Here is a 72,089-nt window from a genome sequence, read left to right on the forward strand (position 1 = left end):
AGTAGGTGTAGATCCCTGACGAAGCTGCGGGCACTCGGCCTTCCGATGGCCTGTCTGGTTGCAGTGAAAGCAAACCATGAACCCCTTAGGACAATCCCTGGCAATGTGTCCCTCCTTGCCACACTTGTAGCAACCACCAGCTCGACACGCCCCCTCATGAATTTTGCCGCACTTCCCGCAAGTGCGGCCCTTCTGACCTCCCATCCTCGAATCAGCGGACTTGATCCGCTTGGCTGCCGGCTGAGACTGAGCCGGTCGTCGGTCCACCTGCCGAGACTCGGCCTCCTCCCTGGCCTGAGTCTCCAACTCGATCTCACGCTTCCTGGCGTTCGCCTGAAGCTCAGTAAAAGTACGATAGGTGGAGTTTGACACAAACTCCCGGATATCCCTTCTCAAAACGCCTAAATACCGGCTCATCCGTGACTGCTCTGTAGACACCAGCTCTGGGCAGAACATCGCCCTCTCGTGAAACTTCCGTGTGACCACCGCAACGGAATCAGTACCCTGCTTAAGGGTCAAGAACTCCTGAATCAATCGTTCCCTCTCCACTGGGGGAACGTACTCATCCCTGAACATCTCAGTAAACCTCTCCCATGTCACCGCTGTAATCTCCGCCAGAGTGAAGTTTGCCGTCACGAACTTCCACCAATCCTTCGCTCCCAGACGGAGCTGGTTCAAGGTGAACCGTACCCTCAGGTGCTCCGGGCATGAGCAAGTGTAGAAGCACCCCTCAATGTCGGCGATCCACCTCATCGCAGCAATCGGATCCTGCGTCCCATCAAACTCAGGGGGTTTCGTGTTGCTGAATTCCCGGAACAGCAACGAATCACCCCCTTGCGGCCTGGCAGCGGCCACAGCTGCGGTAGCGGCAGCGGCTGCAGCCTCAGTCAGTGCAGCGTACCGCTCCTCAAACGTCTCCATCAGTGTGGTCTTAATAGACCCAAACATCTCCGGGATCTCAGCCCGGATCGCTGCAGCTACCTCCTCCTGAATCATCTGATGAATATCCTCGTCGCTCACACTGCTCGAACTCGCCCCATGACGTGTGGTAAACATGATGTCTCTGAAATACAACATAAAATTATCAGAGACTCCATCAAGTACAATTTTACTCGATAACGCAACCCTACTCAGTCTCCGATATCCAGGGATTCTTACTTGGGTCTTCCACCGACCCGATGTCTTCGGTAGTACGGGCCCAATACTACCGATCACACCGTGTCAGTATTCGTCCCAAATCTTCCTCCCCAAACCCCGAATAGTGAGTACTCTACCTCTAGTATGCACTATCTACCTGCACGCTGTCGAATATCTCATATAAACAAACTCCCTAGACTAAGGCATCACAAAACAAGCCATTCTAGTCCTATCATGAATACCTAGTCTTCTAGCATGCATAACAATTCATAATTCAGTGCATAACATAACATTGTAAGGTATTCTGGGGATCTTTACCGTTCGGGCACTGGCTGATCGTACACACTGCTCCGTTCTTGTTTACCACTTTACCATTTATAAAATTTTATGACTTTATTATTTTTAAAAGATTTTTCCTCAAATCCTCGGTTTGAGTTCAGTTACACCCGAAGCTACACCCGAATCCCTCAAACCAAGGCACTGATACCAATTGTAACAACACAAATTTTCAAACAAATTTTTCATTTAAAATAAAGTGAATTATTTCAACCAAATATAATTATTCCAAATTTCATATCAAAGTACAATCATAAAATCCCAAGATCTCAAAACATCAACAGTGTGAACGCGTCATGCCGGCGCCTTCCCACGGTCCTCGCTAGTACCTGAAACACATACATGACAACTGTAAGCATAAATGCTTAGTGAGTTCCCCAGTATACTACTTACGCATATACGCCTTTCCAGGCCTTAAGATAATCTCCTTCCGGCACATAACATATTGCCTTCCGGCCCATAACATAATGCCTTCCGGCCCATAACATATTGCCTTCCGGCCCATACATAATGCCTTCTGGCCCATAACATATTGCCTTCCGGCCTATAAACATACACAGCAATTAATACATTAATTTTAACACATATAGCACATATATCATATATCATATCCGACCTTTCAGTCACATAACATATTGCCTTCCGGCCCGTATAAACATACATAGCACACATAGCAAATACCTTACTATTTATAGCACGTATAACACAAATCATATCCGACCTTCCGGTCACACAGTCAAACCCTTCCGGGTACAGTATAGTGAGAAGACTCACCTCGTGGTAATGAAAACTATCAACTCTTGAAATCACTCGCACTCGATCCGCCGATCTGCAGACTCCCTATAATACCATATACCCTTATTAATACTCTCATCATTCAAGACAACTGACCCTAAGAAATTATATGCAGGTCAACTCTGGTCAACGGTCAACTGGACCGGACTCGTCGAGTGCAAAGGTGACTCAGCGAGTCGAGACGTCCTCACCAACTTTCCCTGATGTTCCCTTTCTACTCGTCGAGTATCCTCCTTGACTCGACGAGATCCACGTGAAAGAATCGCGGGGCCACCCCGACTCCACTCGCCGAGTCTGAAGAACAACTCGGCGAGTCCCAGTGAATCTTCAAGCTACTCGCCGAGTCTGTTCATTGGACTCGGCAAGTCCATGCCATGCAGTCGATCAACTGCTTCCTGAAATACGTATGGTCCCGAAATACACAATCATGGGACTTTCTGGATCTCTAAACATCCTATTACTGGGGTATAAACGTTTGGGTAACAACATAATAATCCATCTAATCACCAAATGGGTTTCATAAACCCTAAATCCATGTACACATCAAAATAACAGGAATGATCCGAAGTATTACCTGAAAAACGTACTCTCTGTGTCCCCAAACCTCAGAACTCAAATCCCTTGCTGTTCCTTTAGCTAAAACTCCGCTCCTTCTTGCCCAACAATCTCTTCAAAGGTCCAATAGCCTCAAATCTTGCTCTAGATGTCCACAGACGCTTAGGGTCCTTCTCAATCGGCTAAAAGACGGACAATGACGGCCTAAAAGGCGTTATATACGATCCAAAACCAAACGGCTAGGGTTTCCGCTGAACAGCGCAGACTCGCCGAGTCCATAATGGACTCGTCGAATCTAGTCGCGAACCCGCGACCCAGTCTGTGGTCCTACTCGGCGAGTCTGGCTCCAACTCGCCGAGTCCCTTCCTAAAACGCCCCAAAAACAATATCATAAAAATACCTGAAATTCTGGGCTGTTACAAAAACCCGAAATCATCAGCTTCACCAAGATGCAAGGCCAAAAGAAGAATACCTGGATTTCGGGCTATACACTGGAGAGCACGAAAGTAGAAAGATTCATATGGGGATTGACACCCCCAACTCAGGGGAATGTCCTGGCTGCAAATCCGCTGATGTTTGATAGTGCCAAACGGTTGGTGCATACTTTGATTGACCATGGAGATTTCCATTGTGGAAAGAAAAAGTTCTAGAACAAGTGCAAGGGCAAGTTTTTGTAGGATCCCTCCAAGAAGCTACAAGTAGTGGCAACACATGCCGCTACTACTCCTGTCATTGCCCCTAAAACTCAAGAACCAGGAAGTAGATATGCTAAAACCCTCCCAAGGTGTGACAAGTGCAACTTCCACCATCATGGGTTGTGCCGTGAAATGATGTGGAACAACTGTGGAGAAAAAGGGCGTACAACTTGTTTTTGCAAGACGCAAGTCCAACCAACCAATCGTGCTTCTGGAGCTGGAGTTAGCCAAGCCTGTTATGGATGTGGTGAAATTGGGCATTACAAGTGGAATTTCCCAAAGGCAACAGTAGCGGGCAACAGGGGGAAAGTGCTAGCTATGGGCTAGGAGGAGGTTGTCCTTGATCCCACCATAGTTTCAAGTACGTTCCTCCTCGACAACTGTTATGCATCCATTCTTTTTGAAAGTGATGCGAAGAGGAGTTTTGTTAGTCATGCATTCAAGCTTATACTTAAGCATAAATCCCAACCCCTAACAGAAACCTTAACCTAAACAATTATTCCTTTCCCATCAATCTTATATCAGTCTCCATCAAAAGCTTCGATGTCATTATCGGCATAGACTGGTTAAGTCTTCATCGTGTTGATATCATTTGTTTCAAGAGAGCTATTCGCCTCAACCTGCAAAATATCAAAGCCATCATCATTTATGGTGATAAACTCAGCTTAGACCTTCGTATCATATCATGTATCAAAGCCCAAAAATATATGTGAAATGAGTGTCAAGCATTCCTAGCCCATGTCATTAACGAAAAGCAAGAATTTAAAGTTCTCGAGAGCATCCCCGAAGTCTGCAAATTTCCTGATATATATCTCGAGGATCTTCTCGGAATCCCTCCCGAACACCAAGTCGAGTTCCGAATCGACTTAATCCCCGGAGCTATCCCTATAGCCAAATCCCCTTATCGTCTAGCACCGGAAAAAATGAAAGAGTTATCCAACCAGCTCAATGAGCTAGTCAACAAAGGATTCTTTAGATCGAGCTTCTCACCCTGGGGAGCCCCGATCTTATTTGTGAAAAAGAAGGGTGGATCCATTCGGATGTGTATAGATTATCACAAACTAAACAAGCTCACCATCATGAATCACTATCATCTTCCCGAATCAACAACCTCTTCGATCAACAATAGGGAGCCAGTTACTTCTTAAAGATAGACCTAAGATCAGGGTACCAGCAGTTGCGAGTCTATGAGGGTGATATTCCTAAGACATCATTTCAGACTCAGTATGGTCACTATGAGTTTATAGTGATGCCCTTTGGTGTGACCAACGCACCGGCGGTATTCATGGATCTGATGAATTGGGTGTGCTGTCCTTACCTAGACAAGTTTGTGATAGTATTGATTGATGATATACTTGTTTATTCTCGAAGTGAGGAAGATCATAGAAAGCATTTGAGGCTAGTGCTAGAAACTTTAAGAGCGGAGAAACTGTATGCAAAATTCTCTAAGTGTGAATTATGGATCAGAAAGGTGACTTTCCTCCGTCACATGGTTAGCAAGGAAGGAATACATGTGGACCCTTCCAAAATCAAGGCGATTGATAATTGGTTACCACCGAAGATGCCCACAAAATCCGTCAATTCTTGGGTCTTGTTGGTTACTATCGCAGATCTATCCAGAACTTCTCTAGGATTGCCAAGCCTCTAACCACACTCACCTAGAAAGGTGTACCCTTTAGTTGGGGAGAAAAGCAAGACTATGGATTTCAAACATTAAAGTGGGCCTTGTGAATCGCACCTATCCTGTCTCTTCCAGAAGGGATGGAGGACTTTGTTTTCTACTGTGATTCTTCCAATCAGGGCCTAGACTGTGTGCTCATGCAAATAGAAAAAGTCATTACTTATGCCTTGAGACAGCTGATAACACATGAAGTGAATTATACAACGCACAACCTGGAGTTGAGAGCAGTGATCTTCGCATTAAAGATATGAAGACATTATATCTACAGAACGAAGTGTACTGTCGACAAGTCAGGCATAAGAGCATGCAACACATTTTTTATCAAAAGAGCATGCAACACATTTTTGATCAAAAGGAGTTGAACATGAGGCAACAGCGATGAGTGGAGATACTCAATGATTATGAGTGTGAGATATGCTATCATCTAGGCAAGGCCAATGTGGTAGCAGACACCCTCAGCAGGAAGGAGTACTCAGGTTGCAGAGTGAAGGAACAGACTATGACCATCCATTCCCATCTATCCACTCAGATCAGAGAGGCTCAGCTGGAAGCCTTGAAAACAGAGAACATGTCAGGTGAAGCTTTGAGGGGAATGGAAAAAGAACTTAGAGATCAAGGGTGATGGAGTTTATTATTTCATGAACCGGATTTGGACCCCATAGTTCGGCGGTTACAGAGAGGTCGTCATGAGCGAAGCTCACAGGACTCGATACTCCGTTCACCCAAGTTAGGATAAGATGTATCTGGATCTCAAAAAGCTCTATTAGTGGCCAAATATGAAACCAGAGATCGCTACATTCGTGGGCAAGTGCCTGAATTGCACCAAGGTGAAGGTGGAATATCAAAAGCCCTCAGGTCTACTTCAACAGCCAGGAATGCCTGTGTCCATTATCTCTGATCGGGATATCAGATTCACCTCGGGATTTTGGCACTCACTACAGAAGGCTCTTGGAACTGAGCTGGATATGAGCACAACTTACCATCCACAAACCGATGGGCAGAGTGAGAGGATCGTTCATACATTGGAAGACATGTTGAGAGCATGTGTTAAAGATTTTGGTAAGTCTTCAGACACCCATTTTCGCTTGGTTGAGTTCTCCTACAACAACAACTATCATATAAGTATCAAGGTTGCACCGTTTGAAGCCCTCTATGGTCATAAGTGCAGATCCCCTCTATGCTAGGCTGAGGTGGGTGACACGCAGCTAGCTAAGGTCAAGTCCTTGACAACACTCTCACAGGCCCAAAAATCATTCGTGAAACCACGGAAAAGATCGTGCAAATCCGAGAATGACTGAAAGCCTCCAAAGATAGACAAAAGAGCTATGCTGACAGAAGACGAAAACCCTTGGAGTTCCAGGTTAGTGACTGTGTTATGTTAAACGTCGCACCCTGGAAGTGCGTGATACGCTTTGGGAAGCGTGGGAAGCTGAATACGAGATACTTTGGGACATTCGAGATTCTCATAAGGATCGGTCCAGTCACATATAAACTTCGTTTACCTCAAGAGCTTAACAACATTCATCCCCTCTTCCACGTGTCGAACCTTAAAAAGTGTCTATCCGACGAAACCCTTGTGATCCCACCTGATGAGACTGAGATCAACGAGAAACTTAATTTCATGGAAGAACCAGTCAAAATCATGGATCGCAAACTTAAACAAATAAAGCAAAGTCACATACCGATAGTAAAGGTCCGCTGGAATGCCAAGCGGGGTTCCTTAATTCAATGACAGGCAAGGTTCCTGAATTCACTTGGGAGCGAGAAGATTCAATGCAATAGAAGTACCCTCATCCTTTTCCGAGTCCATGATCTATATTCTATGTTAGAATTTTGGGATGAAATTCCCTTTATCGGGGGATGATGTGAAAACCCGACCTTTTTCCGTTAACATAAGCCCAATTCCGTTAAATTAATTTGAATTTTTATTTAGTTCCATCAAATTATTATTGTTTGGAAAATCATTTAAGCTATATACTTAAATTTTATAAAAGAATCGGAACTAAAATCACGCGAAAACCCGAGTTTCTTCGAAAATCAGAAAATCTGGTCTGATTGGTGTTCAGGACCGTGAACCCGATCACGACCCTAAATCGTTCACGGCTCGGTGGACCCCCACCATCAACCATGAATCCAGCCTATATGTATATGTATATGTATATGTACATATATATATATATATATATATGTGTGTGTGTGTGTGTGTGTGTGTTCTTACCCTTCATTTACACTTTTTTGGCCGAAAACTCATGATTTCTCTCTCTAATCTCCCAACCAAAAACTCAACATTACCCCCTTTTTCTTCCAAAAATCATCAAAAATCACCTTTGGGTGTTGTTGTGGAGCCTCTAAAATGCGGTTTTCACCGATTCAACAAACCTCTGGTGAAGGGTGTATGACTGTGAACCCTTCAAATCATCAAATCTTCAAGGCCTGAAATATGTTCACGACCGCAAACCATTCAAGGACCGTGAACCTTTCAAATCCTCTCCAAGAACCGTTTACGGTCGTGAACACTATCCAACAATGAACTATTTGGAAACCAAAAACTCTCCATTCACCTCACCAGTCTCGGTAACATCCCTTAACCAAAAGCAAGTGTTTTCCAATACTATAATTAATGGTTTCGCTAATAAAATGCATATATGTGTTCAACTATTATTAGGATTCCGTTAAATCCATGTTCAAAAACTCGAGGGTCCTCATCCCAGTTTCACAATCCGACACTTTCAAGCAACCATCAGTGAGTTCATACCCCTACACTTTTACTCTTTTTAATGTATTCATTGGGGGGGTGGATACAAGCCAAATACAAATGATTTTTGTGAACTTATACAAGAGAATTTCAACAGGTTTAAAACTTATGAAATTGATAGAGCCAAAAGATTTCCATGTTTTATAAAATATTTAGATATTTTATCCCTTTTGTAACATGCTGAGCATAAGGGACGCTTTCAACTCACAGTCACAATTGCATAGTTTTTAGATCAATATATGAACCAAATATATAGCATACATGCAAACTATAATAGGTATAGTTTAGGATTCAATGCACAGTTTTTACAAATTCAGAGCTTATACATTAATAAACACATAAACTATAGCAGAGTTAGTTTCTGATATACATTACTACTTTCGGATTTCAAGAGTACTACATTAAATAATTGTTTAAGTGTAATTATTATTACTCTACAAGGTATAAAAAAGGATTCAAATACAAGAGAACAATAAAAACTACACGTAAACTAGTTAATACAAGTTTGTGAGACATCTTTTCAATTGTACCCATCTGGGTACGGGAAAAATCCTATCATTTAGTGTAACTAGAGTCTCCTGGAGGGAGAGCATGAGATTTGTGAATAGATCTATTCGGGACTGACAATCCCACACCTAAACTGCTAGCTATAGTTAGGCAGGCATGCTTGTGGTGACAAATATCATACCGTCCGACGCCTAAAGAATGTCACAGAGGGCATTTGTCATATCAAACATGGTTATACGACTCACAATAGTATAAAATAACCTTTGTTTACGGGATTTCATTCTTCATTAGTTTTATTTTAATTAATAAAACTTCTATACATTACACTGGAGGATTCTAGGGGATACAATACATGGTTTTATTTTAAGTAATGAAACTACTATACATACTGGTGGTAACCAGGGTTTTTCAAACAGAACATTATATACATTACTGGTGATAGCCAGGGTTTTCATACAAAGGGTTTTTCATTCAAAACAACGATATGCAATGCAGTTGGTGGTAACCAGGCATACAAACTAATACATTACACACCACTACAGAATACATTAACAAACATATATGTTCGAAAATATTGGTTTTTCTTGGGAAGCATATAGACATTTTAATAGATTCAATGACAAATTTTCATTACAAAAGCATTTTTATGAACTCACCAGCTTAATGCCGATACTCTTTCAAAATCGCTTGTATTCTCAGGAAATCAGTAGACAGGTGCCCTCGCAGGCTTTTGAGAAGACGGAGCGTATAGAGTCACGTCTTTTATATATTGTTATAGTTTTGTTGTATACGAACTATATATCAAACAAATGTAAATACCTATATTTCAATGAAATGGTTGTGTTTACTTTGATTACTATGATGCAATTGTTGTGATACTGTACATGACGTCCTCCACCCCGAAACGTTTTCACTGTTTCCGTTTGGGGTTGTGAAAGATTGGTATCAGAGCTATTGTTTATAGTGAACTAAGTATACAGAACCTTACATGATGTAGAACTATAAACACTAAGGGGCCGAAGTGCTCTGAACTAAAAGTATACTTTTAAAAATATAAGTATTTTATAAGAAGTATACAAGTATACATACATACCAGAAATAGTATCGCAAGTAGAACAAAACAAACTATTTGGATGTTGGACATGATGGGTTTTGAGCATTCTAACACTTCCTACGTGTACATGCAACCCTAATAACCTTGGATCTATGTTTGTCTAATTATCATGCAAAGTTGAATTCCAAGGTTATATTCCTATCTAACATACATGGGGAACAATTTTAACTTAAAGTATAGATAGAATAACTTACCTTGTTGTTGTTTGTGTTCCTTGAAACCTTGTGAGCCTAGCACCCTAAGTGTGATGCCTCAAATGCTTCACACAACACCAAATGCTCTTGGAAGAACTTATGAGAGAACACACACTTCTCAAAAATCGGCCAAGCCCTCTTGTTTCTTAGTGTTGCCGATTTTAGGTGGAGAACATGTTACTTATATAGTGTTGACACATCTAGGGTTAAACCCTAATGTGTCATGACTCTTCATTTCCATGACCCATGGGTTTGTAACTCCCATGGAGCATCCATGGAGCATCCTATGGGTGGAACCCAACTTGATAGTCCATGGAGCCTTTTAGCCCACTATACAAGATATGGATGATCAACCCATATATTTAATTAGTTATCTTTTGATCACATAATTAATTCTAAATTAATTCTTGATCAAACTAATCAAATAATATTATTAATATATTAGAACTTATAATATATTAATAATCTCCAAGTGTTATTTCTCTCATTTAGTCTATCCAATTGCATGATGCCATGCAACCCAAATGGACCATGTCGGGTCGGGTCAAGTACATACCAGAAATAGTTATGGACTTAGACACCTTATCCAACAGTCTCCCACTTGGATAAGTCTAATAACTATTACTACAAGTATGACTTCAGGAACCGATTGGCAATCGTAGCTCTTTACAAGGTTTCTCGAAACTGAGAAGATGATGGTACGCCATTTAAGATAAGTGATCATATAATCCTCTGTTCTAGATATCAGTCGGAAAAATACATGGAACAATGTCTTACTTATTGTCCAACAGTTTGTTTCCCGATTTCCGATTTGTTTGACAAAGAACTTCATTGAACACATCAATTTGGTTCTGACCGGGCCCGGTACATAGGTCAAAACAAAATCATCGAGGGGCCCAGATATCAGCTTCTAATCCAAGAAGGAACAGATAAACTTCGACTCATATGTTTGTTCTACTACTCATTGATTTACACACAAGAGCACGATTTATAACATCGAGTTACCAATGCATTTTTTGTACAATCAATGCATAACCAACTTGTAAGTAACAAATCATATCTCTAGGTTTAAAGACTTATATGATATTACCGTCTCACGATCACTCGAGATAGAATTCCATGAAGTGATTCCAGTGAGCGTGGGTTGAGTCCAATGCTCAGAACTTATGAGCATTCATGATTATTGTAGCCTTGTCCAAGACCTCTACAACCAAACATGACAGTCTTGATTCATATCTACTTCCAACATATGACCGACTGTGGAGGTTTGAATAATATGTTATACCAAACAAATATTATTCTGGAAGTCAAAACATGCAAAAGAAATATAGTAAACGATCGACAAGAGATAGCAACACTTTACTCATAAATAAAACACTTTTATTCATCATCAGATGTCAATTACACTTTACAAATTTCAAGGTTATCTAACTACTAAATCTAATATCATCCTTCAGCCCTATGCTCCGAGCATGCTGGAGATGCTTAACCCGAGTCAGTCCCTTCGTGAGGGGATCTGCCGGATTCTCATCTGATGATACCCTCTTTGCCACGAGGAGTCCTTCTTCGATCCGATGTCTGATGAAATGGTATGTTCTGTCGATGTGTCTGGATCTCCCGTGATCCCTTGGTTCCTTGGCTAAGGCAACAGCACTTTCACTATCACAGAAAATTTCCATTGGCTCTTTAATAGCTGGTACAACTCCAAGGTCTCCAATGAAGTTCCTCAGCCATAACGCCTCCTTTGCCGCCTCGCTAGCTGCAATATACTCTGATTCACAAGTAGAATCTGCCACTGTCTCTTGCTTGGAACTCTTCCAAGAAATTGCTCCTCCATTTAGGGTAAAGACCCAGCCCGACTGAGAGCGGAAGTTATCCCTATCAGTCTGGAAGCTAGCATCACTATACCCTACAACTCTCAAGTCATCACTCCCACCGAGGGTAAGGACCCAGTCCTTAGTCCTTCGTAGGTACTTGAGAATATTTTTTACCGCAGTCCAGTGTGCCTTGCCAGGGTTCCCCTGAAACCTGCTAACCATGCTCAGGGCAAAAGCTACATCAGGTCGAGTACACGTCATAGCATACATGATCGATCCTACAGCTGAAGCATAAGGTACTCGACTCATTTGTACTATCTCAGCCTCAGTTCTAGGGCTTTGTGTCTTACTCAGTTTGGCGTTACTCTGGATGGGCAACTCTCCTTTCTTGGAGTTTTGCATTCTGAATCTCTTCATCACCTTCTCCATTTGCCAAATTTCATAGTCATGAAATGCGACTATGGCTAACAGAACCCGAATAGACTTAATCTTGGCTACTGGAGAAAAGGTCTCATCATAATCCACTCCAGGAATTTGAGAGAAGCCCTTTGCAACCAGTCTAGCCTTATAAGTGTGTACTTTACCATCCATGTCGGTCTTCTTCTTGAAGACCCATTTGCACCCTACAGTCTTTCAACCTGGTACATTCTCAACCAAGTTCCAAACTTGATTGTCATACATGGATTGTATCTCGCTATCCATAGCCTCTTTCCATTTAGCAGACTCGGGGCCTACCATGGCTTCCTCGTAGCTGTTAGGGTCATCTTGACTTACTAGTGTCCCATCACTAATAAGTGTCTCACCTTCTGCAGTAATATGGAATCCATAGTAATGCTCAGGTGCACTCCTAACTCTCGTGGAATGCCTCAGAGGTACAGATTCGTCAATTGGCTCAACAGGAGTTTCCTCCTCAAGTTGAGGGCTAGAGTTTGAAGTTCCTTGACCACTTAACTCTTGAATTTCTTCAAGATCAACTTGCCTCCCACTGTCTCCTTGGCTTATAAACTCTCTTTCTCGAAAGACTCCTCTTCTTGCTACAAAGACCACATTATCACTAGGTCTGTAGAAGAGGTAACCAAAGGATTGCTATGGGTAGCCGATGAAAATACACCTCTCGCTTCGGGGTTCGAGCTTATCATGAGTCTCGCGTCTCACGAAAGCCTCGCAACCCCAAATCTTGATGTGGTCTAGTTTAGGTACTTTACCAGTCCACATCTCGTGAGGAGTTTTGGCAACTTTCTTTGTAGGGACTAGATTAAGGATATGGGCGGCAGTCTCTAAGACATACCCCCAGAATGAGATTGGTAGTGAAGCTCGACTCATCATGGAACGAACCATGTCCAACAAGGTTCGATTACGCCTCTCCGCCACACCATTCAACTGCGGTGTCCTGGGAGGTGTCAATTGTGAGACAATCCCACATTCCTTTAGATAATCGAGGAACTCTGAACTAAGATACTCACCACCCCGATCGGATCGAAGCATCTTAATGTTCCTTCCCAATTGATTCTCGACTTCCTGTTTAAATTCCATAAACTTCTCGAAAGTCTCTGACTTATGCTTGATTAAGTAGACATATCCATATCTATTGTAATCATCAGTAAAAGTCAAATAATAACGATTAGCATCCCTTGTGGCATGTTTGAATGGCCCACACACATCCGTGTGTATAAGGTCTAACAAACCTTCACCCCTTTCACACGATCCTGTGAAGGGTGACTTTGTCATTTTTCCAAGTAAGCATGATTCGCAACTATCATTTGACTTTAGGTCAAACGACTCCAAGACTCCATCCTTTTGGAGTTGGCCTATGCGTTTCTTGCTTATATGTCCAAGACGACAATGCCATAATGATGCTTTATCCAAGTTATTATTATTAGTAGAATCAATACACAAAACATTATTTCCTAAGTTATCTACAACAGATACAGCTTCATACACACCATCACAAGGTAATGCTTTAAAATAAAGAACATTATTAAAGAAAGCATTAATCGAACCAACTTCATTATCAAACGAAAAGGTGAAACCTTGTTTGTACAATGCATGAAAGGAAATAATATTTCTTGCCATTTCTGGCGAATAACAACATGTATTCAAATCTAAATTTAACCCACTAGTTAGCGATAAAGTATAAACTCCAATCTTGGTGACAGGTGTAACTTTCCTATTCCCCATGATTAAGTTTATTCTTCCTTGCTCCACATTCTCACTTCTTCCTAGTCCCTGCAAGTCACAACAAATATGAATACCCCAACCGGTATCAAGGACCCAAGATTTCGAATGGGGTGAGTTATTAGAAATGATAGTGTAAATACCTGCATGGTTGGGTTTGACTTTCCCATCCTTCACATCCTGTTGGTACTTTGGGCAGTTCCGCTTCCAATGAGCTTTTTCATGGCAATAGAAGCATTCAGCCTCTTTTGGGTTAGAAGAAGGAGTAATGAAACCTTTCTTGGTTCCACTTGAAGAACAGCCATCAAGGGTCCGAGCCTTGGTACCCTTCGAAGATCTCTTTCACTTCCTCCCTCGACTTTGCCCGATTGCCAAGACCGGAGTTGGGTTTGGAGTAGGAGTGATAGCATCCGACTTCCCCTTAAGACCTATTTCTGCAGTCTTGAGAAGTCCCTGAAGTTTGCTGAGGGTGACCTCTTCCTTGTTCATGTGATATGTCATGCGGAATTGATCATAGCACGATGGTAAGGAGTGCAAAATGATATCTATTGCAAGCTCCTAAGGGAAGTTCACATTAAGCTTCAGCAAACGATCCACATACCTTTGCATTTTCTGCATGTGGCTCGTGACGGAATCTCCGTCCTTCATCATGGTTGTTATCATGGAGCAGATGACTTCGTACCTCTCTTGTCGTGCACTTTGATGGTATCTTTCCATTAAATCTTGGTGCATTTCATAAGGGTAGAAATCCTCATAAGACTTTTGGAGTTCAGCTGTCATTGTGGCCAACATGATGCAAGCCACCTTGGTTGCATCTCTTTCATGAGTATGAAAGTCAGCGATCTCCTTGGGAGTTGCAGTGGACTCATCAATTTCCTTAAGCTCCTTGTCAAGTACATATTCTTTGTCCTCGTAGCGGGTAATCATCCTGATGTTTCTGATCCATTTATTGAAGTTGGATCCATCAAAGGAGACTTTCCCACACAAACTCATAAGAGTAAAGGAGCCATTAGGATTCGAGCCAGAAGCATTATTTGAAGACATCTGAAAGAGAAGAACAAGTTTAGTTTAGATTTAAGAGAGAGTCCTTAATAAAACACCCAAATGTAATATTAAGGCTAGGATCCAATCACAATATAATATAACTTAGAAGAGGTATGCCGTAATCTAAGCTATACCATATTTGAAAGGTAGGTGAATGGCGATTCACCAATTTCCACCATGAAAACCGAAATATTAGATATTAGGTTTTATTGGTTTTTAGATCCAATGAACTTTTCAAAGGCATGTTTTAATCTCGAGAGTGCCCTCCAAGTTTTCTGACTGGGATACCGAGGATCACAAAACGAGGTGTGAAGTAACCATGCAAATCACTTGGTACCCTTAAAGTTTATCACTCAATCGATGTGCCGGTAAACCACACACGCTCCACCGATACTATAATAAACCTTGAGTCACCCTTTACCTACCTTGTTAAGTCCAAGTTAGTATGCCGGTTAACCACACACGCTCCACCAACGACTTAGACAAAGTGTAAAGTGTAATTTCATGGATTAGCACCTTATTCACATTTTCCTAAAGTAACTAAGATTGGGAATTTAATAAAACATTTAGTTATTTTATTATATTCATCATACTTTGAATGAGAATTTATAAGTCCTTGTCTTACCCATTCGGCTAACGACCCTCCACCAGTCAAGCAAGCGGTGGGTGAGAGTAAACACCCATTAAGTCACCATTTTATAGGCAACAACCTTATACCCACCTTATAGACCGGCTTCGTGAATGAGGCGTACTAGCGGTAAGACGACTTTTTTCTTATACATATATATATATAATTATTGAATCATCATAATATAAGTATAAGGGTTGAATTTTAACTTTTAAAATTCTAGGGGTTGGAACTTAACGTTTTAACTTAACTTTACTTGTTCCAAAACTTGAGGGCAAGTTTTGTAACTTTCAAAACTTTTCATTTCTTGTAACTTATGAGTTTAGTAGAGTAATAAAATGAAGACTCTTCATTTTTCTAACTCTTGTGTTTTTAATGGTTTTAATTCAAGTGTGACTCTTGGTTTTCCATAACTTGAGGACAAGTTATGGACTCCATTAAAACACATTATGATCAAGAATTAATCTACCACATAGGTTACAAATAATTCCTATGATCATCTAAAACATCATAAGAACAAGAACATGAATATGAACACAATCAAAAAATTACATTTAAAACTTTGTAATTTTGATAACTAGTTGTTGTAAATGAATTAGCAAAGACATTACACCACCAAAAACAAGTTTTCAATTACCAAAACAGTTTAGGGTAATGTTTCTAATCCATTTCCAGCAACTAAATCGAAATTCTGCAATCAGTCGACCCTACTCGCCGAGGGCATGAACTCACTCGCCGAGTTGGTTGAAGATACTCATGAACTCGACGAGTCCCCCCTATAGACTCGACGAGTCCATTCGCAGACAGCAAGATTTTCGATTTCTTTTTCCAACTTTTAAGCACAAATAAGAGCAAACAAGCCTAGGCTCTGATACCACTGATGGGTTTTGAGCATTCTAACACTTCCTAAGTGTACATGCAACCCTAATAACCTTGGATCTATGTTTGTCTAATTATCATGCAAAGTTGAATTCCAAGGTTATATTCCTATCTAACATACATGGGGAAAAATTTTAACTTAAAGTATAGATAGAATAACTTACCTTGTTGTTGTTTGTGTTCCTTGAAACCTTGTGAGCCTAGCACCCCAAGTGTGATGCCTCAAATGCTTCACACAACACCAAATGCTCTTGGAAGAACTTATGAGAGAACACACACTTCTCAAAAATTGGTCAAGCCCTCTTGTTTCTTAGTGTTGCCGATTTTAGGTGGAGAACATGTTACTTATATAGTGTTGACACATCTAGGGTTAAACCCTAATGTGTCATGACTCTTCATTTCCATGACCCATGGTTTGTAACTCCCATGGAGCATCTTATGGGTGGAACCCAACTTGATAGTCCATGGAGCCTTTTAGCCCACTATACAAGATATGGATGATCAACCCATATATTTAATTAGTTATCTTTTGATCACATAATTAATTCTAAATTAATTCTTGATCAAACTAATCAAATAATATTATTAATATATTAGAACTTATAATATATTAATAATCTCCAAGTGTTATTTCTCTCATTTAGTCTATCCAATTGCATGATGCCATGCAACCCAAATGGACCATGCCGGGTCGGGTCAAGTACATACCAGAAATAGTTATGGACTTAGACACCTTATCCAACAGGACACTATAGTTAAACCTAGATAGTTATGTAATCATGTCTGGAATAAATATAGCCTGATCAACTATATTTATTTGAGACATGACCAACATGTGTTTGGGAGTGACTGTGGTGTTGCAACAGGCCTAAAATTTACCAAGCTATATACAACAAGAGATCGATATAACAGAACATACAATTTAAAATACTATATGAGTATTTTATCTCGAGCCGAACTCAGTGTAGAGATTCATTCCAAGTGCTGCTACTTATTCCTTTTCTAGCGATAGTTTACTTGTACTGGTAACTTTTCTTTATATATCGCTTAGTAGAACACTATATCTATCAGGTTGAGATATGTCTTGTTCCATATCACTTGATTCTAATTTCTAGGAGACCTACCATCCTCCTCTTCTTGATTCTTTTGGAATAAGATGCATCCGAAGAAGAGAACCAACAGGAAGAACAACAATACCCCGAAAGATTCAACGCCGCTACCTCCTCAATACGACCCAACTGTCTTCCAAATAGTTGTGACAGCCGTCGTTGCTGCTGCAATGTCTCAAATCAACACCAGCGGTAAAAGTGGGGCGGGTAGTGAAGTGCCAACGTCTAACCTTGGTGACAGCCATGGTCACACCAGGGAATGTACATACAAATATTTTTCAAATTCTAAGTCGCGGTCTTTCAATGGCACTGGAGGTGTCATTGCCTTGAATCGATGGTTCGAGAACACAGAGTCAATCTTTGAGATATGTGCTTGCCCCGAATCCAGCAAGGTGAAGTTTGCAGCGTGCACCTTTACTGACAGAGCACTAACTTGGTGTAATGGCCAAGTCAAATCCCTAACTCTTCCGGTGGCTAATGCCATGAGTTGGGAGGATCTGAAAGAACTGATGTTCACTTAGTACTGCCCACGAGGTGAGATGCAGAAGCTAGAGGTGGAGCTCTAGAACGTAAAGATGAAACGATCCGACATTGCTGCATACACTGACAAATTTAGTGATCTTTCTCTTCTCTGCCCTGGAATGGTCACCTTGGAGAGCGAGAAAGTAGAAAGATTCATATGGGGATTGACACCCCAAATTTAGGGGAATGTCCTGGCTGCAAATCCACTAAGTTTGACACTGCCAAACGGTTGGTGCATACTTTAATTGACCATGGAGATCGCCAGGATCCCGTGCCATCCACCCAAGAACCACCTAAAGAGAGCGGTGGAAAGAAAAAGTTCTAGAACAAGCACAAGGGCAAGTCTCTGCAGGAGCCTTGCAAGAAGCTACAAGTAGTGGCCGTGCATGCCGCTACTACTCCTGCCGCCGCCCCTACAACTCAAGCACCTGGAAGTAGATATGTTGGAACCCTCCCAATATGTAACAAGTGTAACTTACACCATCACGGGCCATGCCGTGAAATGTTGTGCAATAACTATGGTAAAAAGGGGCATTAAACTTGTTTTTGCAAGACAGAAGTCCAACCAACCAATCAGGCTCCTGGAGTTGGAGTTAGCCAAGCCTGTTATGGATGTGGTGAGACTGGGCATTACAAGAGGAATTTCCCAAAGGCAACAGTAGATGGCAACACGGGGAAAGTGCTAGCTATGGGCCAGGAGGAGGCTGTTGTTGATCCCACCATAATTTCAGGTACATTCCTACTCGACAACTCTTATGAATTCATTCTTTTTGATAGTGGTGCGGAGAGAAGTTTTATGAGTCATGCATTCAAGCGTCTACTCAAGCATAAATTCCAACCCATACAATACAATATATCTGGCAACATGGGGAAAGTGCTATCTATGGGACATGGTTTTCAAACAGAACATTCTATACATTACTGGTGATAGCCAGGGTTGTCATACAAATGGTTTTTATTCAAAACAACGACATACAATACAACTGGTGGTAACCAGGCATACGAAATAATACATTATACAATACTACAGATACAGTAACAAACATATATGTTAGAAAATATTGGATTTTCATTGGAAGCATACAAACATTTTTACAGATTCAATGACAGGTATACATTACAAAAACATTTTTATGAACTTACCAGTTTAATGTTGACACTCTTTCAAAATCGCTTGTATTCTCAGGAAATCAGTAGATAGGTACCCCCACAGGCTTTTGAGAAGACGGAGTGTATAGAGTCACGTCTTTTATATATTGTTATACTTTTGATGTATACAAACTATGTATCAAACAGATGTAAATACCTATATTTCAATGTAATGGTTGTGCTTACTTTGATTACTATGATGCAATTGTTGTGATACTGTACATGACATCCTCCACCCCCGACTGTTTCCACCGTTTCGGTTTGGGGGTGTGACAGATTAGTATCAGAGCTACTGTTTATAGTGATCTAAGTATACCAAACCTTACATGGTATACAACTATAAACACTAAGGGGCCGAAGTGCTCTGAACTAAAAGTTTACTTTTAAAAATATAAGTATTTTATAAGAAGTATACACGTACATATACATACCAGAAACAGTATTGCAAGTTGAACAAAAAAAAGTATTTGGATGTTGGACACTATAGTTAAACATGGATAGTTATGTAATCATGTATAGAATAAATATAGCTTGATCAACTATATTTATTTGAGACACGACCAACATGTGTTTGGGAGTGATTGTGGTGTTGCAACAGGACCCGAGCTGGACGGTGCTTACACTAACATGCAAAACAATGACAAATAAAACATTTTAAGCATCATGACTTGTCAAATAATAGATTCAATAACATATAACATATTTATGACACATATATCAAGCAACACAATACCATTAATATGCAAAAATTAAATTATGTCAATTGGTCGTGTTCTCATATCCCCTTATCAGATCTAGTAAAATATCTACATAAAGGCTATCCTATTATTACTATAAGACACAACCAAATCACCACTATCACTACACATCCCTCTTGAGTATACTCTAGTCACGATTTATACACCACCACCTATCCTTTTAAATTCACACACACACAGATATCACAATAATGGATGTTAGAGTAGTGTTACTTACTTGGTCAGTTACTATTAACGTATCCATCAGGGGAACGTCAAGAAAGAAGTCAAACTAACACCGGGCTTCGACTAGTCAGAACCTAGTCTAAAAGCCAAGTCTGGTGTCACACCCCGCTAAAGCGGAAACGCAAGGTATGACAGCGATAACGGTTTCAATGCAAAAGATAAAGATACATCACCATAGCAGTATTTAAAAGTTTACAACCCATAGCTTCAAAAGAAACAAAATACAAGTTTTTCAAAATAACATTGTTCAAAATATAGCTTCATAATAGCTTCAACACGATGCAGCATGCTCTATGATGATGAATCTTTACATCCACTTACTAATTACTTCCTGAAAAAGCATGTAAAACGAGCATCAACTATGAAAATAGTTGGTGAGTATCACAAGTTTATAAAAATCGAGCGTACAATAAGGCTTTTCGTAAATACAAGTACATTGCTTCAATGATAAACAAGTTGATTGCTATTAATGAATACAAGTTTATTGCTATAACGAGAAACGAGTTTGTACGTGTATGAGCAAATAATGAGTCTCAACCAAACCTATGACTGAAGCCCTATCGAGATCTATGCTTATCGTTCCATAGATGAATATGGTATCATGCACTCCAGCGATTCGGGCGAGTGAGGAGTTGTCAATTCCTAATAGCGCTATCCATAACGACCATTGGCTCAAAGAGTTAATGGTTAGAGATAAGGGAAGGGCCTTAGTACGATAAGTTCTCATGTTCCGTGTTGCATAGACATACATAAAGAAACATAGCAATACAATAGCAATCATGTTTGATACAATTCAATTTAAATACAACATGCAAACAGTAGTTTTTCTGGACATGCTTTTCCACCCCAAAACATAAAAACCAAAAATAGGGGAGTGCGTGAATACTCACGATGTTTTGTGTAGACACAAGCGGTACTTCGGGATGCACCAACGTCTTACTACCGGGATCCTACGACATCAAACACACGCACTAGTGAGTTTCCATGTCGATATCTAATGCTAATATACTAAACTCTACATATAGGGAAATGCCAATTTATGTTTTAGTATTTGATTTTATATCAATTAGTTACACTTTTTCTGAAGTAATGAAATTCTATATATCGGGCGATTAATTACAACCTTGGAATATAAACTTTCCAAATTTTTAAGTCCTTATTACAACATAAATTCACGAAAATAGCATTCGAGGGATAAAAATTCTCAAACTTTTTATTTAACTGTTATTACACAATACTAAGCTGGGAAAATTATAAAAATAGATTTCCAAGCTGTTTAATTATATTTTATGATTTTTGAGCATTTATTTCAATAAAAATTGAAATAAATAGAAAACAGTTTCCAAAATTACCCAAACTTTTTATTTAATTGTTATTATACATAAATAGGCTGGGAAAAATATAAAAGATATTTTTCAGTGCGTATTTCTATTTTTCCTTGCTTTATTCCTTTAAATAGTCATTAATTAAAGAAATAATATTAAACAGTTCAAATAAATCACCATAAATTTTTGTAACATCATTTACAGTATAAATATCCTGGGAAAAATATCAAAAGTAGTTTTCATAATGTATAAACTGGTTTTGGATATTTATGTATATTTAAGTGTATTTTAGTGCAATTAACTTTAGAAAATAAGAGAAAAATAGTTTACAGTAGAGAAAAATATTCAAAATTTTTATGTAACCTCCTACTCTATAATATTATATCCTGGTAAATTTTCATGAATTTTGGATAATCAGAACTATTTCTCCCATTTTTAAACCATTATAATTACCAAAAATTGGGAAAAATAGTAAAACATGATGGAAAATCTTGAAATTATTTTCTGGAGTCACCCATCACAAGTAAGGTATGCGAAAATTGTTAGATACAATTTTCACATCCTATAAAGTGGTTTTGTAATTTATCATGTCCTAAATAAAAGAAAATTAGAAATCATATGAAACAGTAACAAAAATTGCTGAAATTTGCTGAGGGGTCATTATTCCCTATAAGGATCGTCCATGAATTTATTTAGGATTTATTGACCTCTAGAAGTATTTTATATGATTTATGCCCTTGGTTTTAGCAATAATTCTAATAAATCAAAGAAATAACAAAAGCTCTTGAAATTTTCCAGATTATCTCATGCATGCAAGGGCTTTCAAAAGGAAAAATGTAAAAAAATGTATTCAGAAGAGAAATGAGGGTAATGATTCCAAACAATTTAAGAAAAGTTGCATGCAATAATGCATGAAGTGTAAATGTGGCTGAAGTTCATGAATTTGTGTAGCCCATTCAGTAAGGTTTTAAGCCACAAAATTTCAACCATAATTCACTAGATATGCTAAGTTTCTAAGGTATTTTTCCTCAGATTTATGGTTGGGTTTAAGGCCATTGTTTAAGCAAGATAAAAATAGTGATCACAGAAAAAGAGCTGTATGCGCAACCTTTTTGTAAAATCTGCTAAAAATCGGATATTTAATATTTTACAGTGAGACCAGTTGGGTTTGAAAGTTAACTCGGGTAACTAACCAATACAAAAAGAATATCATGATTTGGTTAAGAAATGACTTAGTTATGACTGTTCAAAGTCGAACAAAGTAATATGGCAGATTGCATGTTTGCTTGTGTGCATTATTAGGGTATTTCAACAAGACAATCATGCATGTCTTTGGTAAGGCCCGATTTCTAACACATGCATGGAATGAATGAGCATCCAACATGTACTAGAAATGGTTTAAATGCTTTTGTTCATGCATGAACACAAAAGAAATGGAGAAGAACATGAAATATTAGGTTTTGATGTCACATGATCATATGTGCTTCTTTTCCACTCCTTGCATGGGTTTGATCCCGGATTTTCACCATCTCTAACACATGCATTGTGTTATGGTGAGAATCTACAAACCACAAGGGGAGAATAAAGATTTCTAGCCATGGAAAGGCATAGAATCCGAAAAGTAGAGAAGACTAAGAAGAAAAAGAGGTTTAACCATGAAACTATGGAAGAAGATGTTGTTGTTTACCTTGGTTTTGACCTTGAGAGAAGTAAGAACACTTCAAGGGCTTCACAATCTCGAAATTTTGCAGAGAAATGAGATGATTTTCGTGAGTTTAGAGAGAGGGAAGAAGAGAGTGAAGTGTGTGAAGAGAGTGAAGTGAGAGAGTGAAGAGGTGGAGTAAGGGTTTAAGCTTAATGATTGTGTTTTGGGGAAGAGAGAGGGCATGGGGAGAGGTGATGGCCGGTTTTTGCATGCATTTTGGCCTCCTCTCTCCTAAATTTTAAACTTTATAAACTTCCCTCCTATATTTTATATAAAAACATTCATTTTTATAAAATGTTTATTAAGCAATTTGATTTATTTAAAAATCTTGTTTTCAACAAATAATTTATGATTAATACTTGTAATTTATATTTCTAGTTCATTGGTATAATCCATAATTTGATTAATAAAATTTGATATTAGGAAGTTTATAGCCAAATTTTATAAAGTTTTTAAGCTTTATAATTTATAACTTTGGATTTTTGGCTCTTTAGGGTTTTTGGAATATTGTTTGATATTCAACAACATGTTGAAGTATAATTAGAATGTTTTAATTTATTTTTAGAGTTTTATACCCTATTTCAATTATAACAAAGCTTGAAGCTTTATTCTAATTATAGTATTGGCATTTCCTATTGTAGCTAAGCAACTTACTAGAATTGTAAGTATCAAGTATATTAGTCCTAGACCTTAGTTGGATCCTAGTTTATGCAAGATTTTTGACCTAATTTATACTACTAGGTCATGGCATGTTGTGCATGAATGGTTATTATAAAGATGCATGAGTCCAAGAATGACCTGAATTGGTAGTTGTCACAGTATCCCCCACTTAAAAAGAATTTCGTCCCGAAATTCATTCTATGTCATCGCTTGTCATCGCAAGGGAAAAGTTGCGGATACTTTTCCTTTATGAAGTCCTCGCGCTCCCAGGTGTACTCCGGCCCGCGTTTTGAGTTCCATCGAACTTTCACAATCGGGATCTTACTCCGCTTAAGTTGTTTTACCTCCCTGTCAAGGATTTCTATCGGTTCCTCAACGAAGCTCAGCTTATCATTGATCTTAATTTCCTCCAGGGGTACTATCAATGTTTCGTCGGCTAGACATTTCTTAAGGTTGGAGACGTGGAATGTGTCGTGAATGGCGCTTAACTCTTGGGGCAATTGGAGTTTATACATTACTGGACCAATCCTTTCAAGGATTTCAAAGGGTCCAACATATCTCGGGCTTAGTTTTCCTTTCTTACCAAAATGCACAAGCCCTTTCCAAGGCGACACTTTTAAAAGTACCTTGTCTCCTACATGGAATTCTAATGGTTTTCGACGATTATCCGCATAACTTTTCTGACGATCTCTAGCAGCTTTAAGCTTATCCTTGATGATAGCAATCTTGTCGGATGTTTCCTGGATAAGTTCGACTCTAGTCAATTGTCTGTCTCTGATTTCTGTCCAGCATAAGGGCGAACGACACTTGCGTCCATACAATGCTTCATATGGAGCACATTGGATACTCGTGTGGTAACTGTTATTGTAGGAAAACTCAATTAGGGGTAAATGAGTATCCCAATTTCCTTTGAACTCAATGACACACGCTCGTAGCATTTCTTCCAATGTTTGTATTGTTCTCTCTGTTTGCCCATCTGTCTGAGGGTGGTAAGCTGTGCTCAAATCTATCTTGGTTCCTAGTGCCCTCTGTAACATCCACCAAAATCGAGATGTAAAACGACTATATCTATCAGAAATGATAGATAAGGGTACACCATGCAGAGAAACAATTTTGTCGATGTAGATTTGGGCCAATTTTTCCATCTTGAAATCTTCTCGAATGGGGAGAAAGTGTGCAGATTTCGTCAGTCGATCCACTATGACCCAAATTGAGTCATGACCTTTAGCAGTTCTAGGAAGTTTGGTAACAAAGTCCATAGATATTTGATCCCATTTCCATTGGGGAATTTCAGGTTGTTAACCCTTGGAATCCAGACCCTGTCTTTAAAATAACTAACTCCATCAGGTTTGGTTTCAAATCTTTCTTCCAAACCATGTAAAGTTTCGCCTGTAAGATTTTCCTTGCATAACACTTTCTCCTGGGCATTATTGATTTGAGATTTCAAGCTTGTCTGAATTACCATTCCCAAAGCTCTCACATGGGAAGGTTTCACTCTTTCTTTCCTACTAAGAGCGACGGCTACTACGTTAGCTTTCCCTAGGTGATATCGTATCTCACAATCATAATCACTAAACAACTCTACCCATCTTCTCTGCCGCATGTTTAACATTTTCTGATCCAGGATATGCTGAAGGCTTTTGTGATCGGTATAAATGGTGCACTTGGTTCCGTACAAATAATGCCTCCATATCTTAAGGGCGAAAACTATTGCTCCTAGTTCTAGATCATGGGTGGTATAATTCTTCTCGTGCGGTTTGAGTTGTCTGGAAGCATATGCAATGACCTTATCTTTTTGCATTAGCACACATCCTAATCCTTGATGAGACGCATCACAATACACCACAAAGTTCTCTAATCCTTCTGGTAAAGCCAGAATTGGTGCATTGCACAACTTGTTTTTCAGGATTTGAAACGCCTCTTCGTGTTTCTCTTCCCAGAGAAATTTTCTATCCTTTTGGGTCAAAGATGTTAATGGTTGAGCAATCCTAGAGAAATTCTCAATGAAGCGTCTGTAGTACCCAGCTAATCCTAGGAATTGTCGTATTTCTGTCGGGGTTTTGGGGGCCTCCCATTTCTTGATTGCCTCTATCTTAGCTGGATCTACATGGATTCCTCTTTCACCGATCACATGACCAAGAAAATGTACTTCCCGAATCCAAAATTCACACTTAGTGAACTTGGCATACAATTTATGTTCCTTCAACAGCTCCAACACTAGCTTTAGATGTCTATTGTGATCTTCTTTGGTCCGCGAGTAAACAAGTATGTCATCGATAAATACAATTACAAACCTGTCTAGGTATGGTCTACAGACCCTATTCATCAAATCCATGAATACAGCGGGTGCGTTCGTTAGTCCAAAAGGCATGACTAAGAACTCATAATGTCCATAACGGGTTCTAAATGCTGTTTTGTGAATGTCCTCTTCGTGAATTCTTAGCTGATGATACCCTGACCGAAGGTCGATTTTTGAGAAGTAGGAAGCGCCCTGCAACTGATCGAACAAGTCATCTATTCTAGGGAGGGGATATCGATTCTTGATTGTCAACTTGTTCAATTCTCTGTAATCAATGCACATTCGGAACGAACCATCTTTCTTTTTGACGAATAACACTGGGGCTCCCCAAGGTGAAGAACTTGGCCAAATAAACCCTTTGTCTAGAAGTTCTTGAAGTTTTCCGGATAGTTCTTGCATCTCGGATGGTGCAAGGCGATATGGTGCTTTTGCTACCGGTGCCGCTCCGGGAATTAAGTCTATCCGAAATTCGACCTGTCTGTAAGGGGGTAGACCGGGCAATTCCTCCGGAAATACTTCGGGATAGTTTTGAACCACTAGAATCTCCTTGAGTTGCTTAGCTTCAGGTTCTCTTTCTAGCACGTGGGCCATGAATGCAATACAATTCTTCTTCAGGTACTTGTGAACCTTCACGCTTGATACTATGTTTAAACTTCTTCCTAGCTTCTCACCGTGTATGATAAGGGTTTCTCCATTAGGGAGAGGCACTCTGATGACTTTCTCATAACAACCAATGTCCGCTCTATTTTTGGATAACCAATCCATCCCTACTATCACATCAAAACTACCTAGCTCTATAGGAATTAGGTCAATGCTAAAGAGTTTATCAGCTAAATTCAAAGTACAACCAGGAATTATATCACTAGCCCTAATTTCATACCCATCAGCAAGTTCAATAGCATAAGCATTCCTCATCTTTACCGATTTCAAGCCAATTAACGGTCTAAATGCTAAAGAAACAAAACTCCTATCTGCTCCCGCATCGAATATTACTGATGCAAAATGGTTGTTCAGGAGGAACGTACCTGTTATCACTTCAGGGTTCTGACGAGCTTCTTCTGCACCAATCACAAAGGCTACACCTCTTGGCTGTCCAACTTGATTTCCTTGAAAGTTTTGCCTGGCTTGGCCTTGTCCATTGTTCAGTTTAGGACATGCTCTACGGAGATGATCATTACTCCCGCACTCGCAACATGTCCTTTTCCCTCCTTATTCACCTTACAATACTTCGACTAATGCCCTGTTTGCTTACAGTTTTGGCACACCGGGCAAGCTCCCTTGTGATGGACGTTACACTTATTGCACTTCGGAAGCGGCCCTGAGTACTGCTTTCGCTCCTGCACTTCTTGTCCTTGAGTTTTCACTAGTTCTTGCTCCTGGGCTCTTACCATAAAGTTTCTTGAGACTTTCTGCTTCCTCCCTGACTTGCCTCCATACTTCTTCTCTCCCTGATTTGTTGGCTTCCTCTTGCTACTAGATCTTTCCTTTGCTGATGCTCCCATCCTTATCACATCATTGGTTAGTCGATTTGCTAGGCTTACTGCACTTTGAATGGTAGTTGGGTTTGCTGAGGTAACCATTCCCCGAATCTCTGGTGCCAGACCCCAGATGTAACGATCTATCCGTTTCTCCTCAGGAGTAACCATGTGAGGTACTAGTTTTGCTAGTTCATGAAATCGGACTGTGTACTTCCCTATTTGTGTTCCAACCATAGAATGGTTCCAGAATTCATATTCAAGTTTCTGAAGTTCATCCTTGGGACAATACTCCTCTATCAGCAGCTTCTTTAGGTCTTCCCAAGTTAGCTGATATGCTGCTGTACGGCCTCGGGTTTGCACTAGAGTATTCCACCAGGTTAATGCCCTATCTTGGAATAGGCAAGATGCATACTCAACTTTGTTGCGCTCGAGGCATTTGCTAATATGAAGGACCGACTCCATGCTGTCAATCCATTTCAGTAACCCGACCGCACCTTCCTTTCCATGGAACTCCTTAGGTTTACAGGCCATAAAGGACTTGTAGTTACATTCTCTTTCATTGTTTCCCCGGTTTCCTCCACTACTTCCTTGGTTAGCATTAAGTCCTGCAGTTACTTGAGTAACAATGTTTGGGATTGCTTGCATGAGTTGTTGTGCTACCATTTGAGCAACATCGGGCGTTTCGTTCTTTGGGCGCCCGCGATTAGGCCTTCCTGACATGGTTCTATGACACAGGAGAAGAAATACGTATAAATACATAAAATAATGTATAATATGTATTTCACTACCATTTTGAAAACCGTAAGTGTTGTCAAATTAATGGGTTGCATTAATACTATGCATATAGATTTGAGAAAGGAAAGAAAAGAAAAATCTCTTTTATTCAACCACTTACCAAATAAATTTTAGGGTTTGACCTCATAGTAAAAGTTTTCAAACATAAAATAAAATTTTTCATTACCATTTGAAATAATCTTAAAACCAAACCAATACATCAATCCCAAAATAAAGTTTTAAATATTTTTCCCAAAAGACACCCAACATGGATTTTCATTTCAAAACAAAATAAAACAAAATACTGAAATCAGAACCAAAAGCCAATCGCTATCCCAACAAGAAGCATCAACACCACAATCAGGAACAGCCCACCAAACACATAATATGCTGTCATCGCATGACCTGCCTCTCGTCTAGCGGCACTAGCAATGTCAGCAGTCTCCATCGAATGCTGATACAGGATTTCCATTCCTGCCAAGACTTCATCCAAAACTTCTCGATGCCCAGCTATCACAGCGAGACTGTGACGTAGGCCCGCTGCTATCGACTGCAATCTCCAGGACTCCTCCGGGGTCATACCTGGCTGTCTGACAGGTATCCCTATGACTTGCTGAGGTGAGGGTGCTCTCGGTCCTGCATCGCTGGGTTCTGCTCCGCTAGGTCCTGCCATGCCATGTCCTGCTGTGCTGGCGGGTATCCTTCCTGGAATGGGAACACTCTTCCTCGCTGTCCTCCGAATGCGAAGTCCATAGAGCGGTGGCTGTGGCAACACCGATGTCGGTGATGCCTCGCGTCGTTGACTCGGGGCGTTGTCATTGCTGATCTCCACCGAGTTCCCAGTATCTTCCGTATCCTCTGATGGGTCTTCTTCTACCGAGGCGGGGGGATTACGTCGAGGGATAACAGTGACGTAGCCGGATTCATCGGCTGAGGCGGTAGCGCGGGAAGATGACGATGTTGACATAGTGGACTGTGACATAGTTTCAATGAGATATGAAATAAATGACAATGCATGCCTATAATATGCAATGCTTACACACACCAAAATTAACCTTTTGAAATTTTGAAATAAAGTTTTCTCAAATATTTTTGTTGAACATATTCCCATTATAATTAGCTCAAGCTTTGTATAAATCTTTTCTTAATTAAACATAGGTGATAAGGCTATGTTTAATCAAGGTCCAATAATACAACTCCCGACCTAATTATACTAGTAATATGTTTGATGTAAAAAGAATTTCTTTGTAAGTTTTAGTTATAGGTTGTGTTTTCTTAAAGAAAAACCGATGTTCTCTATAACTATAGCTCTGATACCACTTCTGTCACACCCCGCTAAAGCGGAAATGCAAGGTATGACAGCGATAACGGTTTCAATGCAAAAGATAAAGATACATCACCATAGCAGTATTTAAAAGTTTACAACTCATAGCTTCAAAAGAAACAAAATACAAGTTTTTCAAAATAACATTGTTCAAAATATAGCTTCATAATAGCTTCAACACGATGCAGCATGCTCTATGATGATGAATCTTTACATCCACTCACTAATTACTTCCTGAAAAAGCATGTAAAACGAGCGTCAACTATGAAAATAGTTGGTGAGTATCACAAGTTTATAAAAATCGAGCGTACAATAAGGCTTTTCGTAAATACAAGTACATTGCTTCAATGATAAACAAGTTGATTGCTATTAATGAATACAAGTTTATTGCTATAACGAGAAACGAGTTTGTATGTGTATGAGCAAACAATGAGTCTCAACCAAACCTATGACTGAAGCCCTATCGAGATCTATGCTTATCGTTCCATAGATGAATATGGTATCATGCACTCCAGCGATTCGGGCGAGTAAGGAGTTGTCAATTCCTAATAGCGCTATCCATAACGACCATTGGCTCAAAGAGTTAATGGTTAGAGATAAGGGAAGGGCCTTAGTACGATAAGTTCTCATGTTCCGTGTTGCATAGACATACATAAAGAAACATAGCAATACAATAGCAATCATGTTTGATACAATTCAATTTAAATACAACATGCAAACAGTAGTTTTTCTGGACATGCTTTTCCACCCCAAAACATAAAAACCGAAAATAGGGGAGTGCGTGAATACTCACGATGTTTTGTGTAGACACAAGCGGTACTTCGGGATGCACCAACGTCTTACTACCGGGATCCTACGACATCAAACACACGCACTAGTAAGTTTCCATGTCGATATCTAATGCTAATATACTAAACTCTACATATAGGGAAATGCCAATTTATGTTTTAGTATTGGATTTTATATCAATTAGTTACACTTTTTTTGAAGTAATGAAATTCTATATATCGGGCGATTAATTACAACCTTGGAATATAAACTTTCCAAATTTTTAAGTCCTTATTACAACATAAATTCACGAAAATAGCATTCGAGGGATAAAAATTCTCAAACTTTTTATTTAACTGTTATTACATAATACTAAGCTAGGAAAATTATAAAAATGGATTTCCAAGCTGTTTAATTATATTTTATGATTTTTGAGCATTTATTTCAATAAAAATTGAAATAAATAGAAAACAGTTTCCAAAATTACCCAAACTTTTTATTTAATTGTTATTATACATAAATAGGCTGGGAAAAATATAAAAGATATTTTTCAGTGCGTATTTCTATTTTTCCTTGCTTTATTCCTTTAAATAGTCATTAATTAAAGAAATAATATTAAACAGTTAAAATAAATCACCATAAATTTTTGTAACATCATTTACAGTATAAATATACTGGGAAAAATATCAAAAGTGGTTTTCATAATGTATAAACTGGTTTTTGGTATTTATGTATATTTAAGTATATTTTAGTGCAACTAACTTTAGAAAATAAGAGAAAAATAGTTTACAGTAGAGAAAAATATTCAAAATTTTTATGTAACCTCCTACTCTATAATATTATATCCTGGTAAATTATCATGAATTTTGGATAATCAGAACTATTTCTCCCATTTTTAGACCATTATAATTACCAAAAGTTGGGAAAAATAGTAAAACATGATGGAAAATCTTGAAATTATTTTCTCGAGTCACCCACCACAGGTAAGGTATGCGAAAATTGTTAGATACAATTTTCACATCCTATAAAGTGGTTTTGTAATTTATCATGTCCTAAATAATAGAAAATTAGAAACCATATGAAACAGTAACAAAAATTGCTGAAATTTGGTGAGGGGTCATTATTCCCCATAAGGATCATTCATGAATTTATTTAGGATTTATTGACCTCTGGAAGTATTTTATATGATTTATGCCCTTGGTTTTAGCAATAATTCTAATAAATCAAAGAAATAACAAAAGCTCTTGAAATTTTCCAGATTATCTCATGCATGCAAGGGCTTTCAAAAGGAAAAATGTAAAAAAAATGTATTCAGAAGAGAAATGAGGGTAATGATTCCAAACAATTTAAGAAAAGTTGCATGCAATAATGCATGAAGTGTAAATGTGGCTGAAGTTCATGAATTTGTGTAGCCCATTCAGTGAGGTTTTAAGCCACGAAATTTCAACCATTATTCACTAGATATGTTAAGTTTCTAAGGTATTTTTCCTCAGATATATGGTTGGGTTTAAGGCCATTGTTTAAGCAAGATAAAAATAGTGATCACAGAAAAAGAGCTGTATGCGCAACCTTTTTGTAAAATCTGCTAAAAATCGGATATTTAATATTTTACAGTGAGACCAGTTGGGTTTGAAAGTTAACTCGGGTAACTAACCAATACAAAAAGAATATCATGATTTGGTTAAGAAATGACTTAGTTATGACTGTTCAAAGTCGAACAAAGTAATATGGCAGATTGCATGTTTGCTTGTGTGCATTATTAGGGTATTTCAACAAGACAATCATGCATGTCTTTGGTAAGGCCCGATTTCTAACACATGCATGGAATGAATGAGCATCCAACATGTACTAGAAATGGTTTAAATGCTTTTGTTCATGCATGAACACAAAAGAAATGGAGAAGAACATGAAATATTAGGTTTTGATGTCACATGATCATATGTGCTTCTTTTCCACTCCTTGCATGGGTTTGATCCCGGATTTTCACCATCTCTAACACATGCATTGTGTTATGGTGAGAATCTACAAACCACAAGGGGAGAATAAAGATTTCTAGCCATGGAAAGGCATAGAATCCGAAAAGTAGAGAAGACTAAGAAGAAAAAGAGGTTTAACCATGAAACTATGGAAGAAGATGTTGTTGTTTACCTTGGTTTTGACCTTGAGAGAAGTAAGAACACTTCAAGGGCTTCACAATCTCGAAATTTTGCAGAGAAATGAGATGATTTTCGTGAGTTTAGAGAGAGGGAAGAAGAGAGTGAAGTGTGTGAAGAGAGTGAAGTGAGAGAGTGAAGAGGTGGAGTAAGGGTTTAAGCTTAATGATTGTGTTTTGGGGAAGAGAGAGGGCATGGGGAGAGGTGATGGCCGGTTTTTGCATGCATTTTGGCCTCCTCTCTCCTAAATTTTAAACTTTATAAACTTCCCTCCTATATTTTATATAAAAACATTCATTTTTATAAAATGTTTATTAAGCAATTTGATTTATTTAAAAATCTTGTTTTCAACAAATAATTTATGATTAATACTTGTAATTTATATTTCTAGTTCATTGGTATAATCCATAATTTGATTAATAAAATTTGATATTAGGAAGTTTATAGCCAAATTTTATAAAGTTTTTAAGCTTTATAATTTATAACTTTGGATTTTTGGCTCTTTAGGGTTTTTGGAATATTGTTTGATATTCAACAACATGTTGAAGTATAATTAGAATGTTTTAATTTATTTTTAGAGTTTTATACCCTATTTCAATTATAACAAAGCTTGAAGCTTTATTCTAATTATAGTATTGGCATTTCCTATTGTAGCTAAGCAACTTACTAGAATTGTAAGTATCAAGTATATTAGTCCTAGACCTTAGTTGGATCCTAGTTTATGCAAGATTTTTGACCTAATTTATACTACTAGGTCATGGCATGTTGTGCATGAATGGTTATTATAAAGATGCATGAGTCCAAGAATGACCTGAATTGGCAGTTGTCACATCTGGGCCTTCGCCAACGCGAAGAGCACTAGTATGGCAGTTAAGGTGCAGAATCGTGCCTTAACCCCTTCTCCAGGAAGTTACATCCCAAAAAATGTGGGACCATTTAGACAAATCCCACTCGCCCATTAGACTATAACCACAATTTTTGTAAACATTTAGAATACCCCTCCCAACCAATAAGGGAATGAGGCAAAAGACGAGACGAAGGACCCTCCAATATGGGTCCGCCACATCACACCTTAGGAGGAAATCCTCAACATAATCGATTTAGGGATACGCCTCCAGAATATGTATAAAAGGATCCTTTTTCCTCACAAGGAGGGGGACAAAATTATCTCTTTCCTGTAATCTTCTACCACCTTTCTTAGATCTCATACTGACTTGATCGTTGGAGATTCTTCCTAGGAACTCCTCCCGGACGTTGACTAACGGTCATTTCTCTCTTTTTCACTGTGATAATAGGAGAAGATACTCACAAGGATCCTCCTTGAAGTTTCGAATCCATCCTTTTCGACATATCACAACATTTGGCGCCATCCAAGCGTATCTTTAGAACAATACATCCACGAAAAAAACCCTGAAAGCAACAATGGCAGGCGATATCCCAGTGACATCAGGGGCAACATTGAAAATCCTGCTACTCCCAACGCAATCACTCAACGGCAGCCAAACTTCCATTCAGGAGGAGCACGCTTTAAACTACACACCAGTCTCACAAAGACCATCCAGTTCTATGGCCAAAACGGCGGCAACTTACATAGACAATCTGTGGCACCTAACAACCAACACAACCCCACAAACTACAATCGTAATCACAACTCCGCAAATCAACGCAACGTAAAAAATGGAGATACCTGCATCGCAACACCAATCCTTCCTACATGTTTTTTGCACTGGAACCTGGATCCCTCACACCATTCAGCTGCAACCACAATATCCCTCAATAGTCCATCCACACACCACTATGTCAGGGATGTGTCATGTGTCGATATTTGGACAACAACCGCCAATCTTCAACCAGCTTGCACAACAGACACTAGGTGCAACCCATGCACCATCTCAACCGAAACTAACATGCATGCATACTTCATCTAGTCGGGGATCTGGCCCTTACGAATACAACCTATAGTTCTTAGTAGCATTCGAATTCAAACCCTTCATGACAACCGGTCAACCATTCAACTTGTACACACAACAATACACAAGAACAAGCCCATGTCTGGTTCCCCCAACAGGGCAATTTGCAATCCAAACCTTTAGATCGCAGCCAAACCTACAACAGTATCATTTGTACATCTCGCAAGCGGCCATGCATATGTATGCGAGCCCCTAACAGATGTAGCAACACATGGATTATGGTGGTATGCCATATTCATACATGGACAACCCCATGCAAAGTGCAAGTTCCAACTTCAGCCATGAACTCCTACAGTACGAGATCTCGCACACTGCAATGATTCTAAACATGCCAATGTATGACGGTAATACCGACCCAGATGACCACATCGACAACTATGAGTGGACGATGACATTCCTTAAGTTGGATCGATGCTTCACCTGCATGTATTTCCCTTGTACCTTAATAGGAAATGTAGGCAAGTGGTTCAAGTATCTAAGGCCAGGCAGTATCTCAAGCTTTGAGCAGCTAAAATACATTTTCCTCAATAACTTCATGCAATTGAGAAAAGAAAAAAGAGATGCCAACTCTGTGATGGCATGTAAACAAAAAGGAGAATCGGTCTGTGACTACTACGAATGGCTCATGCTAGCTGCCAATGGGTGTATAGTATTGAAGCGGTAGATTGATGAGAAGAAACTAGTGGGAAATACAGTCGACATAGAGAAGGACCTCAAGGAAAAATTTGATGGGGACAAGAACCAGCCCAAAAATCAAAAAGATAGGGGCAAGGATAACGAAAGAAGGGTCAAGATACTCACCTCATGGTGAAGAGTAGATCGTCAGAAGACAACCCATCAGATCCCCTTACAAAGGGACTAACTAAGGTTAAGTACTTGCAGCATGCAAGGGGCATTGGGCTAACACACGATGTTAGTATTAGTGGTTACATAAATAGAAACTTGTAATAGCTAAATTGTTATTGACATTTGATGATTAAATAAAAGGAGTTTTATTTATAAGTAAAGTTACTGTCTTGTGTCAATTATTTAATATTGTTTCACTTTTCATGTTTTGACTTCCAGAATAATAAGAATTATTAGAACTATCCACAATCGATCGTACGTTGGAAGTAAGTATGAAAGAAGAACGTCATGAGTCGGTTTGTAGATCGTCTAAGGAGTTAGACATAGCAAAAGTTTGCTACACCATTCATGTGTGCTCAAGAAATAAGATTTGAGTATCAGATTCAACCTGCGCTCAACTGAATAACTTCATGGAATTTATCATGAGTAATTGTGAGACGATAATATCATATAAACTTCAAACCGAGATACATGAGTTATTGACTACGAGTTTGTTGTGCATTGATGGCATGAAAACGCATCAGTAACTTGATGTTATAAAACTTGTCGTTGTGCATGATTTGATGAGTAGTTAGTAAAATCATATAATGTCGAAGTTTATCTGTTCCTTTTATCCTAAGAGGATTAAAAGTGATATGTTGAGCCCCACGATGATTCTATTTTGACTTATGTGTCAGGCCCGGTCAGAACTAAATTGATGTGCTCAGTTATGTTCTATGTCAAACGAATCGGAAACCGGGAAACAAATTGTAGGAGAATAAATATGAGTGTATTCCATGTGTTTGTCCACATAGATATATTGAGATCAGAAGAATATATGATCTCTTATCTGAAGGACGAGTCACTAACTAGATCAGAGTTCGACAGCGGCTTTTGAAAGCTTACAATTGTTAAGTCGGATCCGGAAGTCACGTTAGCAGCTACAGTTATTAGAATTATCCTAGTAGGAGACTATTGGATTTGGTGTCTAAGCCCATAACTATAATTGGGATGTACTTGACACGATTGTAGCATGGTCCTGTTGGGTTGCCTTCACCACTTCAATTTGATATGATGGACTTTTGAGAATAAGGTTATTTATGATCAAGAATTAATTTGGAATTAATTAGTATTGATCAAGAATTAATTTGGAATTAATTTTGTGGTCAAAAGAGCCTAATTAAATATATAGGGATTGATTATGTAAATCAATGATTCTTATTTGCGGCTTACCAATTGTTACCTTCACTGAGAGTAAATCCTAATCGGCCATTGAGCTTAAAGAGAGTATTTTGAGCTAATTTTGAGTTGTTAGATCCGTGGTTATTTCAACTTAGAGCTTCTGGCAAAGGTATAAAGCTTGCACTTTTCTCATTTTGTTGAGTAGATCTCATGATTTTTGGAGTTTAGGGATTTTTCCATCTAATATGAGGACCTTGAGTGTTTTGAATTCATATAGAGGTTTGGAGTTCAGATTTAGACCATGTGAGGTCCTTAGAGTCCAAAAGTCCCAACTTTATTCAGCCATAATAATGCTCTTGAGTGAAAAACCCTTAGTAAAGTATGTTTTTGGCATTTCAAGCCCTAAGTGCCATGGATGGATGTAAATCTAGTGGCTTTACATGAAAAAAAAGCCTTAAGAGTGTAAATATAGAGTTTGGGAAGGTTTTCTACCTTGTAATCATCTGAATGGACTGGCCGAGTCGAGTAGCCAACTCGACGAGTCGGTTAGGGTTTGTCCCAATGAGGTGGCCATGCTATAACTCGGCGAGTTAGGGGTTAAATCGATGAACTGGACCTTCACGAAGACTTCTGAGGGACGATTGGACTCGACGAGTCACACGAGTGCACTACGAGTGTAACATCACGAAATAGCGAGAGTAGAGTTGAAGGGCCAAAAGTGTTAATTGGGAAAGAGTGGCTCGGCGAGTCCATGGCTGGACTCGGCGAGTAGAGTCGCGACTTGGCCGCGTGTTAAGTAGCCGACTCGGCGAGTCGATGAAATGGACTCGGCGAGTAGGCGCTGGGTGGAGAAAACCCTAATTCTCGGGGTTGAGTCCTATATAAGGAACATTATGTTCCTTCCCTAGCCTCTTTATTTCCCTCTTGAGTTCCAGAAACCCTAACTCGCAAAGGAGCTCCATTGTTGAGTGGATTGAAGCTTGGAGAAGTAATCATTGAAGGAATTTTGTGGGAATTGAAGGCTTGGGGCAAGGGGCTTTGCTTGGAATCAACTTCATTGCAGTTGGGGGCGTCCATTGGAGGTAATATCTCGTTCTTGGTCTGATTGTATGTTGTTTCTTCATTTTGGGGTTTGTGGGATCTTGCCTAGGGATGTAATTGGAAGTCTGGAGGGTAGATCTGAGGTTGCTACCTCAGATCTGGAGTAGAGGAGAATCAGAGAGCATGAAAGTCCCTGTGTTGGATTGTTTAGTGAAGCTTGCAAGTCCCAAACCCTAGTTATGAGTGAATATGGCCTAGATCTCTATGGATTCACGTAAAGTTTGCCACTTTACGTGATGGATGAGTTGTAGAAGGTTGGATCTATGTTTTGGATCAATTGCATGGTCTGGGATGCTGCTGTATGGATTCAGATCGGTGGTACTCGGGGAGTCACATGGGTGAACTCGATGAGTTGCTTGAAGATAAGCTAGGACTCGACGAGTTGGAAGAACAACTCGGCGAGTCGGATGAAGATGGCTTGGAACTCGGCGAGTTGTATGAACAACTCGGCGAGTAGGTTGAAGATAGCCATAGACTCGGCGAGTCTGTTCTTAGACTCGGCGAGTCTTGTCGAAGAGTCCCGATATTCTCTGGTTGAGTCGAGAATCGGTGAGTCAAGGGATGACTCGGTGAGTTGAGGGCGAGTGGACTTTGAGTTGTTGAACTCGGCGAGTCTCGGGGTGACTCGGCGAGTTAGATCGCGGATTGAGTGAAGTTCTGAGTATGGGGACTCGGCGAGTCATCGGGTTGACTCGGCGAGTAGGGTCAGTCAGGGGTTGACTTTGACCTTGTCTTTGACCAAGGGTTGACCAGTGGTTTCCAGGGGTATTTTGGTAATTGTTGATTATTGTTTGAGTTCAGTGCATTGGTGGCTATCCAGAGGTGGAGATCGTATCAGTGATCGGAGCAGCTTGAGCTATCTGTTCAGTCGGTAGTTTCGAGGTGAGTTATCTGATGGGTTTTGAGCATTCTAACACTTCCTAAGTGTACATGCAACCCTAATAACCTTGGATCTATGTTTGTCTAATTTGTCATGCAAAGTTGATTTCCAAGGTTATATTCCTATCTAGCATACATGGGGAACAATTTTAACATAAAGTATAAATAGAATAACTTACCTTGTTGTTGCTTGTATTCCTTGAAACCTTGTGAGCCTAGCACCCCAAGTGTGATGCCTCAAATGCTTCACACAACACCAAATGCTCTTGGAAGAATTTATGAGAGAATACTTACTTCACAAAAACGGCCAAGCCCTCTATTTCTTTTGTGTAACCGATTTGGGAGGAGATCATATTACTTATATAGTGTTGACACATCTAGGGTTAAACCCTAATGTGTCATGACTCTTCATTTCCATGACCCATGGGTTTGTAACTCCCATGGAGCATCCATGGAGCATCCTATGGGTGGAACCCAACTTGATGATCCATGGAGCCTTTTAGCCCACTATACAAGATATGGATGATTTACTTAATCAACCCATATATTTAATTAGTTATCTTTTGATCACTTAATTAATTCTAAATTAATTCTTGATCAAACTAATCAAATAATATTATTATTAATATATTAGAACTTATAATATATTAATAATCTCCAAGCGTTATTTCTCTCATTTAGTCTATCCAATTGCATGGTGGTATGCAACCCAAATGGACCATGCCGGGTCGGGTCAAGTACATACCAGAAATAGTTATGGACTTAGACACCTTATCCAACAGTCTCCCACTTGGATAAGTCTAGTAACTATTACTGCAAGTATGACTTCAGGAACCGATCGGCAATCGTAGCTCTTTACAAGGTTTCTCGAAACTTGAGAAAACGATGGTACGCCATTTAAGATAAGTGATCATATAATCCTCTGTTCTAGATATCAGTCGGACAAATACATGGAACAATGTCTTACTTATTGTCCAACATTTGTTTCCCGATTTCCGATTTGTTTGACAAAGAACTTCATTGAACACATCAATTCAGTTCTGACCGGGCCCGGTACATAGGACAAAACAAAATCATCGAGGGGCCCAGATATCAGCTTCTAATCCAAGAAGGAACAGATAAACTTCGACTCATATATTTGTTCTACTACTCATTGAATTACACACAAGAGCACGATTTTATAACATCGAGTTACCAATGCGTTTTTCGTACAATCAATGCATAACCAACTCGTAAGTAACAAATCATATCTCTAGGTTTAAAGACTTATATGATATTACCGTCTCACGATCACTCGAGATAGAATTCCATGAAGTGATTCCAGTGAGCGTGGGTTGAGTCCAATGCTCATAACTTATGAGCACTCATGATTGTTGTAGCCTTGTCCCAGACCTCTACAACCAAACATGACAGTCTTGATTCATACCTACTTCCGACATATGACCGACTGTGGAGGTTTGAATAATATGTTATACCAAACAAAATTATTCTGGAAGTCAAAACATGCAAAGAAATATAGTAAACGATCGACAAGAGATAGTAACACTTTACTCATAAATAAAACACTTTTATTCATCATCAAATGTCAATTACACTTTACAAATTTCGATATTATCTAACTACTAAATCTAATATCATCCTTCAGCCCTATGCTCCGAGCATGCTGGAGATGCTTAACCCGAGTCAGTCCCTTCGTGAGGGGATCTGCTGGGTTCTCATCCGATGATACCCTCTTTGCCACGAGGAGTCCTTCTTCGATCCGATGTCTGATGAAATGGTATTTTCTGTCGATGTGTCTGGATCTCCCGTGATCCCTTGGTTCCTTGGCTAAGGCAACAACACTTTCACTATCACAGAAAATTTCCATCGGCTCTTTAATAGCTGGTACAACTCCAAGATCTCCAATGAAGTTCCTCAGCCATAACGCCTCCTTTGCCGCTTCGCTAGCTGCAATATACTCTGATTCACAAGTAGAATCTGCCACTGTCTCTTGCTTGGAACTCTTCCAAGAAATTGCTCCTCCATTTAGGGTAAAGACCCAGCCCGACTGAGAGCGGAAGTTATCCCTATCAGTCTGGAAGCTAGCATCACTATACCCTACAACTCTCAAGTCATCACTCCCACCGAGGATAAGGACCCAGTCCTTAGTCCTTCGTAGGTACTTGAGAATATTCTTTACCGTAATCCAGTGTGCCTTGCCAGGGTTCCCCTGAAACCTGCTAACCATGCTCAAGGCAAAGGCTATATCAGGTCGAGTACACGTCATAGCATACATGATCGAACCTACAGCCTAAAGCTAGGGCTTTGTGTCTTACTCATCTTGGCGCTACTCTGGATGGGCAACTCTCCTTTCTTGGAGTCTTGCATTCTGAATCTCTTCAGAATCTTCTCCAAGTAGGTACTTTGACTAAGTCCAATTAGTCTTTTACTCCGATCTCTCAAAATCCTTATCCCCAAAATATAGGCAGCTTCACCAAGGTCCTTCATAGCGAAACACTTTCCAAGCCAGGACTTTACTTCCTGCAAGGTTGGAATGTCGTTTCCTATGAGTAGTATGTCATCCACATACAATACCAAAAAGCTAACTATACTCCCACTAGCCTTGACATATACACAAGATTCATCTTCACTCCTAGAAAAGCCAAATTCCTTGACCTTTTCATCAAAACAAAGATTCCATCTGCGAGGTGCTTGCTTTAATCCATAAATGGATTTCTCAAGCTTACACACTCTATTAGGGTACTCGTTACTGACAAAACCCTCTGGCTGACTCATGTAAACATCTTCAGCCAACTTTCCATTAAGGAAAGCGGTTTTGACATCCATTTGCCAAATTTCATAGTCATGAAATGCGGCTATGGCTAACAGAACCCGAATAGACTTAATCTTGGCTACCGGAGAAAAGGTCTCATCATAGTCCACTCCAGGAATTTGAGAGAAGCCCTTTGCAACCAGTCTAGCCTTATAAGTGTGTACTTTACCATCCATGTCGGTCTTTTTTGAAGACCCATTTGCACCTACAGTCTTTCGACCTGGTACATTCTCAACCAAGTTCCAAACTTGATTGTCATACATGGATTGTATCTCGCTATCCATAGCCTCTTTCCATTTGGCAGACTCGGGGCCTGCCATGGCTTCCTCGTAGCTGTTAGGGTCATCTTGACTTACTAGTGTCTCATCACTAATAAGTGTCTCACCTTCTGCAGTAATATGGAATCCATAGTAATGCTCAGGTGCACTCCTAACTCTCGTGGAACGCCTCAGAGGTACAGATTCGTCAATTGGCTCAACAGGAGTTTCCTCCTCAAGTTGAGGGCTAGAGTTTGAAGTTCCTTCACCACTTAACTCTTGAATTTCTTCAAGATCAACTTGCCTCCCACTGTCTCCTTGGCTTATAAACTCTCTTTCTCGAAAGACTCCTCTTCTTGCTACAAAGACCACATTGTCACTAGGTCTGTAGAAGAGGTAACCAAAGGATTGCTGTGGGTAGCCGATGAAAATACACCTCTCGCTTCGGGGTTCGAGCTTATCATGAGTCTCGCGTCTCACGAAAGCCTCGCAGCCCCAAATCTTGATGTGGTCTAGTTTAGGTACTTTACCAGTCCACATCTCGTGAGGAGTTTTGGCAACTTTCTTTGTAGGGACTAGATTAAGGATATGGGCGGCAGTCTCTAAGGCATACCCCCAGAATGAGATTGGTAGCAAAGCTCGACTCATCATGGAACGAACCATGTCCAACAAGGTTCGATTACGCCTCTCAGCCACACCATTCAACTGCGGTGTCCTGGGAGGTGTCAATTGTGAGACAATCCCACATTCCTTTAGATAGTCTAGGAACTCTGAACTAAGATACTCACCACCTCGATCGGATCGAAGCATCTTAATGTTCCTGCCCAATTGATTCTCGACTTCCTATTTAAATTCCTTAAACTTCTCGAAAGTCTCTGACTTATGCTTGATTAAGTAGACATATCCATATCTACTGTAATCATCGGTAAAAGTCAAATAATAACGATTAGCATCTCTTGTGGCATGTTTGAATGGTCCACACACATCCGTGTGTATAAGGTCCAACAAACCTTCACCCCTTTCACATGAGCCTGTGAAGGGTGACTTTGTCATTTTTCCAAGTAAGCATGATTCGCAACTATCATTTGACTTTAGGTCAAACGACTCCAAGACTCCATCCTTTTGGAGTTGGCCTATGCGTTTCTTGCTTATATGTCCAAGACAACAATGCCATAATGATGCTTTATCCAAGTTATTATTATTAGAATCAATACACAAAACATTATTTCCTAAGTTATCTACAATAGATACAGCTTCATACACACCATCACAAGGTAATTCTTTAAAATAAAGTACATTATTAAAGAAAGCATTAATCGAACCAACTTCATTATCAAACGAAAAGGTGAAACCTTGTTTGTACAATGCATGAAAGGAAATAATATTTCTTGCCATTTCTGGCGAATAACAACATTTATTCAAATCTAAATTTAACCCACTACTTAGCGATAAAGTATAAACTCCAATCTTGGTGACAGGTGTAACTTTCCTATTCCCCATGATTAATTTTATTCTTCCTTGCTCCACATTCTCACTTCTTCCTAGTCCCTGCAAGTCACAACAAATATGAATACCGCAACCTGTATCAAGGACCCAAGATTTCGAATGGGGTGAGTTATTAGAAATGATAGTGTAAATACCTGCATGGTTGGGTTTGACTTTCCCATCCTTCACATCTTGCTGGTACTTTGGGCAGTTCCGCTTCCAATGAGCTTTTTCATGGCAATAGAAGCATTCAGCCTCTTTTGGGTCAGAAGAAGGAGTAATGAAACCTTTCTTGGTTCCACTTGAAGAAGAGCCATCAAGGGTCCGAGCCTTGGTACCTTTCGATGATCTCTTTCTCTTCCTCCCTCGACTTTGCCCGATTGCCAAGACCGGAGTTGAGTCTGGAGTAGGAGTGATAGCAACTGACTTCCCCTTTAAGACCTGTTTCTGCGGTCTTGAGAAGTCCCTGAAGTTTGCTGAGGGTGACCTCTTCCTTGTTCATGTAATATGTCATGCGGAATTGATCATAGCACGATGGTAAGGAGTGCAAAATGATATCTATTGCAAGCTCCTCAGGGAAGTTCACATTGAGCTTTAGCAACCGATCCACATACCTTTGCATTTTCTGCATGTGGCTCGTGACGGACTCTCCATCCTTCATCATGGTTGTTATCATGGAGCAGATGACTTCGTACCTCTCTTGTCGTGCACTTTGATGGTATCTTTCCATCAAATCTTGGTGCATTTCATAAGGGTAGAAGTCTTCATAATACTTTTGGAGTTCAGCTGTCATGGTGGCTAACATGATGCAAGCCACCTTGTTTGCATCTCTTTCATGAGTATGAAAGTCAGCGATCTCCTGGGGAGTTGCAGTGGACTCGTCAATTTCCTTAAGCTCCTTGTCAAGGACATATTCTTTGTCCTCGTAGCGGGTAATCATCCTGATGTTTCTGATCCATTTGTTGAAGTTGGATCCATCAAAGGTGACTTTCCCACATAGACTCATAAGAGTAAAGGAGCCATTAGGATTCGAGCCAGAAGCATTAGTTGAAGACATCTGAAAAAGAAGAACAAGTTAAGTTTAGATTTAAGAGAGTCCTTAATAAAACACCCAAATGTAATATTAAGGCTAGGATCCAATCACAATATAATATAACTTAGAAGAGGTATGCCGTAATCTAAGCTATACCATATTTGAAAGGTAGGTGAATGACGATTCACCAATTTCCACCACGAAAACCGAAACATTAAATATTTAGTTTTTATTGGTTTTAGAAATTCCTAGATTCTTTGAGATCCAATGAACTTTTCAAAGGCATGTTTCAATCTCGGGAGTGCCCTCCAGGTTTTGTGACTGGGATGTCGAGGATCACAAAACGAGGTGTGAAGTAACCATGCAAATCACTTGGTACCCTTAAAGTTTATCACTCAATTGATGTGCCGGTAAACCACACACGCTCCACCGATACTATAATAAACCTTAAGTCACCCTTTACCTACCTTGTTAAGTCCAAGTTAGTGTGTCGGTTAACCACACACGCTCCACCAACGACTCAGACAAAGTGTAAAGTGTAATTTCATGGATTAGCATCTTATTCACATTTTTCCTAAAGTAACTAAGATTGGGAATTTAATAAACATTTAGTTACTTTATTATATTCATCATACTTTGAATGAGAATTTATAAGTCCTTGTCTTACCCGTTCGGCTAACGACCCTCCACCAGTCAAGCAAGCGGTGGGTGAGAATATTCACCCATTAAGTCACCATTTTATAGGCAACAACCTTATACCCACCTTATAGACCGGCTTCGTGAATGAGGCGTACTAGCGGTAAGACGGCTTTATTCTTATACATATATATATAATTATTAAATTATCATAATATAAGTATAAGGGTTGAATTTTAACTTTTAAAATTCTAGGGGTTGGAACTAAAGTTTTAACTTAACTTTACTTGTTCCAAAACTTGAGGGCAAGTTTTGTAACTTTCAAAACTTTTCATTTCTTGTAACTTATGAGTTTAATAGAGTCATAAAATGAAGACTCTTCATTTTTATAACTCTTGTGTTTTCTTAATGGTTTTAACTCAAGTGTGACTCTTGGTTTTCCATAACTCAAGGATAAGTTATGGACTCCATTAAAACACATTATGATCAAGAATTAAACTACCAAATAGGTTACAAATAATTCCTATGATCATCTAAAACATCATAAGAACAAGAACATGAATATGAACACAATCAAAAAATTACATAAAACTTTGTAATTTTTGATAACTAGTTGTTGTAAATGAATTAGCAAGACATTACACCACCAAAAACAAGTTTACATTTACTAAAACAGTTTAGGGTAATGTTTCTAATTCATTTTCCAGCAACTGAATCGAAATTCTGCACTCATTCGACCCTACTCGCCGAGTGCATGAACATGACTCGCCGAGTTGGTTGAAGATACACATGGACTCGACGAGTCCCCCCAACAGACTCGACGAGTCCATTCGCAGACAGCAAATTTTCGATTCTGTTTTCAACTTTTAAGCACAAATAAGAACAAACAAACCTGGCTCTGATACCACTGATGGGTTTTGAGCATTCTAACACTTCCTAAGTGTACATGCAACCCTAATAACCTTGGATCTATGTTTGTCTAATTTGTCATGCAAAGTTGATTTCCAAGGTTATATTCCTATCTAGCATACATGGGGAACAATTTTAACATAAAGTATAGATAGAATAACTTACCTTATTGTTGCTTGTATTCCTTGAAACCTTGTGAGCCTAGCACCCCAAGTGTGATGCCTCAAATGCTTCACACAACACCAAATGCTCTTGGAAGAACTTATGAGAGAATACTTACTTCACAAAAACGGCCAAGCCCTCTATTTCTTTTGTGTAACCGATTTGGGAGGAGATCATATTACTTATATAGTGTTGACACATCTAGGGTTAAACCCTAATGTGTCATGACTCTTCATTTCCATGACCCATGGGTTTGTAACTCCCATGGAGCATCCATGGAGCATCCTATGGGTGGAACCGAACTTGATGATCCATGGAGCCTTTTAGCCCACTATACAAGATATGGATGATTTACTTAATCAACCCATATATTTAATTAGTTATCTTTTGATCACTTAATTAATTCTAAATTAATTCTTGATCAAACTAATCAAATAATATTATTATTAATATATTAGAACTTATAATATATTAATAATCTCCAAGCGTTATTTCTCTCATTTAGTCTATCCAATTGCATGGTGCCATGCAACCCAAATGGACCATGCCGGGTTGGGTCAAGTACATACCAGAAATAGTTATGGACTTAGACACCTTATCCAACATTATCCTCACTATATCGCTAGGGTTTATGGCACCAAGGCTAACCTTTTTATCGGATGGAAATCCAGGTAGTTGTCAGTTGTTATGATATGGGCCGGAAGGCGTTATATGTTGCAGGCCGGAAGGCATTACATGTTGCGGGCCGGAAGGCATTGCTATGTGGACCGGAAGGTCATGGCCTGCAAAGGCGTATGTGTGCAATTAGTATGTTGACTGATTCGTAGGGTGATGTTATGCTAGTGACCGGCTAGGCCAGTATCTTGGTTAGGGTAATGATATGTTATGTGACCTGCTAATCGATTACTGACTGTGAACTGTTATATGATTATATGTTATCCGTATGGCTGCTTGGTCTGAGGTGTGACCTGGTATGCATGGTCGTTCTATGATCTGTTATGTTATGTATTCATTTTATGCTATGGGCCGGAAGGCAATATGTTATGGGCCGGAAGGCGATATGTTTTGGACCGTAAGGTCGTGGCCTGGAAGGGCGTATATGTGGTTGGTATTTTGGGGGTATCTCACTAAGCTTTCAGGCTTACAGTTGTGGTTTTATGTTTTCAGGTTCTCAGGAGTCTGTGGCAAGGCAAAGGCGTGATCGTACCGTTCCTCGCGTTGGTGTTTTATGAAATGAACATGGGAAAATACTCTATTAAATAATGTATTAAAAACCTTTTTGTAACAACGATATTGAAATGGGTGGTTTTTGAAAAGTTTTAATTGTTCTGAAATTTTGGTCGTTACAAGTTGGTATCAGAGCCTTGGTTTGAGTGAATTGGGGGAACATTCGTGTGACTCCAGTCTCAAATCGAGGAGGATTTTAAAAAGGGAAAATTAAAATGGTTTTCAAATTAAGTAAAGGGAGGACGCGGAGGTACGATCAGCCGGAGCCAGTAAGTAACCCCAGGATACCATACATGATATTTGTTTTATTGAGCTTGATAGAACAGCATGCTAGAGTTAGGCTAGGGATCTTCAGGAATTCATGATAATGTTGCCTGATTTGTGATGCCTGTAGCCTAGGGTCCCTTATGGGAGATTCTCAGTGTTTCTCTAGTGGTGAGGGTTGATAGTCATTATGCATGTTCTCCAGGGTATTCTGGTAGTACTTCATACAAATATGGGTAGGTGTGGAAGGTAGTATGGGCCCGTACTACTGAAAGCATAGGACCCATACGCGTATCAGGGAAACCATAATCTCTAGGGTTGGGTTGCGAGAGTTGGATCCCAGGTTTGTGGGATGAGTCTGAGTTTTGGTTTGGTGTTTTCCAGTATGGAGATTTCGAGGCATGATGAGAGTGGATCCGGATCAGGATCGGGAGCTGGAGAGGGAGTTCCGGGTGGATCGGTGCCGTCTGAGGTTATCGATCAGATGAGCACGAGCGAGTTGGATGCGAGGATTCGCAAGATCCTGCATGATGAGGTTGCTGCATTGTTCCGGGCTGAGTTGTCGGAACTGTTTGGGTCGATTAAGACCGCCATGGTTGAGTATTTTGATGAGCGCTATGCGGCTCTCGCAGAGATGGCTGCCGCGGCGGCTACAGCGGCTGTAGCAGCGGCAAGGGGAGGAGCTAGTCGGGGTTTTTAGTATCGGGACTTCTATTATGCGAAGCCTCCCACATTCGACGGAGTTCAGGACCCGATTGTTGCTATCAGATGGTTATTAGACGTGGAGGGGTGTTTCTCCACGTGTTTATGCCCTGCTGATCAGAGGGTGAGGTGTGCTCAGAACCTGTTGAGGCTTGGGGCGAAGGGTTGGTGGAGATTGACCACGGGGTCATATTCAGATGCGCAGAGGGCTGCGGTTTCATGGGATCAGTTCCGAGAGATGTTCATCACCCGCTTTGTTCCGCATGATGAAAGGGAGAGATTGGCTTAAGAGTTCCTTGAGCTGAAGCAGGATTCAGAGTCGGTGACTGAGATCACCAGGATGTTCGCTGAGAGGGCGATGTTTTGCCCTGAGTTCACTTCGGAGCAGGCTCAGATGTCCCGATATCTGAGTATGCTCAAGGGGGATATCAGACAGTTCGTATTTGCGCAGAGGTGCGAGACCTTGTTGGAGTTGCAGGAGGCCGCCAGGCGGCGTGAGTTAGAGGTTGAGTTGCAGTTTCGTGAGCTGAGGCAGGCTCTGATGCAGTCGTAGCCGGCACCGAAATGGTCCAGGACCGTTGATGTTAGAGTGAGGGATTGGAGTGGCCACACTTGTGGGAAGTGTGGGAGGGGTCACACCGGAACTTGTTGGTCCGGTGGTGCATGCCGCAAGTGCGGAAAGGAGGGGCACTATGCACGGAATTGTCGGCAGTCAGTGCCGATTCGGGATTTGAGGATTTGTTATCATTGTCGTCAGGTTGGACATTTGAGGGTCAACTATCCACAGCTTTCTGCGGGACCGGTTCAGGCTCCCGTACCGGTCACTTTGAGGATTTCAGGTGGAGGTCAGGGTAGAGCGGAGCCCCTAGGGGCTCAGGGTCGCGCTTATCAGCCTGCGACAGAGGAGGTCAGAGCAGTGCCGGATGCAGCTGCGGGTATGTTCCTTTCTTAGTGTCTTGTTATCTTGCGATTATTGTCGGTATTGTTGTGCTGGTATCTTTGTATGGATTTCGATGCGGTATTCGTTGTTTCGCGGGTTTGGCATGGTTATGGATTGGTGTTTCAGGTTTTCGTTTTGGCATCCGTTGTTCCCTGAAGGTTTGGTATGGTTATAGTTTGGTGTTTTGGTGCTGATATCCTCGTGCGGTTTTCGATGCAGTATTCATCCTTTTGCAGGTTGTGGGTTTGGTTATGGGTTATTGTTTGGGAATTCCGTTGGTTATCATTCGTGAGGGTTGATAGTGGAGATGCGGCACTGGGTTGAATGTCGGGTAGTATCTGCAGTTGTGGAGTGGATAATTGAAAGACCGGATTCTTTTGAGCGAATTGATCCGGGAGGATATGTGTTTTGCTGAGGGTTGCTTATGCTTGTGGGAAGCAGTCAGTGTGTAAGTGTTCTCTTTGTGCGGGGTTGTTCTGGAAGGTTGTTAATGGCGATCGGTGGTTGTTAGTCAGTGCTTTATGTGGGGGGGAGAATTGGAGAATTCTCCGGGAGATCGATGAGTATGTGAGGGTGCTTAGCTGTTGGGATTCAGCAGTGTTCTGTCAGCTCAGAGTATAGGCTGACAAGAGCGAGTGTCGGGTATGCGGGGCGGGATACAGACCTAGGGCATTTGATTGTGGAGGCCTGGGGGCAGGCCGGGATCAAGTTGAGTAGGTAATCGGGATTTATGTTGTGCATGTTTCTAGAGTTGGAACCGGAAGGTTCCCAGAGTTAGAACCTGAGGGTTCACAGAGTTTGGGTGTACGGACCCATAGAGATATAGCCTCGAGTGGCTAGTGTGTGTTATGAGAGTCGGTCCAGTCATGCTGGAGACTCTGATGGTATTGTTGGATCAGTTTGAGATTTCGGATTGTGTATGTTGCAGTGTGATTACATTGGAAGGTCTGGCCTCGGGTTAGTGATCTTGTTTAGTTGAGGTAGTGATTTTGTTGAGTGGAGAGAGTGCATGGGCTTGAGAGCCCCTACAATGAGAGCTAGAGTATGTGAATAGCGGTTACGCAAAAAGGGTGGTGTCGCTTTGGGCGAGCACCGTGGCACAGGTTGGGGTGGCATTATGGCCAAGAGAGTTCCTTGGAAAAGGAAAAGAGAAAGGTGTGTAACTCCGAAGGGGAGTGCAAGTTCACGAAAGTGAAAGCTGCAGAGCAGAGTTATGGTTAGAGTATTTCGAGTATGGTTTTGAGCATCGTGTTCGCGGCAGTGAAGTAGGAACTCATCCGGTTTGGGATGTCTGTTGAGGCTCAGAAGGGATGCAGGGAGAGAGAGAATCTTGAATTCTCAGTGTGATTCTAATCAGGGTATAGGGTGGATATTAGTGGTTCATCCTGGGAGATGTTTGAGGATAGTATCAGTGTATCAGGTTTCCCAACGTGAAGGTGTTAGCTGGTTTAGCTTGTGTGTGCGGTTGCAAGAGGAGGACTCGTGAGAATTGCTCTGAGATAGAGAATGAGTTTTTCCGTCATCACGGAATGGATAAAGTGGGATTCGGATCAGGGATCTGATAGTTCATGGTTTTCTAGCCTTTATGAGGCAAGTGATGGTTGTGATTGGAGCAGTGTTGCATTATGGGTAATTATCAGGGGTAAGTGAAGTTATTAGAGGGTGAATCTGGTGCCCTATTTGAGACGGTGGTCAGGACACCGTGAGGGAAGGAAAGTGTATTCGAGTTCGTTTGGGTATGCCTTGTGGGACCTGGTCTGGTTGAGGCCAGGTGGCGCGTTGCGGGAGTACCTTGGAGTTGAGCTGCTATAGGCTTCGAGGGCGAAGCCTAATATAAGTGGGGGAGAATTGTAACATCCCGAAATAGCGAGAGTAGAGTTGAAGGGCCAAAAGTGTTAATTGGGAAAGAGTGACTCGGCGAGTCCATGGCTGGACTCGGCGAGTAGAGTCGCGACTTGGCCGCGTGTTAAGTAGCCGACTCGGCGAGTCGATGAAATGGACTCGGCGAGTAGGCGATGGGTGGAGAAAACCCTAATTCTCGGGGTTGAGCCCTATATAAGGAACATTATGTTCCTTCCCTAGCCTCTTTATTTCCCTCTTGAGTTCCAGAAACCCTAAATCGCAGAGGAGCTCCATTGTTGAGTGGATTGAAGCTTGGAGAAGTAATCATTGAAGGAATTTTGTGGGAATTGAAGGCTTGGGGCAAGGGGCTTTGCTTGGAATCAACTTCATTGCAGTTGGGGGCGTCCATTGGAGGTAATATCTCGTTCTTGGTCTGATTGTATGTTGTTTCTTCATTTTGGGGTTTGTGGGATCTTGCCTAGGGATGTAATTGGAAGTCTGGAGGGTAGATCTGAGGTAAGGTAGATCTGAGGTTGCTACCTCAGATCTGGAGTAGAGGAGAATCAGAGAGCATGAAAGTCCCTATGTTGGATTGTTTAGTGAAGCTTGCAAGTCCCAAACCCTAGTTATGAGTGAATATGGCTTAGATCTCTATGGATTCACGTAAAGTTTGCCACTTTACGTGATGGATGAGTTGTAGAAGGTTGGATCTATGTTTTGGATCAATTGCATGGTCTGGGATGCTGCTGTATGGATTCAGATCGGTGGTACTCGGGGAGTCACATGGGTGAACTCGACGAGTTGCTTGAAGATGAGCTGGGACTCGACGAGTTGGAAGAACAACTCGGCGAGTCGGATGAAGATGGCTTGGAACTCGGCGAGTTGTATGAACAACTCGGCGAGTAGGTTGAAGATAGCCATAGACTCGGCGAGTCTGTTCTTAGACTCGGCGAGTCTTGTCGAAGAGTCCCGATATTCTCTGGTTGAGTCGAGAATCGGTGAGTCAAGGGATGACTCGGTGAGTTGAGGGCGAGTGGACTCTGAGTTGTTGAACTCGGCGAGTCTCGGGATGACTCGGCGAGTTAGATCGCGGATTGAGTGAAGTTCTGAGTATGGGGACTCGGCGAGTCATCGGGTTGACTCGGCGAGTAGGGTCAGTCAGGGGTTGACTTTGACCTTGTCTTTGACCAAGGGTTGACCAGTGGTTTCCAGGGGTATTTTGGTAATTGTTGATTATTGTTTGAGTTTAGTGCATTGGTGGCTGTCCAGAGGTGGAGATCGTATCAGTGATCGGAGCAGCTTGAGCTATCTGTTCAGTCGGCAGTTTCGAGGTGAGTTATCCTCACTATATCGCTAGGGTTTATGGCACCAAGGCTAACCTTTTTATCGGATGGAAATCCAGGCAGTTGTCAGTTGTTATGATATGGGCCGGAAGGCGTTATATGTTGCAGGCCGGAAGGCATTACATGTTGCGGGCCGGAAGGCATTGCTATGTGGACCGGAAGGTCATGGCCTGGAAAGGCGTATGTGTGCAATTAGTATGTTGACTGATTCGTAGGGTGATGTTATGCTAGTGACCAGCTAGGCCGGTATCTTGGTTAGGGTAATGATATGTTATGTGACCTGCTAATCGATTACTGACTGTGAACTGTTATATGATTATATGTTATCTGTATGGCTGCTTGGTCTGAGGTGTGACCTGGTATGCATGGTCGTTCTATGATCTGTTATGTTATGTATTCATTTTATGCTATGGGCCGGAAGGCGATATGTTATGGGCCGGAAGGCAATATGTTATGGGCCGGAAGGCGATATGTTTTGGACCGGAAGGTCGTGGCCTGGAAGGGCGTTTATGTGGTTGGTATTTTGGGGGTATCTCACTAAGCTTTCGGGCTTACAGTTGTGGTTTTATGTTTTCAGGTTCTCAAGAGTCTGTGGCAAGGCAAAGGCGTGATCGTACCGTTCCTCGCGTTGGTGTTTTATTAAATGAACCTGGGAAAATACTCTGTTAAATAATGTATTAAAAACCTTTTTGTAACAACAATATTGAAATGGGTGGTTTTTGAAAAGTTTTAATTGTTCTGAAATTTTGGTCGTTACAAGTGGGTTAGATCTGATCCCACATCAGCTGGGAAGGAGAACTAAGCATTCCTTATAAGGGGTGTGGATACCTTCCCTATCACAACGCGTTTTAAAGCCGTGAGGGCAGCAGATCCCATAAGAACTCTGCAGTTAAGCGTGCTCGGGCGGGAGTAGTACCGGGATGGGTGACCCCTTGGGAAGTCCTCGTGCCGAGTGGCCCAAAGCGGACAATATTGTGATACATGCCAGAGGGGGGTGTTACAAATGGTATCAGAGCTAGGGCATGAGTCGATGTGTTCAACGGGGATGTCGAACCCTATAATGGGGGGTGAAAGTGGGTTAGATTTGATCCCACATCGGCTAGGAAGGAGAACTAAGCATTCCTTATAAGGGGTGTGGATACCTTCCCTATCACAACGCGTTTTAAAGCCGTGAGTGCAGCAGATCCCATAAGAACTCTGCAGTTAAGTGTGCTCGGGCGGGAGTAGTACCGGGATGTGTGACCCCCTGGGAAGTCCTCGTGCCGAGTGGCCCAAAGCGGACAATATTGTGATACGTGCCAGAGGGGGGTGTTACAACGAGATTCAGGTCAAACTTGGACTATTGACTCGAGTTTGAATTTTGTATACTTTAGGGTTGGCCAACATGAGTAATGGGGACCATAGAGGGGTAAAATGATCTTTTACCCATTCCAAGAATTTGAAATAAAGAGAGAACAACCTTGGTGTAATTGAGTATGAATAGAGTGTGAATTAGAGATGGTTATCCTATGTATTAGGAGGAGACTAGTTCGAGATTTCTGAGCACGAGACTTGTACTTACTAGCTTACAAGGTGAGTCTTCTTACTATACTTACCATGAGTGGTATCCTTGTGTGACTGAGATGTCTAATGTGCTTATTTGTGTTATTGTGTGTAACACTTGTGTTTCCGGGCTTGTCATTAAAAGCAATTTAATAGTCTAGATTAACCTTTGTAACCCATCTTGAAATAATAAAGACATATTATCTGAATATTATGTGTTTTATGTTTAATTGCTTAATTGTGTGTCTTAATTGGATTAAGAATAAAATAAGCTTGAAATTTAAATTGTGAGATAAGCCCGATGTCTTTTCATAAAGATGTAGTGGTCGAAACAAGGATTCCGAATATATAAAGAATTCCAAAATTTGAGTTATAACGAAGAAGTTATGACCTGTCGAAGTTTCGCGACAGAACCGGCAACGCTGAATGACGTAAAAAGTGAAATTTACGTTAGAGCGATAGTTAGCCCTAGTGATCTAAACGAATGTCGTAGAGTTCTTTATACATAGAGTGTGCATAAAAAGATCGTCCAAATCAGACTTCGTATGAGGAAGTTATGATTTTCTGAAATTTCGACTTAGCAGTATGCAGCCGAATACTCGATTTGAGATCGAGCGGTTTTTAGCCGAAACAATCTAAACGAGAATCGAATATCTCATTAATTGTAGTGAAACGATAAAAAGATAGGCGAAAACGAACGTCGGATGAAGAAGTTATGAATTTATAACGGAGTTTTCTTGTCCATGCCTACTAAAAATAAATAATAAAAATAAATTCAAAACTAGCTGACGGAGTCTAAACGAAAGTTGTAGAGCGTAGTCTTACCTACGCGGGGATATAAAAAATGTCAAAAACGGAGTTCGTATGAGAGAGGTATGAATTTTTGAAGTTTATTTAATAATTTTGATATTTATTTTAAATTAAAAATATCCGATATTACCCAAAGGGGGATGCCCAGCGTAATTTCATTTACACCCAACATAATTCGGGTTTCTAGCCCCCTATAAAAGAAAGTCGAGTGCAGCCGAGTTCTATTCCTCTATTCTTCCTTCCTCTCGCGTTTTTACCCCATTTTACGTGCTAGAAATATCCCGAAGACCCGATATTAATCCCGAGCCCCGAAGCAAGTCCCGAAGCCCCTAAGACCCGAGAAGTGCAATTCCCGAGCCGAAGCTGTACCCGTGAGAAGCCCGGTTTTTGTGAAGATCTTCCAGATCTACCGAAGAATACTACTTCTACAAGTCGTAGTGTTGTCTGATCATCTTCTGATCAAGTTAGTGTGTATATTCCTTTTCTTCTAACACATAATTATGAAGTATTTGGTACGAAATATGTGTTATGTGTATATTTTCTTGATTATATGTGTGAATGTATATTCACATTTTTCTAACTCATAGATATGATTTATTCTCTATGAAATATATGTTATGTGTGTGTGCCTCATGTGTTATGTGGAATATGTATTGATTGAACATGCTATACATGTTTTAAACTATGTAAAAAATATATTTTTTTATCTACTAATATGTTGGGTAGAACATGGGTAGATAGTTGATGGGTGATAAATAGATGAGAGGCCTCGTTGTTGTTGTTTTTGATCTAGTTATTCAGCGGAGTATGGATAACGACCAAAAATTCTTTCTAGACAGTCATGTGGAACGCTAGCAGGTTCTTCACCTGTAGGTGTTGTGAACGATGTGTTCACCGGTGTACTCTATCCCCCTCATGGTTGCCTTTAGGACATCTATTGTTGAGGAAACCCCTTGTAGTAATGTCCATCCCGATGAAAATCCTAGATTAGGTCCCTTGTAATAAATGTTATTTAGGGACGTAAAGTGAGGATAACTGGAATGGGTAATCGGGTTATTGTTGGTTGGTGAAAATTAAATATAATTATTTATTATGGATTGAAAAATCTATATGTTCACCAGGCTCGCAAGCCTGACCCACTCAGTCTTATTTGTATTACAGGAAGTGGCGCGAGGGCATAAGATGGATGAATCATCAAGTTGTTTTGTTTATGAGCCTATATATGTATATAACTGTTGTATGGCTTGTAATATATTGTTTATGCTTTTGGTCTGTTTATCGGAACATGACATCCCGAATATTGTTATATAATGAAAATGCATCTCTTGATGAAATGCATTGATAAACTTTATTTTATCATATTTTGTTTTGGGAACAAATTTAGCAACTCTTTTAAATCAAAAGCATTTACTCTAAAATTATTTTAAAAGCATAAATGAAACCTGTCTTTTCTGGCCGAGATTTTGGGGATGTCATAGTTGGTATCAGAGCATTATTTTAAGCGAACTAGGAATTTGTAGGATTTCTATACTTAAACTTAGAATGCTAATTGAAGGTTGTTAGATGTGTTCCTGTTATATTTCAGACACGAGCACTAGTTTATTTTTGGAAAGTTGCCTAAAATGCTTTTATGTGTTAAATGTTATATGTTGCCATATATGATATTATTTGTTCGAATCTATGGTCTGTTGCCGACTGGATAGGGAAACCTGATGTGTTTAGGATTGTAAGTGTATGTCTACCGTATTAGAACTAGCGTGTAAACATTTCGGAGTAATAAGGATAATTTGAATATCTATCGTGAATGAGGATCTAATTTCACCTTATTCAATGTATAGATCAAAAATGGTGAGAACAAGGAGTGGCGTCGCGTTGGAACGCGGATGAAAATAGGGATCAACGACTAGTGATTGAGCAAATACATGTTGTAGCAGCATCACCAGAGCCAATAACAATGCCTGGGGTGCAAGCCATGATTCGGGCTATGTTAGCCGAACAAAGGGATGAAATGTGACAGATGTTGCATGATAATAGGTACGAACCTATCATGCCCATCGAGGAACCTGAATTGATTCCCGAGCAATCCGAGGAAGGGAACAATAGTCGCATTATGAGTCAAGTTGGGACTCAAGGAGAATGAAGGAACGACCCGGAAAGGAGAAACAACAAGGATGGGCAAATGTACAAAAATTTCTTGGGTGCCAAGCCGCCAAGTCTTTCTAGAAGCCTAAAGCCTGTTGAAATTATGGATTGGATCTCCAAAATGGAGATGGTATTTGAAAGTTGCGACTGTAGCACCATACAGATGACTGTCTTTGCAGTTAAACAACTCAAGACTGGAGTCTTGAGTTGGTAGAAGTTGTTGGCAGATACTATGCCACGACGAGAAGCCTTGAAAATTTCATGGAAGGAGTTCTTGGAACAATTAAGGGTGCAGTACTCTTCGGAGATAGATCTGATTGATCTGAACAATGAGTTCCAAAACTTAAAGAAGGGGAGAATGAGCATAGACGACTATGCTACTGCATTCACTGAGAATATGAAGTTATTTCTGTACCTAGTGCCAACGGAACTCTCCAAGATTGAGAGGTTCGCTAATGGACTGCCTGCCGACTTTGGCCCAACAGTCAAGATGGCAACCACTCTGAAAACAGTTGTTCAATCAGCTAAGAATGTGGAGGCCCAGCAGAAGGAAAAGGGTCTGGAAAGGATAGAGGTTGGTGAAAAGAGGAAGTTCGATGGACCTTCAGGGTCCAACAAGAAAAACAAGTTCTCGAAGTCTGGTTCGAGGGGAGGCGGAGGCAAAGCCAAGTGGTGCGACAAATGTAAGAAGAAGCATCATGGGAAATGTGAAGTGGTCACCACATGTTTTAAATGTGGAAAGCCAGGGCACTATGCCAACGAATGCACCCTCACTAAGAAGGTTTGCTATGGTTGCAGTGAGGAGGGTCACATATCAAGGGATTACCCGAAGAAGAAGGAGGCAACTAGACCCAATATTTCGCTAAAGCCGATGGCGAGAGCATTCCAGATGATACTGGAAGCTGCTAAAGATGAAGTTGATGTCGCTTCAGGTACATTTCTCGTAAACAAATTGCCTGCCTAAATTTTATTTGATTATGGAGCCACCTACTCCTTTATATCGCATGAATTTGGTAAAATACTAGCTTATCTTGTTGATAGACTAGATAATTCCTTATTAGACGAAGTTGCTAGTGGCAAGTTTGTACCTGTTAGCCATCGTATGAAAAACATCTTAATTGACTTGAATGGGAATAAATTCCATGAGGAATTATTGCCTATCGAACTAAACGGTTTCGACATCGTGCTTGAAATGGATTGGCTTTTAGCGCCAATGACACCGAGATATTGTGCAAGAAGAAGATAGTCAAACTAAACCCGCCTGGGAAAGAGTCGTTTATGGTGTATGGAGATAAACGCGGAGTAAATTCTGCAATCATTTCATTGATGAAAGCCAGAAAGTGTTTGGCCAAAGGATGTACATCGTATCTAGCATTCGTGATCGATGCTAAGAAGGAGAAAAAGGAGATACGGAGCATTCCTATCGTATGTGATTATCTGGAAGTATTTCCCGAAGATCTTCCCGGATTACCGCATGATAGACAAGTAGACTTTAGAATAGACTTGTTACCAGGGACGACAACAATAGCAAAAGCACCTTACTGATTAGCACCAACGGAGATGAGGGAGCTGATGGTGCAACTTCAGGAGTTATTAGACAAAGGTTTCATTAGACCTAGTTATCACCCTGGGGAGCTCCAGTGTTATTCATGAAAAAGAAAGATGGAAGTATAAGAATGTGCATTGATTATAGAGAGCTGAATAAGGAAACGATAAAGAATAGGTATCCATTGCCAAGGATTGATGACCTGTTCAATCAACTACAAGGTTCAAGTTATTTTTCAAAGATCGACCTAAGGTCATGATATCATCAGCTGAAGGTGAAAGAGCAGGATATAGAGAAGACTGCATTCAAAACACGATATGGACACTCAGAGTTTTTGGTTATGTCATTTGGACTAACCAATGCCCCAACAACATTCATGGATTTAATAAACAGGGTTTGTAATCCGTTCCAAGATAAATCTGTGATAATGTTCATATATGACATTTTGATTTACTCGAAAAGCCAAGAGGAGCATGGCAGACACTTACGAGAAGTGTTAGAAGTATTGAAGAAGGAGAAGTTGTATGAAAAGTTCTCCAAATGTGATTTTTGGATTCGATAAGTCCAATTCTCGGGTCATGTGGTCAACCAAGAAGGGATAATGGTTGATCCAGCGAAGATCAAAGTTGTGATGAAGTGGGAACAACCGAAAAGTTCTACGGAGATCCGAAGCTTTTTGGGATTAGCCGGATATTACCGAAGGTTTATCCAAGGCTTTTCTTCGATCGCTACTCCATTAACAGCTTTGACCCACAAAGGAGCTACTTATGCTTGGAATGATAAGCATAAAGAAGCATTCAAGAAGCTAAAGAAGAAACTTTACGAGGCACTGATACTTTCTCTGCCGATGGAATTGAAGACTTCGTTGTTTCTAGCGATGCGTCTGGCGGTGGATTGGGTTGTGTATTGATCCAAAGAGATAAGGTGATTGCATATGCGTCTCTACAATTGAAAGAGCATAAAAAGAACTACCCGACTCATGATTTGGAGTTGGTAGTGGTAGTTTTCGCTCTGAAGATATGGAGGCATTACCTCTATGGCATTGTAACATCCCGAAATAGCAAGTGTTGTGTGGATGGGCTAAAAGTGTAATTTGGGAAGGAGTGACTCGTCGAGTCCATGGATGGACTCGGCGAGTAGAGTCGCGACTTGGTCGCGTGTTAAATAGCCGACTCGGTGAGTCATTGAGATGGACTCGGCGAGTAGGCGATGAGTGGAGAAAACCCTAATTCTCTGGGTTGAGCCCTATATAAAGAGCATTATGTTTCCTCTCCAGCCTCTTTATCACCTCTTTGAGTCCTTGAAACCCTAAAATCATGGAGAAGCACCATTGATGAGTGGATTGGAGCTTGGAGAAGTAATTGTTGGAGAAAGTTTGGAAGTTTGAAGGTGTGGAGCAAGGGGTTTTGCTTGGATTCGAGTTTCCTTGCAGTTTAGGGCACTCTTTAAAGGTAAAATCTCGTTCTTGAGCTGCTATTGTCTTGTCTCTTCATTTTGGGGTTTGGGGGGAAACTTATCTTGAGTTATTTTGGAGTCTAAAGGTTGGATCTGAGGTTGCTACCTCAGATCTGGAATGGAGGAGGGTTAGAATGCAGGAAAGTCCCTGTGTTGAGTGTTGGATGAAGCTATCTTGTCCCAAACCTTAGCCCTAATGTGCAAAATGTATAGATCTCTATGGATTCACGTAAAGATTGCCACTTTACGTGATGGATGAGTTGTAGGAGGCTAGATCTATGTTTTGGATCAATTGCATGGTCTGTAACGCTTCTGTTTGGATTCAGACCGGTGGTACTCGGCGAGTCACATGGGTGGACTCGACGAGTTGCTTGAAGACGAGCTGAAACTCGACGAGTTGGAAGAATAACTCGGCAAGTTGGATGAAGACGGCCTGGAACTCGACGAGTTGGATGAACAACTCGGCGAGTAGGTTAAAGATAGCCTTGGACTCGACGAGTCCATTTGGACTCGGCGAGTCTTGTCGAAGAGTCCCAATACTTTCTGGTCGAGTCGAAGAATCGGCGAGTAAAGGGATGACTCGGTGAGTTATGTGCGAATGGACTCAGAGTTGTTGGACTCGGCGAGTCTCGGGGTGACTCGGCGAGTTAGGTCGCGGATTGAGTGAAGTTTTAAGTTGGGAACTCGGCGAGTCATAGGGTTGACTCGACGAGTAGGGCCAGTCAGGGGTTGACTTTGACCCAATCTTTGACCAAGGGTTGACCAGTGGTTTCCAGGGGTATTTTGGTAATTGTTGGTTATGGTTTTGAGTTCAGTGCATTGGTGGCTGTCCAGTGGTGGAGATCGTATCGGAGATCGGAGCAGTTCGGGTTATCTGTTCAGTCGGCAGTTTCAAGGTGAGTTATCCTTACTATATCTATAGGGTTTAAGGCACCAAGGCCGACCCTTTTATCGGATGGAAATCCAGGTAATTGTCTGTTGTATGATATTGCGGGATATGGGCCGGAAGGCATTACATGTTGCGGGCCGGAAGGCAATGCGTTGTGGACTGGAAGGTCATGGCCTGGAAAGGCGTATGTGCATAATTATTATGTTGGCTGAGTCGTAGGGTGATGTTATGCTAGTGATCGTACCATACCTCGCGTTGGTGTTTTATGAAATGGACCTGGGAAAATACTCTGTTAAATATTGTATTGAAAACCTTTTTGTAAACAATTTAGTGAAAATCAGGTTGTTTTGAAAATTTTTAATTGGTTGTATTTTTCGGATGTTACAGGCATGAAGTGAAAAATTTTCACTGATCATAAGAGTCTCCAATATCTATTTAATCAGAAAGAATTGAATATGAGGCAACGACATTGGCTAGAGTTACTTAAGTACTACGACTGTGAGATACTTTACCACCCCGGTAAAGAAAATGTTGTTGCTGATGCTCTCAGTCGGAAAGTCAATCTTGAAGGAAAGAGGCCGAGAGCGTTGAGAATAGAAGTTGTCTCGACAATTGTGGGGAGTATAAAGAAAGCTCAAGAAGAAGCTTCTAAGAAAAATGACCGAAAGGAGGAACGTTTGGGCAAAACGTTGGTGTTCGGTGTAAACAGTCATGGACTGAAGGTGTTCCAAGATCGGATTTGGATACCTAAGACAGGAGGAGTCAGAGAAATTCTGGTGGAAGAAACTCACAAAACCATGTACTCGATTCATCCTGGTAGCTCTAAAATGTATAGGGACCTGAAACCCTACTACTGGTGGCCGATAATGAAGCTTGATGTTGCAAAGTATGTGGCTGAGTGTGTGACTTGTGCGAGAGTCAAGACATAACATCAGAAACCATACGGGAGTTTAGATCATTTTCCTGTGCCTATGGGTAAGTGGGAACACATTGCTATGGATTTTGTCACTAAACTGTCCAGAACAAAAAGTGGTCACGACATCATTTGGGTGGTCGTTGATCCATTCACTAAGACTGCGCATTTCATAGCGGCCAAGGAGAAATGGTCTATGGATAAGCTTGCAAATTCTTACGTAAAGGAAATTGTGAGGCTACACGGTGTTCCGTTAACGATTGTGTTAGATCGTGACAGCCGTTTCACCTTGCAATTTTGGAAAAGTCTACAAGAGGAATTGGGTACCAAGTTGTGTTTAAGTACAGCTTACCATCTACAGACTGATGGTTAGAGCGAACGGACGATACAAACACTTTAAGATATGCTGAGAGCATATACCCTGGAATTCCAAGGTAATTAGGATGAAGATTTACCTTTGGTAGAATTTTCCTACAATAATAGTTTCCACTCAAGCATAAAGATGGCACCTTATCAAGCTTTGTATGGACAGAAGTGTCGTACGTCGTCTTGTTGGCTTGAGATTGGGGAAAAGCAATTAATGGGACCGGAGATAGTCAATCAAACTGCTAAAAAGTTGAAAATAATTAGGGAATGAATGTTAGCAGCTCAGGATCGTTAAAAGAGCTATGTTGACGACAAGCAAAGACCGATGACTTTTGAAGTTGGAGATTCGGTTTTACTTAAAGTCTCGCCGTGGAAGGGACTTATAAGATTTGGTAAAAGGGGAAAATTAAGTCCAAGGTTTATTGGACCGTTTAAAGTTCTTCAGAGGATTGGGAACCAAGCTTACAAGCTCGAACTACCAGAAGAACTGAATGGAATTCATAACACTTTCCATATGTGTTATTTGAGGAAGTTCACAGGAGAAGTTCCCGACATGATTCCACTTTCAGAGTTGAGAATTGATGAGAACAAAAGACTGATTGAAGAACCAGAGGCAATCGTTGACCGAAAGACTAAGAAGTTGCGACGCAAGATGGTCGAGTTAGTGCTTGTCCGATGGAAACACACGAATGGGCTGAATCTCACATGGGAAACGGAGAGTGACATAATGATTCGCTACCCGCATTTGTTTGTTGATGTGTGATTCCGGGGACGGAATCATTCTAAGGTGGAGAAAATTGTAACGCCTGTGTTTTCGGGCTTGTCATTAAAATCAATGTAATAGACTAGGTAAACCTTTGTAACCCATCTTGAAATAATAAAGATGTATTATCTGAATATTATGTGTTTTATGCTTAATTGTGTCTTAATTAAATAAAGAATAAAATAAGCATCAAATTTAAAGTGTGAGATAAGCCTGATATCTTTGCATAAAGATGTAGTGGTCGAAACATGGATTCCGAATATATAAAGAATGCCGAAATCCGAGTTATAACGAAGAAGTTATGACATATCGAAGTTTTGCGACAGAACCGGCAACGTTGAATGACGTAAAAAGTGAAATTTATGTTAGAGCGATATTTAGCCCTAGTGATCTAAATGAATGTCGTAGATTTCGTTAAACTGAGAGCGTTCATAAAAAGATCGTCCAAATCTGACTTCGTATGAGGAAGTTATGATTTTCTGAAGTTTCGACTTAGCAGTATGCAGCCTGAATACTCGATTTGAGACCGAGCGGTTTTTAGCCGAAACAATCTAAACGAGAATCGAAGATATCGTTAATTGTAGTGAAATGATAAAAAGATAGGCGAAAACGGACGTCGGATGAAGAAGTTATGAATTTATAACGGAGCTTTTTGTCCCAGCCTACTAAAAATAAATAATAAAAATAAATTCAAAATTAGTTGACGGAATCTAAATGAAAGTTATAGAGCGTAGTCTCACCTACGCGGGGGTATAAAGAACATCGAAAACGGAGTTCCTATGAGGATGATATGAATTTTTGAAGTTTATTTAATAATTTCGGTATTTATTTTAAATTAAACATATATGATATTATCCAAAGGGGGGGAGTCAGCGACCCTATCCTCATTATGCCCAACGTAATTTCATTAAAAATATCGGTATTTATTTAATAATTTCGCTATTTATTTTAAATTAAAAATATCCGATATTATCCAAAGGGGAGGAGTCAGCGACCATATCCTCATTACGCCCAACGTAATTCAGGTTTCCACCCCCCTATAAAAAGATGTCGAGTGCAGCCGAGTTCTATTGCTCCATTCTTCCTTCCTCTCGTGCTTTTACCCCGTTTTACGTGCTAGAAATATCCCAAAGCCCCGGTATTAATCCCGAGCCCCGAAGCAAGTCCCGAAGCCCCAAAGATCCCGAGAAGTGCAATTCTCGAGCCACAGCTCTGCCCGCGAGAAGCCCGGTTTTTGTGAAGATCTTCCAGATCTACCGAAGAATACTACTTCTACAAGTTGTAGTGTTGTCCGATCATTTTCTGATCAAGTGAGTGTGTATATTCCTTTTCTTCTAACACATAATTATGAAGTATTTGGTACGAATACGTGTTATCTGTATATTTTGTTGATTATATGTGTGAATGTATATTCACTTTCTTCTAACCCACAGATATGATTTATTCTCTATCAAATATGTGTTATGTGTGTGTGCCTCATCTGTTATGTGGAATATGTATTGATTGAACATGTTATACATGTTTTAAACTATGTATAAAAATATATATTTTTTTATCTACTAATATGTTGGGTAGAACATGGGTAGATAGTTGATGTGTGATAAATAGATGAGAGGCCTCGTTGTTGTTGTTTTTGTTGATCTAGTTATTCAACGGAGTATGGATAACGAACACAAACTCTTTCTAGACAGTCATGTGGAACGCTAGCAGGTTCATAACCTTTAGGTGTTGTGAACGATGTGTTCACCGGTGTACTCTATCCCCCTCATGGTTGCGTTTAGGACATCTATTGTTGAGGAAACCACTTGCAGTAATGTCCGTCCTGATGAAAATCCTAGATTAGGTCCCTTGTAATAATGGTTGTTTTAGGGACGTAAAGTGAGGATAACGGGAATGGGTAATCAGGTTATTGTTGGTTGGTGAAAATTAAATATAATTATTTATTGTGGGTTGAAAAACCTATATGCTCACCAAGCTCCCACGCCTGACCCACTAAGACTTATTTGTATTACAGGAAGTGACGCGAGGGCATATGATAGATGAATCATCAAGTTGTTTTGTTTATGAGCCTGTATATGTATATAACTATTGTATGGCTTGTAACATGTTGTTTATGCTTTTGGTCTGCTTATCGGAAGATGACATCCGGAATATTGTTATATAATGAAAATGCATCTCTTGATGAAATGCTTTGATAAACTTTATTTTATCATATTTTGTTTTGGGAACAAATTTCGCAAATCTTTTAAATCAAAAGGATTTACTCTAAAAATATTTTAAAAGCCTAAATGAAACCGGTCTTTTTTGGCCGAGATTTTCGGGATGTCACATTATGCTACTTTGCATTTTGTTCTTGTGATTCATGCTTACTGTTGTGAACTTATTGAGTTAGGGCCGGAGGGTCCTCCCGAGTGGTGGGACCTGAGGTTCTCCAATGGAACACATTGACTAGAGATTCGTATTGAGTTAGCCTCGAGTGGCTAATGCGATATGTATGGTATTTTGGAGAAGTCACTAAGCTATGTGGTTACCGTGTTATGTGTTATGTGTTTCAGGTACTTCTATAGATCATGGGAAGACGCCGGCCTGATTGTACACACATCAACGATTGATTTATGATTTAGAGGATCCTGGAGTTTTGAAATATGAACAGTTTTTGATATGGGAATAGATAATCTGACATTGTGACATTTTGTGTGTATTTATTAAGTCAAATGGGTTTTTAAATTGAAAAAAAAAAATTGGTTTGAATTTCACATTGTTACACGTGCATTTATAATGAAGTTGCGCTGAGAATCCAAGCAACTCATGGTAAATGTTTTAATCCTTTGAACCAAAATGAGGCATGGCTAAGAAGCCTGTTGCCATGGGGATTTGGGCTGAGAAGCCAAGCAACTTATGGTAAAGGATATGATCCTTTGAAACATAATGAGGCATGGCTAAGAAGCATGTTGCCGTAGGTGTAACACCCTAAATTTTTTATACTTTTTCATAATTTAAAATGTTTTGGCTTTAATAAAATCATTACGGGTATTAACCTACATTTAACAAAAATAGGTCCCACAAAATATTTATGATTAAAGCACTGGGTGTTACCATTAAGCATCATACAACCATACCAAGAAAATATCAATTACATCATAACATGAATAACGAACTTGACAATATCCACTCCATTCTCTACCTCTTAACTTCACACTTCCATCTATCATATTTTCTCATTAAGTGTAACATGACATACATGACATTAACAAGAGATATGTAAGATAATAATGTCTCTTGAGCTACGCGGGTTTGTGACCCAAAACATTTATCACGTTTCATCAAAAACATTTCATCTTTACAAAACATGATTCAAATAGACATTTTCCACAATCCGTTCCCTAGCAAAATATTACATTATTCAAAAAGTAATTCAAATGACATTTCTTTTCACATTCCATTCCTTCTTTCATCAAGGGCTAATTCTGATGTTGAACCGTTGCCATTTTATACTTATGACCTAGCAATATCGCCATGTCTATACCAAGGTGGAAAGAACAAAATCAGTCCCCCAAGGCATCATTTCCATTAGGACATCTATCTTGTGAAGGGGAGGCGCAAACCCCGATAGATTCCTCTATATCCCGTTACAGGGACATCATGGCTGGAGCAATATATTATTTTTGTTATTTTCCAATTCTTTTAATTTTTTTTCATTACTTTCCAATCTCTACATATTGCATACGTTAGTATCAAAATACTCATTTAAACAGTAAAGCATCTATATTTCAAAACATTTCGAACACATTTTCAAAACATTCGATCTCCTAAAACGTTATTTGCTTTCAAAAACATTTTTGCCTTCAAGGCATTCTTTCAAAAAAAAATTTCCAAAAGCATTTAACAATTTCATTTAAAAACATTTCATATATCAAAGCATTAGTATTTCATTATCATAAAATCATTTTGCAATGTACCCCAAAGTGGGAAAAGTCCACATGTACTCACCTTAATCATAAGAAGGCTAGCCAGTCTTGTTTAGCACCTTTCCTTAGTGTGATACTCTCAAACACCACCTATAAAACATGTATAAAAGTAAATAAATAACCAAAATATCCCTACAAGAGTCCTCAAGTTTTCCTTAGCTTTAATAAGATAAATATATGTGTTTAAAAGGTTTCGGAACATAAAAGCGAAAAAAAACGATTTTTGGAATAAAGTTCACTGTAGTGAATGACATTCATGTAATCCATATGGCCATTACTGGAAATATATGGATAAGTACATGATTTTGCAAGACAAAAGAGCCAACAAGCATTTGGAAAAGAGTATTTGAACATAAAAGTGAAAAACAAGGATTTTTCAAGACAACAAGTGACAGATTCGACGAGACAACACTGCCCAATGGCTCTGCCCGATAGCTTTGCGTGATAACCTTCCTTGAGGAGGCATCTTCTCTGACCTAAGTCTCTCACTCTCACTTTCAGCCATTAGCCACCATGCCCACACACTCTCCACTACACCAAAATGGTTCTCTCCGGCTAGGGGAAACCACTCATCTCACACACTGATTTGACTAGATCGTTGGAGCCTACTCCCAGGGCAAAGACCCTGTGGCGGTTATAACGCCTTTGTTGTGATGGAAGCTCGAAGGCTCGCCTGAAGCTCGCAAGTGGCACCACCTCCAGATATTCGATCCATATCCGACACTAAGACTCAATGACCTGAGCTCACATTGCATCATTAGCTACATAGGAATGGTAATTTCAAACTACAAGCAACTTAATAAAGAAAACAATGGAATGGAATCATGCATTCCATAATTAGATGAAAGTAAATAATCAGATGCAACTACTAGTACTTTCAAAAGGGGATATCTTTCATCTTATCTTAATGATGATGGCCTTGAAGAATTGAGGTCAATTCCTTTCGAAATGGGAGGGGATGATCCATGCATGGATCATGAAAGCCTAAAAGGTGGTGGATTATTGACTACTAATGGGCTAGAAGGTGGTTTGGTATCAATGGTTTGATTATGCATGGTAACCCACTTTGGCTTGGGGTTTCATGAAGGCTATGGAAAAAAAAATTAAGTCTTCTTAAGTGCTTAAAACCATTACTTTTTTCTTCATAAAGTCTACTGGCTATTTTTGATACTACTTGTTGGATTAGGGTTACACTTTAATGCTTCTTGTGGCTCCTTAATGGTGCATGGGTGTTTTTTTCATTCTTATGTGTGTTAGACATTTATTTTGTGTTTTTTCATGAGTTTACTTAATTTTCATTTACTAGTTTTGATGAGTAGTTGCTTTGTAATAAAGGCTTCATATAAGCCAAGTTTTTTCATGGAAAAAAGAGATAAACGAAATTTTAATCAAAAGAACTTTGTTTCGCCTTGAATTATTGTTATAGTTCACTATTTTTCATATTTGAGATGTGTTCGTGACTTGAAAAGAATTTAGTCCAATAACTCTTCGATTTCTTTCATCGGTATACAACTTAATAGGTCTTGAGTTGTTACTAATCTATCTATTTCTTTCCATTAGCATATCATTTATGGTTGCTATTTTCTCTTAATTTACCTAAAACCTACCCTACTCACTAAATCAACCCCATACATGTATCAAGTTCACATAAAGGATATAAATTTGACTAAGAGAATTATAGGTCAATCAACTATGACCAATGGATGTGAGAATCAATTGATATAAAACTTGGTGGTGTATTCATAAGAATGGGACAAGAAATAGAAAATAAAAAAAAAAAAGTAAAGTATGATGTTACTTGAGAAGCTAAATTAACGAAGTGTTGAACAGAAGAGACGAATACTCAAGAATCAATGTTGAAGGACACATGCATGATGAGAATTTAATCGATGTTATGTACAATCAATGGTGAAATGAAAAGGTAGAATTCAAGATCCATGAGGAGTAAATATGATGCAATGGATTTTCGTGAAGAAATAAACAAAACAACTTACTACATGATGAGGATTATCTTCTGATTTAACCTTAAGAGAAATTCATTCATTTCTTTTAAGGGGTAGATAACCGAGAAGAATAAAGTTACAAGTAACGATATAATTTGGACCCAAAAAAAATTGAAAGTTGAGTTGAAACAGCTTCATGTGCTTTAGATCTCTTGTCATGGTATGCTTAGACTTGAAGACCCAAGAAATGCGTTAACTTGTGAAATGAGATTATAGGTTTGATGCAACAATTAAACTAAACAAAAGATGATACATGCGATGTCGAGAAGTAGAAATGATTTTAAATGGTATGGTACTTGTTGGTACAAAAGTATAAGATTTAGAGCAATATATATATATATATATATATATATATATATATATATATATATATATATATAGAAGATTGAGTTAACTTATAGGTGAATCTAAAAGGAGAAAATCATTAGTACGGATAAACTGGCAAGATATCTTCAAGGTAAAGTGACATTATTATGATTTAGAAATCAATACCTAAAAAAAAGAAATTATATAAATGAGAGGTCATTACGACTGATTAGACTTTAAGCATAAAACCCAACAACGGGTTAACTACGGTTATAGAAATGGAAATGAAATGGTATGTGTACCATAGTATGTTTTGGCTTGTAAGCCATATGAGATATTAGTATGTGGACCATGAAAATCATATTTTAGCATGCGTTCAGGCTAAGTTGAAAGTGTTATGTTAAGTTTGAGACCTTGATTCCAGAGAAGATAAAAAGGGTAAGACGTAAAGATATTTCGGAAGCTAAGTTTGGGTAATGACTTGCTAATGGAATTAGTAAATATTGGAATATTGGTAATCTGCTTGAGCACGAAGGGACATGCTTAGGAAATATAGGATGCCAAAGTAAGGAAATAGATAGATGTTGGCTTAAAGGTTTCAAGGACCGAATAAGGCTTCTTACATGCCTTAAATTGTGTTTGATCATGATAAGACTATATGTCTAAAAATATTAGATATCATTGTTAACGTATTTTGTTAAAAGATCGAAAAGGGATAAATGTGTAAAAGTGTCCAAGAGAGTTAATAACTTCTAATGAGGTATTAGTAATTATTAGATGGATTGAAATTATGACAAAATGACCAAGGTGATATGACCATCTAGGAAATTGAAGAGAGACTATATGAAACGCTAATGAGATGGCCTAGGATGTAGTTCCAAGGATGGAATCCTTTTAAGAGGTAGATATTTGTAACATCCTAAAATTAAGATAAGATTCTTAAATGAATTAAGTAATTAAATAAAGGATGATTTACATAATTAAATCATTTAAATGATAATCATATCATTAGTTGATATGAAATTTAGAAAGTTAAAGGGTGAAATGTTAACATTTTAAAGTTAAGGGACCAAATATGTTAATTTGGCAAAGTATGTTTGACCAAGGGTTGACTCACCAAAGTTAAATGGATGAGGAAAGATAATATTGTGATGGAAACGGAATCATTATGTCAAACATTAAGTTAAAATAGAAAATAACAGGAATTGGAAAGTTTTGATCATAACATACAACTACAGGTGACAAATCCTATAAAAGGAAGCTTCATCTCACCTCACCTAGCTAGAAAACGTGTGGTAGCATCTAGTTCTCCTCATTTTATGAATTGTTCTTGATTAGAAACCCTTACATGATGTCTTATGAAGCTCTTAACCTAGGGTTTTAACCTCCTTAAGATTTAGCAAGATGGAGCAACAATTAGAAGAATCAAATGCTTGCTAGATATAAACTCTTTTTCTCTTATCTTTATTTTCAAGTTCATCAATGCGGGAAACCCTCAAATTCCCTAGGATATAAACTCTTATTCTTTTATTTTTCCTAACAATCGACCGATCATGATTTCGGTTTCCATGTCACACACTACTACATTGAAACTTCTGAAAATCCTAACTTCCTCACCTAAAATTAGGTTTGGACGTTCTCTATATGCATGCTCTCGATTCTATGACTATTACAGCTTTTTTTATATTTCTTATGCTAGTAATTAACCTATCTAAAATCCACATTTTACAATAGGTAAAGTCGTGTCAGTTTAATCACAAAACTTCGAAGAAGCATAACTTCTTTATACGAAATCCGATTTAAGTGTTCTATATATTTCTGGAAATTATATTGACGTTTTTTACATAGATGGTTATTTTGGCTCGAAAGTAACATATTCTACTTTGTATTTCATAATAATTTCTTAATAGTACAATCTACGTAAGTAGTAAAAAATGGGTATTATAATGATAAAAGCTATCTTGGTTGCAAGACTACTATAGATACTTAACGGTTGGAATAACAACTTACATAGATGTACACTTATTGGTTTGAAGAACTTATGTTCATATATATAATGAGTATTTGGAAAAGCATTATATGGAAATCATATATATTTATTGACCATATATTTAGCTATGTACCTAATTTATATCGTGTTGTCAAGGTTACTCACTAAGTTCGTTGTAGCTTATCATTTTCTTTTGTGTTTCTTCGGGTTTAAGTACGTTCATGGTAAGGTTCAAAGATGGTACTGTCCGAATTGGATCCCTACATGAGATTATTTTAAAATCATTTTGATAACTTCTACATCGATTTGTTAATATGAGTGTACACGATATTGTTGTATCGATTTAAAAAGCCAGGTGATACATAGTCCAATTATAGCCTTTCATACAATACTATAGTCTAACTATAGAATTTCATACGATGTCATTGTCTAACTATAGTTATTCAGATAATGTTATAGTCTAACTATAGTCTATCATACAATTATATGGTCTAGCTATAGTCTTTCAGTTACACATACATTATACCACACGAAGGACATATAATGTCACACATAGTATAGTGATAAACCTCACCTAAAGCTAGAAGTACATGTCCCCCAGGAACACTCCTTAAATGATCAACTAACATGAACCACCACCATACAAAGCATCTTAGTAACCATTACTAATCAGAGGTCCAATCTCGGTTTAAATCTTCATATCAAATAAAGTTTGACCAAAATTCAAACTGGTCAAAAAGTTGACGGTCAATGGTCAAACTTAACGGGGTCAACACATCGTAACATCTACAATCCAAAATATTTGTGAACCAAACCAAACTCCATGTTGTGACCAAGCATTGGTCACATCACGTTTCATGGGAAGAAAAGCTACTTCTATTAAGTGCTTAATCCTTTAGGTCAGAGGCTATAACCTTCCAAAAGCCTTATAGGGAAGTTCTTAATGGATAAAAATCCTAACTGTATCCACATGCAAGTCTATAATAAAGAAAGCACTAACCCTAGAATCCAAAATAAAAATAAGCTAAAAAAGACTTAGGCATTTCATGTATAGTTTAAAGAGACCTCATGAATGTTCTCTTTTCACCTCAAAGGGCCCAAAAATGTCCTGCAAACACCTTATTAACATGAAGTTTCTCAAAATCCATAGAATATCAAGTAAACAGGACCAAAATACACCAAAACAACTCCAAACTCTATATCTAAGATGAAAACACATAAGATGGACCAAATTGTTTAATGAAAATAAAGTTACAATGACTATCA

The sequence above is a fragment of the Lactuca saligna genome, chromosome 9 (genome assembly GCF_052625555.1).
Source record: "Lactuca saligna cultivar CGN05327 chromosome 9, ASM5262555v1, whole genome shotgun sequence".
In the NCBI taxonomy this organism is placed as follows: Eukaryota; Viridiplantae; Streptophyta; class Magnoliopsida; order Asterales; family Asteraceae; genus Lactuca; species Lactuca saligna.